The 72,089-nt window shown below is 33.7% G+C and overlaps 1 long non-coding RNA gene across 1 annotated transcript; it reads left to right on the forward strand.

Annotated features, from left to right (window-relative positions):
• The first annotated feature begins 22,912 nt into the window (after positions 1-22,912).
• LOC123611297 lies at positions 22,913-31,055 on the forward strand. Its single transcript, XR_006718545.1, has 3 exons — positions 22,913-23,143; positions 29,740-29,932; positions 30,963-31,055. It is a non-coding gene; the product is annotated as an uncharacterized LOC123611297 (long non-coding RNA).
• Positions 31,056-72,089: the final 41,034 nt, after the last annotated feature.

Consider the following 72,089-nt stretch of genomic DNA (forward strand, 5'->3'; position numbering starts at 1 on the left):
AACAAACAAACAAACAAACAAAAAACAGATACATAGATCAATGGAACAGAATAGAGAACCTAGAAATGGACACGGAAATGTATGTCCAACTAATATTCAACAAAGAAGGAAAGAATATCCAATGGAAAAAAGATAATCTCTTCAGCAAATAGTGTTGGGAAACTGGACAGAAACATGCAGAAGAATGAACCTGGACCACTTTCTTACACCATACACAAAAATAAATTCAAAATGGATGAAAGACCTAAATGTAAGACAGGAAACCATCAAAATCATAGAGGAGAACACAAGCAGCAACCTCTTTGACCTCGGCCACAGCAACTTCTTACTTAAATGTCTCTGGAGGCAAGAAAAACAAAAACAAAAATGAACTTTTGGGACCTCATCAAGATAAAAACTTCTGCACAGCAAATGAAACAGTCAACTAAAAGGCAAACGACAGAATGGGAGAAGGTATTTGAAAATGAACTATCAGATAAAGGGTTAATATCTAAAATCTATAAATAACTTATCAAACTCAACACTCAAAAAACAAATAATCCAATGAAGAAATGGGCAAAAGACATGGACACTTATCCAAAGAAGACATCCAAAATGCTAACAGACACATGAAAAGATGCTCAACATCATTCATCATCAGGGAAATACAAATCAAAACCACAACGAAAATCCACTTCATACTTGTCAGAATGGCTAAAATTAACAACTCAGGAAACAAAAGATGTTGGCAAGGATGCAAAGAAAGGGGAACTCTTGTGCATTGCTGGTTGGAATGCAAACTGGTATAGGCACTCTGGAAACAGTATGGAGGTTCCTCAAAAAAACTAAAAATAAACTACCCTATGACCAAGCATTTGTGCTACTAGGTATTTATCCAAAGGTTACACAAATGCTGATTCAAAGGGGCATATACACTCCAATGTTTATAGCAGGACTATCAAGAATAGCCAAATTATAGAAGGGGCCTAAATGTCCTTAAACTAACAAATGGATAAAGAAGCAGCAATACACACACACACACACACACACACACACACACTACATATATACATACAATGGAATATTACTCAGTGATCAAAAAGAATGAAATCTTGCCATCTGCAACAATGTGGACGGAACTAGAGTATATTATGCTAAGTGAAATAAGTCAATCAGAGAATGACAAATACCGTATGATTTCACTTATATGGGGAATTAAGAAACAAAATATATGAACATAGGGGAAGGGAAGAAAAACTAGGATAGAAACAGAGAAAGAGGAAAACCATAAGAGATTCTTAAATACAGAAAATAAACTGAGGATTGCTGGATGGGTGGTGGGTTGGGGGGTGGGCTAAATGGGTGATGGGCATTAAGAAGGGTACTTGTCGGGATGAGCACTGGGTGTTATATGTAAGTGATGAATCACTAAATTCTACCTCTGAAAAAAAAAATTCAGGTACACCTAGATTTCATAATCATTCCTTTGATTCAAACGAATTTCTTAAATGTATAAATTCACACAAGTAACCTTTATTTTAATATCTTAATTTTTATATAAAAAAACAAAAACAATGATAAAAATACCCCTAAATACACCCACGTGCATATATAAACCTACAGACTCTCCTCCCAGGAAGTTAGTATTTAGTTTCTTGTGAACCACCTAGAAATATCCTAAGCATACAAACTTATCTTTCAAACAACTTTTACTTATATGAGCATTATACATACTCTTTATATGTGCATGTGTGTATAGTTTTATATTTTCTTAGAATATGTTTTACATAGTTCAATATAAGTATATAAGTACAGGAAGCCTATTTATTTCAAGACCTAATATTACAATTGCAGCTATTACAATTTTTAAGACAGACTATTACTACAAAACCTTTAGGTCCATTCCAGGATATTACCACTAGCTAATAACACTGAAATGACAAACATTTTATGTGATAATTTTCATTCATATTTGTAAATATATACGTAGGTTACATAAATGGTCACATAAAAATATGTACATTTTTAAAAATTTGATATTGCCCAATTGCACTCAAAATGATTGTTTCCTTCTTTCACTTTTTTTTCCCAGCAGAATATGTGCAATGAATTATAAACTTTCACATCTGTGACAATATAAACAATAAATAGTGCCTCTAATTTTCATTCGTCATTCTTTTACTCAGGATTTGATTTTTCTAAAGGACTTGTTCATATGCTGCATATTATTATCTCTGTAAATTGTATGCTACTACATTTGTCCACCTTTTTATTGTTTTGGGTTTTTTTTATTAATACGAAAGAATTCATCATATGTCAACAAAATAAGCCCTTTACCATAAAAAATGTGATTAATGCTATAAAAGACTAGGAAACAGTATTTTCTAAAATCTCAAAAGAAGAGGAAGTTAATATAAGCCAGAATAACTATTTAGAAGAAGCAGGGACATTGCTGTGGTCTTGAAAAATACATTTGATTTGCATATTGGAGAAGAGGAGTGTCAAATGTGTGTTTTGCAGTTGCTGAAGTGCCCTAAGAGTGTATTTTGGCTCTTCCTAATACATCATTTATTGGACCATGCTGTATATTGAGTTATATTTAAAATAATTGGAAGAGTTCTGGTTAAGATGTTGATGTAGGAAGACCCCAAACTCACCTCCTCCAGGTAACACACGAAATTACACCTATTAATAAAACAATTCCTCTTGAAGAAGAACAAAGGGCTGACTGAACAGCTACTGAACAACCAAAAATAGAGAAAACGTCATCAAAATAGCAAAAGAGACAGAGACATGGCTATGGCTTAAAAGAGTAATGAGCATATACAGCCCCAGCTCCAGCCAGCCAGCCAGCCAGCCAGCAAAAGCCACCAAGCACAAATAATCGGCAAGAGAGACTACATGCATAAGACCACTCCTTCCAGTTTAAGAGAAGCGGCCATTTCACCTAATCTATAGAAAAAAACACATAAAGTGAAGCAAAATGAGGAGACAGAAGAATACGCTCCAAAAGAAAAAAAACAAAAAAACAAAACAAAACAGAACAAAACAAAAACAAGAAAAGACCTCAGAAAAAGAACTACATGGAACAGAGGTAATCAATATGCCTGATAAAGAATTTAAAGTTATGTTCATAAAGATACTGGGCTGGAGGAAAAAGTGGAAGAACTCAGTGACACCTTTAATAAAAAGAACCAATCAGAGTTGAAGAATACAATAACTGAAAAAATATAACACTAGAGGGAATAATTAGTACATCAGAGTATTCAGAAGAATCAATCAGCAATCTAAAGACAGGGTAGTGGAAAGCAGACAACTGAGCAGCAAAAAGAAGGAAGAATAGATTAAGAGATCTCTTGGAAAACATTATGTGAACATTCACATTATAGGAGTCCCAGAAGAAGAAGAAAAGAGAGAAAGATGTTGAAAACTTATTTTAAGAAGTAATAACTGGGGCACCTGGGTGGCTCAGTCAGGTAAGCATCTGACTATTTTGGCTCAGGTCATGGTCTCACAGTTCTTGAGTTTGAGCCCTGTGTTGGGCTCCGCGATGACAGTATTGAGCTGCTTGGGATTCTCCCTCTCTCTCTTTGTCCCTCCTCCACCAGTCCTCACTTTCTCTCTTTATCTCTCTCTCAAAACAAATAAATAAACTTAAAAAAAAGGTAAAAACTGGAAACCTTACCAACCTAGGAGGGTGGGATAAAGGACATTTAGGTTCAAGAAGCACAGGGAGTTCCAAACAAGATAGACCCAAGGATATCCACACCATGGCACATGATAATTAAAATACGTTAACGATAAAGAGAATCTTAAAGGCAGCAAGAAAGAAGCAAAAATTTACCTACATGGGAAAACATACAAAGCTATCAACTAATTTTCTGCAAAAACTTTGCAAGCCAATAGGGAGTGGTATGGTATATTCAAAGTGTTGAAGGGGGCAGGGAGAAAAAAAATCCCAAAAAACAAAAAAACAAACAAAACCTATTACCAAGAATATCCAGCAAGATTATCATTCATATTTGAAGGAGAAATAAAGAGTTTCAGAGATAAAAGAGTTTATCACCACTACATCAGCCTTAGAGGAAATGTTAAAGGGAGTTCTTTAAGTGGAAAAAAAATGACCATAGACTTAAGAAAACTGTGTAAAGAAGATGTAAAATATAACAATATATAAAATGTGGAGAAGGGTTGGGAAAAAGAAAAAAAGAGAATTTTTTTACAGAATGTATTTAAACTTAATATACTCTTAATTGGACCATCAAATTAATATGGACTGCTATTTAATTTAGGATATTATATATGAGACATATGGCAACCATAAACCCTAAATCTATTATAGATATACAAAAACCCTAAATCTATTATAGGCACAAAAAAGTAAAGAGAAAGAAAGCCAAACAAAACACAAAAGATGTTCACTGATCATAAAGAGAATAAGAAAAGATGAAATGAACAAAGAACTACAAAAAAGAAAGAATAATAATTTAATAAATTATTAATAAAGGTAATAAATAATAAAGGCAATAAATAATAGCTATCAATAATTACTTTATATGAAAATATATTCTATGAGGCCAGCATTACCCTGAAACAAAAAAAACAGACAGATACCACAAAAAAAGATAAAAAGGCACCTAGGTAGCTCAGTCGGTTCAGCATCCGACTTTAGCTCAGGTCATGATCTCGCAGTTTGTGAGTCTGAGCCTCATATCAGGCTCTGTGCTGACACCTCAGAGCCTGGAGCCTCCTCTGGATTCTGTGTCTTCCTCTCTGCCCCTTCCCTGCTCATGCCCTGTCTCTCTGTCTCAAAAATAAATAAACATTAAAAAAAATTAAAAAAAGGAAAACTACAGGCCAATATATCTCATGAACATAGATTGAACATCCTCAACAAAATATTAGCAAACCACCTACAATACATTAAAAAGGTTATTCACCAAGATCAGGTGGGATTTATTTCTGAGATGCAAGGATGGTTTATTATTTGCAAATCAATCAATGTTATACACTATATCAACAAAATAAAGGATAAAAATTATATGACCACCTCAATAGATGAAGAAAAAAGCATTTGATGAGATTCAACATCCATTCATGATAAAAAAAACTTTCAAAAAGAGGTATTAGACAAAACTCACCTCAACATAACAAACGCCACATATGAAAAACCCATAACTAACATCTTATTCCATGGTGAAAATCTGAGAGCTTTCCTTCAAGGATTAGGAACAAGACAAGGATGTCCAGTCTTGCCATTTTTACCCAAAATTGTAGTGGAAATCCTAGCCACAGCAATCAGACAGGGAAAGGAAATATGACACATCTATATTAGTAAATAAGAATTTGACATTTCACTAATTGTAGACAACTTGATACTATACATAGAAAATTTTGAAGAATCCACCAAAAAACTACTAGAATTGAAAAGTGAATTCAGAAAAATGACAGGATACAAAATTAATATCCAGAAATAGGTAGCATTTATTTACAGTAACAAAGAATTCACATAAAGAGAAATTAAAAAAAAAAAAACAAAACAAAAAAATAAATAAAAAACAAAACACAACTGCATCAAAAAGAATAAAATAACCAGGAATAAATTTAATCAAACAGGCGAAAGACCTGTACTCTGAAAATATAAAACACCAATGAAAAAATTTGAAGATGACACAAATAAATGGAAAGATATTCCATGCTCATAGATTAGAAGAATTAATACTGTCAAAATGTCCATATTACCCAAAGCAATCTACACATTCAATAAAATCCCTATTAAAATACCAATAGCATTGAGCACCTGGGTGGCTCAGTTGGTTGAGCATCCAACTTCAGTTCAGGCCATGATCTCAAGGTTCATGAGTTCAAGTACCACATCAGGCTCACTGCTGTCAGCACAGAGCCTGCTTTGGATCCTCTGTCCCCTCTCTCTTTGCTCCTCCCCTGCTCACAAACTCTCTCTCTCTCAAAACATACATAAACATTAAAAAATACCAATAATATTTTCTACAAAACTAGAACAAATAATACTAAAAATTATATGGAACCACATTAGACCCAAAATAGCCAAAACAATCCTGACAAAGAATGAAGCTGGAGGTATCACAATTCCAGATTTCAAGACATACTACAGAGCTGTAGTAATCTAAGCAGTCATGTTCTGGCACAAGAACAGACAGATAGATCAATGGAACAGAGTAGAGACCCAGAAATAAATCTTAATCTATGACAAAAGAGGCAAGAATATACAATAGGGAGAAGACAATCTTTTCAATAAATAGTTTTGGGTAAAATGGACAGCTATATGTAAAGGGCTGAAACTGGATTACTTTCTAAAAACATAGACAAAAATAAACTAAAAATGGATCAAAGACCTAAATATTAGACCTGAAACCATAAAAATCCTAGAAGAGAATGCATGCAGGAAATTCTCTGACATCAGCATGGAAATATTTTTCTAGATATGTCTCCTTTGGCAAGAGAAAGAAAATCAAAAAGAAACCATTAGGACTACAGTAAAATAAAAACCTTTTGCACAGCAAATTAAACTACTGACAAAACAAAGAGAGAACCTTATGCATCAGAGAATATAATTACAAATGGTATACCCTATCAGGTGTTAATATACAAAATATATAAAGAACTTATACAACTCAACACCAAAACAACAAGCAATCTGATTAAAAAATGGGCAGAAGAACTGAATAGACACTTTTCAAGGAAGACATAGATGGCCAACAGACGCACAAAATGATGCTAAACACCACTAATATCAGAGAAATACAAATCAAATCGATAATGAGATATTACCTCACACCTGTTAGAATGGGTAAGATAAAGAAACAACAAAAAACAACCGTTGAATCCCACTCACAGCAATAGACAGATCATCTAATCAAAATATCACCAAGGAAACAATGGCTTTGAATAACACGCTGGACCAGATGGATTTAACAGATATTTTCAGAACATTTCATCCTAAAGCATCAGAATATACATTCTTCTCCAGTGTACATGGAACATTCTCCAGAATAGACCACATACTGGGACACAAATCAGCCCTCAGCAAGTACAAAAAGATCAAGATTATACCGTGCATATTTTCAGACCACAACGCTACGAAATTCAAAATCGACCACAAGAAACAATTTGGAAAGGTAACAAATACTTAGAGACTGAAGAATATCCTACTAAAGAATGAATGGGTTAAAGAAGAAGTTAAAGAGGAAATTAAAAAGTATATGGAAGCCAGTGAAAATGATAACACCACAACCCCAAACTTCTGGGACGCAGCAAAAGTGGTCATAAGAGGAAAGTATATGGCAATCCAGGCCTTCCTAAAGAAGAAAGATCTCAGATACACAACCTAACCTTACGCCTTAAAGAGCTGGAAAAAGAACAGCAAATAAAACCCAAAACCAGCAGAAGACAGGAAATAATAAAGATGAGAGCAGAAATTAATGCTATCAAAACCAGAAAGACAGTAGAATAGATCAATGAAACCAGAATATGGTTCTTTGAAAGAATTAACAAAATTGATAAACCACTAGGCAGTTTGATCAAAAAGAAAAAGGAAAGGACCCAAATAAATAAAATCAAGAATAAAAGAGGAGAGATCACAACCAACACAGCAGAAAAAAAAAAAAAAGAGAATGTTATGAGCAATTATATGCCAATAAAATGGGCAATCTGGAAGAAATGGACAACTTCCTAGAATCATACACTACCAAAACTGAAACAGGAAGAAACAGAAATTTTGAATAGACCCATAACCAGTAAGGAAATTGAGTTAGTAATCAAAAATCTGCCAAAAAAACAAGAGTCCAGGGCCAGATGGCATTCCAGGGGAATTCTACCAAACATTTAAGGAAACATTCACACCTATTCTCTTGAAACTGTTCCACGAAATAGAAATGGGAGGAATTTCCAAACTCATTCTATGAAGCCAGCATTACCTTGATTCCAAAACCAGACAGAGACCCCACTAAAAAAGAGAACTATAGACCAATTTCCCTGATGAACATGGATGCAAAAATCCTCAGCAAGATATTAGACAACTGGATGCAACAATTCATTAAAATAATATTCACCATGACCAAGCGGGATTTATCGCTGGGATGCAGGGCTGGTTCAATATCCACAAAACAACTGACATGATTCATCACATCAATAAAAGAAAGGACAAGAACCATATGATCCTCTCAATAGATGTAGAGAAAGCATTTGACAAAATACAGCATCCTTTCTTGATAAAAACCCTCAAGAAAGTAGGGATAGATGGAGCATACCTCGAGATCATAAAAGCCATACAATGCTAATATCATCCTCAATGGGGAAAAACTGAGAGCTTTCCCTGTAAGGTCAGGAACAAGACAGGGATGTCCACTCTCACCACTGTTATTTAACATAGTATTGGAAGTCTTAGCCTCTGCAATCAGACAGCACAAAGAAATAAAAGGCATCCAAAATCAGCCAGGAGGAGGTCAAACTTTCACTCTTCACAGATGGCATGATACTCTATATGGAAAACCCTAAAGATTCCACCAAAAAAAACTGCTAGAACTGATTCATGAATTCAGCAAAGTTTCAGGATATAAAATCAACGCACAGAAATCGGTTGCATTCCTATACACCAACAATGAAGCGACAGAAAGAGAAATCAAGGAATCAATCCCATTTATAGTTGCACAAAAAAACATAAAAAACCTAGGAATAAATCTAATCAAAGAGGTGAAAAATCTATACACTGAAAACTATAAAAAGCTTACGAAAGAAATTGAAGAAGACACAAAAAAATCGAAAAGATTCCATGCTCCTGGATAGGAAGAACAAATATTGTTAAAATGTCGACACTACCCAAAGCAACCAACACATTCAATGCAATCCCCATCAAAATAACATGAGCATTCTTCACAGAGCTAGAACAAATAATCCTAAAATTTGTATGGAACCAGAAAAGTCCCAGAATAGCCAAAGCAATCTTGAAAAAGAAAACCAAAGCAGGAAGCATCACAATCCCGGACTTCAAGCTATACTACAAGGCTGTAACCATCAAGACAGTATGGTACTGGCAGAAGAACAGACACTCGGATCAATGGAACAGAACAGAGAACCCAGAAATGGACTCACAAATGTATGGCCAACTAATCTTTGACAAAGCCGGAAAGAATATCCAATGGAATAGATAGTCTCTTCAGCAAATGGTGCTGGGAAAACTGGACAGTGACGTGCAGAAGAATGAACCTGGACCACTTTCTTACACCATACACAAAAATAAACTCAAAATGGATGAAAGACCTAAATGTAAGACAGGAAGCCATCAAAATCCTCAAGGAGAAAGCAGACAAAAACCTCTTTGATCATGGCCGCAGCAACTTCTTACTCAACATGTCTCCGGAGGCAAGGGAAAGAAAAGCAAAAATAAACTACTGGGACCTCATCAAAATAAAAAGGTTCTGCACAGCAAAGGAAACAATCAGCAAAACTAAAAGGCAACCGACAGAATGGGAGAAGATATTTGCAAACGACATATCAGATAAAGGGTTAGTATCCAAAATCTATAAGGAACTTATTAAACTCAACACCCAAAAAAACAAATAATCCAGTGAAGAAATGGGGAAAAAAAAAAACATGAATAGACACTTTTCCAAAGAAGACATCCAGATGGCCAACCAACACATGAAAAAATGCTCAACATCAGTCAACATTAGGGAAATACAAATCAAAACCACAATGAGATACCACCTTACACCTGTCAGAATGGCTAACGTTAACAACTCAGGCAACAAAACATGTAGGCGAGGATGCGGAGAAAGAGGATCTTTTGCATTGGTGGGAATGCAAGCTGGTGCAGCCATTCTGGAAAACAGTATGGGGGTTCCTCAAAAAACTAAAAATAGAATTACCCTACGACCCAGCAATGGCACTACTAGGTATTTATCTAAGGGATACAGGTGTGCTGTTTCAAAGGGGCACATGCACCCCAATGTTTATAGCAGCACTATCAACAATAGCCAAAGTATGGAAAGAGCCGAAATGTCCATCGATGGATGAATGGATAAAGAAGATGTGGTATATATATATATATATATATATATATATATATATATATATATATATATATATACAATGGAGTATTACTCGGCAGTCAAAAAGAATGTAATCTTGCCATTTGCAACTAGGTGGATGGAAGTGGAGGATATTATGCTAAGTGAAATTAGTCAGTCAGAAAAGACAAATATCATATGACTTCACTCATGGGGACTTTAAGACACAAAACAGATGAACATAAGTGAAGGGAAACAAAAATATATAAATAGGGAGGGGGACAAAACATAAGAGATTCATAAATATGGGGAACAGACAGAGGGTTACTAGAGGGGGGTGTGGGAGGGGAGATGGGCAAAATGGGTAAGGGGCACTAAGGAATCTACTCCTGAAATCATTGTTGCACTATACTGTAACTAATTTGGATATGAATGAATAAATAAATAAATAAATAAATAAATAAATAAATGGTTGATGAGGACGTGGAGAAAAAGAAACTCTCAAGCACTTTTGGTGCTATGAACTGGTATAGCCATTATGAGAAATAATACAGAGGTTCCTCAAAAAATTAAAGTTAGAAATACCATATGATCAAATAATTCCATAACTGTTTGTTTACCAGAGAAAATAAAAAGACTAACTCAAAAGATATATGCATTGCTATGTTTATTGCAGTATTATTTACAATAGCCAACACATGAAAGCAATCAAAATTTCCATCAATATACGAATGTATAAGGAAAATATGGTACACACACACACACACACACACATATACACACAATGGAATATTACACAACCATATAAAATGAGACCTTGTCATTTGAGACAATATGGCTGGACCTAGGAGATATTATGCTAAGTGAAATAAGACTGAAAGAGAAATACCATGATCCCAGTCATAAATGTAATCTTAAAAAAAATGAATAAACTAAAAGCAATTAGAATCAGAACTATAAATACAGAGAACTGCTGGTTTCCAGGAGGGAGGGGTAGACGGTTGAGTAAAAAGGGTGAAGAGAAGAGGGAGATACAGGCTTCCATTTATGGAATGAATAAATCACAGGATAAAAAAGCAAAGTATAAGGACAACAGTCAATGATATTGTAATAGTGACATAGTAAGACAGATGTAGCTATACTTGTAATGAACTCAGCATAATGTATAAATTTGTCAAATCACTAAGTTGTGCACATGAAATGAATGTAACATTGTGTGTCAACTTTACTCAAAATAAATAGATAAGTACAGAATTAATGAAATTGGAAATTGTGTCTTTTTATATTTAATTTTATTTAAAAAGTTTTTTTTTAATGTTTATTATTTTGGAAGACAGAGCGCAAGCAGGGGAGGGGGAGAGAGAGAAACAGAATCCAAAGCAGGCTCTAGGCTCTGAGCTGTCAGCACAGAGCCCAACACAGGGCTCAAACTCAAAGACCGTGAGATCAAGACCTGAGCCAAAGTCAGATGCAAATGATTGAGCCACCCAAGCATCCCAGAAATTAATTGGATATTTTATGGACATTTATTACCTTGAGAAAAAGTGTGTTATTGTTGTTGGTGTTTTCTTTTCTAGTTCATCACTTAAAAAAAATGTTCCTGGGGCACCTGGGTGACTCAGTCAGTTTAGCATCCGACTTCAGCTCAGGTCAGGATCCCACAGTTTATGAGTTTGAGCCCCGTGTCAGGCTCCATGATGATAGCTCAGAGCATGGAGCCTGCTTCGGATTCTGTGTCTCCCTCTTTGCTCCTCCCCTGCTCATGCTCTCTCTCTCTCTCTCTCTCTCTGAAAAATAAATAAACATTAAAAAAGATTAAAAAAATGTTCCCGTAAATATACTGGAAAGAATATGTGATGAATAAATTAGTGAAAATTGGCTGAATTTTTCAAAAATTATTGAATCAAAGATGAGGGTTTCATTCTTCTGATTTTTTTCCTCTTCCTGAAATGTATTTTTAAAACCACTAAATCCTATTTCTTCACTATTTCTATTTAGTGGTCTCAGGTTTGGTGTGCCCTTTGAAACATGACCTTAGGCCCCTTTATCACTAGCTCAATGACCCAAAGACATCTTTTCATCATTTAAATGTACTTCTTAAATAGCAAGTCTACTTTCATGGGGTCAGTATAAAGTAATTACAGTACACTTCTTTAGGTACTTCTGTTAAGTGTTTTCAACAACTTTGTAGAAAATCTACACATATTATTCACCAGATGACATTTATAAAAAATGTCTCACTGAGATTCAATTGGATCTATTCTCATAAATTGATTTTAAAAGATTTCAAGAGGGGCACAAATCTGGCTTGGCTGGTAGGGCATGAGACTCTTGATCTCAGGGTCATGAGTTTGAGCCCAAAGTTGGGCATCCGGCTTACTTAAAAAAACAAAACAAAACAAAATGAAAAGAAAAAAAAAGAAAAAGGAAAAAAAAACTTTAAATGTATAAAAGATTTCAAAGTTATCACATTATTCTTTAAAATAATTACTATCATAAATTTAAAACACAGATTAATGACACCATTATTTTTAAATAATTTAAAATAAATTCTAATGATGTTTTACATTTAATTCACCTGGTAAATATATTGCATTAAAACTAATCTGGAAGGCAGTATTATTGGAAAAATACTTTCTAGCCACATATTCTGTTTCTTTTGTGAAAATAGCATAACTTTACAGCAAAGAAATCACTTTAATCACTCAAGATAAGCCTATATTTCTGTAATGATAGAACCAGTTACGTTACTTCTTTTATTTTATGAAATCATACAATTCTATTTCTTTTATGCTTAAATTCATAGGTACTTTACATTCTAACATTTTCTAGAGATAAAGAAGAATTTTGCAAACTACTACAAAACCATTTCATTAGCAGTGGTGAAAACTTCATAGTAGCTAAGTTGTGTTTGTAAATTACTTTCTTGAAAAATCCAATTGTGCTTTTTCACATTCAAGATGAGCTTTTTCCTCTCATTGATTTAAAATTTTGAATGCCAAATCTCATTTTTGAAATGTCAGTTACTTATCAGATACAGCATACCTCCATAAACCACCTATACTCGTAACATTACTTGTAACTTTGTCTTTTTAAATAAATATAATGATAGGTAGAAATCTCATTTGCAATCAATGTTCACTAGGAATAATTCACTAGTGTGACCTCGATTCTTTAATTAAGCATGTATGCAATGCTTCAATACTCTGCTGATCCATTATATGGCAATCCCCATCTTTTTCTTTTAGCCAATTTTAGGACACAGTTTTTGAGCCTATTTTTATCTTATTTTAAAATATATTTTAAGTAGTTATCTCTGTTCTGGTGCTTGTGATTTAGATCCACTGTAGAATATTGTGTTACCAAATTATTGACAGGAGAGTGAATATCTACTTCATCTTAAACCACATTCTCCTCAAACAGGGCCAACCACTGTCATCTCAATTTTATTTCAGTTGTCATCTTAGTGTTTATTGAGAGGTTTTTTTGTTTTTTTTTTTTTTTGAGAGGGTGTTCTGTTGTCATGGCTTTCATCTCATTGAAATTGCCATAATCCAAGTATCTATTTCTAAGAGAAAAATAAATGAAGATACCAGTGAATTAAAGACTTAACAACATACCTATGTCTCTTTCATGTTCTACTTTTTTTCTCCCAAAGATTTTTATCAATTTCATGTATACTGTATACTCTGCTGTTACTATTTACTATTTATTGTCTATCTCCTCTTGCCATCTGTCCTGTTCTTTCATTATATAAGAGGAATAAGATTATATAAATCCTCATTTACTTTGCTCATAGACATATCCCAAGCATACAGATGCATAGAGGTTGAATCAATATGTGATGAATTGATGCAGGAATGCTTGAGGAAAAGGACTCTAGTCTCAGCTTATATATTCAGACTTTCATTACCTTAAATGTCATCAAAATCTATTAGTATATTTGAATATAAATTTATGCAGATACTTTGGAGGAGAAAAAATTTCTTGGCATCTTTTTTCTTAAATTAATTAAACAAATAGAAATACACTCATAAAAAGAGACATTGAGATTTCATTTTATTTGCAAGTGGAATATCTGTGCTTCTCCATTGTTCTTTTTTCTGTTTTTTTTTTCTTTTTTTTTTTTTTCTTAAGAACACTAAAATGCTGAGATATGTATTATTCACCAAACTCGAGACATATTCAGGGTAATCTTAAACATTTTCTCCATACTGAATAGAATGTTATACTCTCAATAGATTTTATAGTTTTCAATTTTCCTTCACAAGTCCTAAGTAATCTCCATTTCTCAAAGCCTAATGTATTTCAATGTATGCCATGTGTAACTCAATTTCTCTTTCTTCAAAATTGCTGAAGTCTACTTAAATCCCAATATCTTTGCAACTGCTGGAAATTTTTCTTCAATCTTGCGATTATTTCAAGCTCACAATTTCAACCCTGAAAGGATAATATGCTTTAACCAAAATATGCTGTGACTCCTGCCACTGTTGTAATTTTGCTTCAATCTGTTTCTTCCCCTTTTTGTTTCTATTTTAATTTTATCAGCTATATAAAGTAGATAAGAGGTCATAGAGAAAACCTTTTAAGTTTGTTAGTATCTGAAACTATTCTCCACCAATAATCTGCTAAAGCATATCCCTTAATTCTTATGTTTTGACTTTAATTAAGGAAATAAACCAGATAAGGGGAGAATCCTGAGGGATAAGAACAAATAGAAATTTTAGATTTTCACTGTCTCACATAAAAAGAAACAATAATTTTAACCCCTATGTTCAACAGCGTTATTTCAAGTAGATCTTAGTATGTATTTGAATATTGAATTAGACTGAAATTAAACTTTATTTTCACAATATAATTATTTAGGCATATGAAGAAAAATATGATCTCTTGTTTTGCTACCTGGCCCTCTCTGCTAGACGATGAAGAACTCTTAAGGAAGAGGATAAATACTTTAGGGGATATTCTAGAAAGAATTAAGTAAAAGAGTTATTTACAGTAGTAAGTTATATAAAAAAAAAAAAACAACAGTGATTAACCCCTACCATATTGATGTTCATTTTCAACAGAGTTAATGAAAGCCTAATTTTCCAAGATGAACAACTGTGTAAACAGAAATTCTCATTTAGTAATTCACAGTTCTGAAGAAAAGCACAGGGCACTTTTAATACCCCTACTCCTTCAGAAGCAGCACACTCCAAAAGTGAGGACTGACATTTTAATGGAAGTATCAGTGTTATAACTGAAGGGAGTTTATTATAAAAATTTTACAGAAAACTTGTGTTTCCTAGAACTTTAGCTTTATTAAAGTGACTGTATCTTCGAAACTAATACATATAAAGTTGAATATCTACAAAGAGAAGGCAGTTATAGTTATAAACAGTATTATTTAACACTATGGCTACAGCACAAGTAACACACATTTAACTTGAAGGGCTTAAACAAAATGGGATTTTTTCTTCTCACATAAAATATCTCTTGAAGTAGGTGGTCTAGAGTGGGTGGGAGACTTCTCAATGTTGCAAATATTGGAGACTCCTACCAGCTTTTTTGCTATGCCATTTATTTCTCTTGTATTATAATGGTTCCTGCAGCTTCAGGTTTCTCATTTCAAAGAAAAAAGTAAAATGTGAGATGTTATAAGAAAAAAGCACTAGGTTTTTTCCTAGGGAAAGTTAAAGAACAAAATTACTCAGCAGTAAGAATATCTTGGAAATTCTATACAAATGTCCTTTATGTCCTACTGACCAGTATTGGGGGGGTGGGGCATATGGTCACGACCAGGTGCAAGAGGTTATGGGAAATGAAGTAGGATAAATGTGAAAAAGGAAGACCACCAGCAGTGTTTGCCACAAAAGATCTTCTTTTTATTGCTAAGAAGGTATATTCTCAAATATCAGAAGTGAAGTTAATATATAGCTTCTACATCTATTTTATTGATTACATTTCGGTCTTTTTTTTTAACCTTGCTTGTTTGCTGTTATGGTTCACTTGATTTTTTTGTGCTGAATTTCCTAGTAGTCAGTAAAGCGTCCAGCTTTAGCTAAGGTCATGATCTCACAGATTGAGGCCCACATCGGGCTCTGTGCTGACAGCTCAGAGCCTGGAGCCCACTGTGGATTCTATGTCTCCCTCTCTCTGCCCCTCTCCCTCTCACACTGTCTCTCTCTCTCTTTCAAAAATAAATAAACTTAATAATAATGATAATAATAATAATAATAATAATAATAATAAAGAATACCCGTACCTATAACATATCAACTTCACTAGCCCTACTTTTTTCTTATTTCCATCTTTCAGGTATGCCTTTGGCAATCTTTAATTTTAGCATTTCTAATTCTTTTTCAAAAAGGTTTGCTTCTTTTATACAGAATACAGTTACAGCTTGCTTTGTGAACCCAATTAAAAATCTTTTAAAAGAGCAATTTTTTAGTTGTGACATACGGAAATTCATGTTTATTGATATGAATGATAAATTTTTGTTCTTCACTCCATAATACTATTTTCTAATTATAATTATATATACTATAGTATATGTGCCTTGTTTCTTTCTTTATCAGATGTGTATTTTTTCTCTTTTATTAAAATAAAGATATTTAATTATACCTTAAGACCCTAAGTCTCTCTTTTGGTTTTAACTATTTTATCTATTTTTAGATGGTACACTTTAATCTCACCTATTTCCTATATAAAAACAATGAAGTTACTCTTATTCCCTGTTTTTCTCTCCATTATCCTTGTTTTTTAGTTACGTTATTTTGTCATAGCATACACATTTGTGCATTAGTTTTACACCCCCATCACCATCTTTTATTTAGTCTGAGATATACTAATATATAAATATTAAGTGCTCACAACAGTCCTTTTGTTAACGTTTTCCCAGTCCTGTCTTGGTTGGATAAAGAGCAACCTGCAGTAGATTTTTCAAGAAAATCTTATGGAGACAGAATTCCTTAAGATCTTATATGTTTACTGCCATTCTAATTATTTTATTCTTGTATGTTATTTGACTTTTGCCTAAGAGTTTGGGAATTGTTTTTTCTTTATTTTAAAATCTAATATTTTCTTTTTCCTAGGATCTATATAGCAGATGATTATTCTAACATAATATTCCCATGTGACTCCTGGGTCTTTTCAATATCAAGATTCACATCTTTCATTTCTGGAAGGTTTTACTGGATTATAGTTTCAGACATCAGTTCTGTTCTATTGGTTAGTTTTGCTCTCTCTCCCAGCCTTTCCCAGGGACGTCAGTTATACAAATGTTATTCTTTCTTTGTCTGTTTTCCTTTTCTACATAGTCTTCAGAAATGTTTAACTCTTTCTTCGTCTCACCTTATTCTCTTTCTCTTTTACTTTTATCCAATACCCCTCATAAAATTTTAATTCCTCCTTAGTCACCTTAGTTATTTAGTTTTTATTTTGAGTTGTCTTTTTCATTATTGTCTGAATTCAAAAGTTTTCATCTGGGGATGTGTTTTGAACATTTCTGTTCTGAATTTAAAATAATAATTCCCATAAGAGTGTGTTCTACACATTACAAATGCTGGCTTCAGTATACTCAGTGTAAAGTTTTATCTTACAGAGTTTTTCTGCTTTATTACTGATTTTGGCAAAAAGATTTTCATCAGATACGGTATGTTAATCTCATATTCTTATTTTTTATAAGAAATTAGTGTAGATATAGTTTTTTTTTCAATTTTTGTTCCATTCTGGATCTGTGGTGATTTAATATATTCTTAGTTCAATATTAACCTTGACTCAGTGTAGCAAAATATAGATTCTTATTGGGTTTTTCTTTTTTGGTAGTGAATGGAAGCATTTTGTTTCCTAAAAAAAATATTTTCTTTTATCTTATTGCACCCATATTTCCAATATGCTTTATGGAGTTGTTATATTCCCTGAGTCTACATTCATGATCCAATACTTTTCTTTCCCTCTTCTTTTCAGTTTCCTTATTTTCCATAATTTTATCACTTATTCATTCCTCTGATTCTTAGATCCTTGTGGGCATTACATCCGGTCAGTTTTGCATCTCTGGTTATAGCACTTTTAACTTTGGCCTAGCTTTAGGTCTTTAATCTCTGTGGTAAGGGACTTCCTGGTATCTTCTATGCTTTCCTAGAGCCCAGCTAGTATCCTTATGATTACTGTTGTAAATTATAGATCGGACATATTACTTATATCTGTTTTGATTATATCCCTGGCCTTTTTTGTTCTTTTTCTTTTGCAACGAATTTGTCCATCTTGGCATTTTGTGTAGGTCTCTGTCTTCTTCTGTGTTAGGAAAGCCTGTTACGTTTCCTGCTCCTGACAGTAATAGCTTTATTTAGAAAAGGTCACAAACTGTCTAAGGCATGGTGCTTCAGGATGTATTTCTTATGTATTTTGTGTGCTCCTGCTGCTATGTTTTCACTGCTCTTTCCCTCAGTCCTCTGCAGAGTTTCTCCTTGCCTGCAGTGGAGAATGTTTGGACCTTGCACAGTGTGTGGTGAGTTTTAACTGGGTGTGCTCTGGTCTGTTTGTTAAAAGCAGCCTGATCCTATTTCCACTAGAATTGAAGCTTTGCAATACTCTATAGTCTGTAGATGTGGTGTGTGCAGGGTGTTTGTGCTAGTCTTTTGTAAAAGGAGCCTGCTGCTCTGGTTGTCACGCACACTTGTTCTAGTAAAGAAGCACGTGCAGGGCTATGGTGGCAGGGCTTGTTGTAGGCAGATCATGCCTCCACTGTGGGGGCTGTGCTGCTCCCTAAAGTCAGTTGGTGCTGATGGGTCAGGGAGAAAAATGGCACCTGCCCTCTCCTTCCTCCCTGGAAAAGGGAGTTTGCAACCATTGCTGCCCTGGAAGCCCTCACAGAAGTGCAAACAATCGCCCCTCATGTGTCCCAGACATCTCTCAGATCCCTGTCTTCACTCTGTCTTTGTCCAAATCATCTGCTCAGCAAGCAGCATAGTGTACCTGTGTTTTGCCGCAGACAGGCTGGCTGAGTTTCAAAACTCCAAACAGATTGTTGATTGGGATTTAATGTTTCCTTTTTAGTTATTTAGGTTATTTTGAGGTTGGACAGTCTTCATCTTCAGGTTATGTGGAGAGTGCAATTTTGCATAGTTTTATTCCCTCTTCTTATTTTTCAGTATTTGGAGGAAATATTAGAACACTTGGTTTTTTTTTCTTCTGTGTAAATGTGAAAATGGAATGTTTATATATACTATCAATAAGAAAGCTATAGTCTTTGAAAATATACAAGTCATTAGAGTTGACAAATAACTTCTTTTATTCAAGGAAATGTTATTTTTGTTAATAGACTTCCATATATAAATGTGGAAACTGGAGTTTATTACCTTAGGAATAATTACAAATTTTGAGTAGTGGAACAATAATAAAAATATTTGATGCATTATCATAATATTTAGGCTGACTAACTTCATGGTGATGAAGATTCTCAAAATAAAATTCTTGCTACTTCAAGGCTTCTGGATTTTCTGGGCTCTAAGAAATACTTGGTCATTTAACATAGAATGATTTCTAGCAAGTGTTTTTTCTCTTAGTGTACATGTAAAAGCTTTCGCTTTTTTTTGTGTGTGTGTGTGTGGTTTATTTTATTTATTTTTTATTTTAAAATATGACAGTTTTACCAGTTTACAAATTAAAACATTACAAATTAAATTACAAATTAATTGTTAATTAAATTATTGCTTACAATTCATAAGTAGAAGAGAAAAATGTCTCTTTTTAGTTAATAAAAACTTAATGATTGTGGAAATAATAAAGAGGCATTTTTCTCTTCTACCAAAAAAGGGAAATATGTTGTAGAATATGCAAGCAAGGAAATAAGGGTTAAACGTAAAATATGAAAAATATCTTGAAAGTGGTAATAATAATTATACTCTTGCATTCTATTAATATAATCAATTATATGTAATATGTACAAGACACTATAACAAGCATTTAATTCTCAAGAATACCTTTCCAAATGATGGAATAATTATACCCCTATATAAATGAACAAATAGCCAAAGGGAGGGTGAGTTTCCCAAGTTTACACAACTAAAACATTACGGAGCTAGATATTTTTTTTTAAATTTTTTTTTCAACGTTTATTTATTTTTGGGACAGAGAGAGACAGAGCATGAATGGGGGGGGGCAGAGAGAGAGGGAGACACAGAACTGGAAACAGGCTCCAGGCTCTGAGCCATCAGCCCAGAGCCCGACGCGGGGCTCGAACTCAGGGACCGCGAGATCGTGACCTGGCTGAAGTCGGACGCTTAACCGACTGCGCCACCCAGGAGCCCCGGAGCTAGATTTTTAAAACCAAAACCCATGTTTTAAAGAACATTTCAATTTCTAATTCTCTGTGTCTTCAGTTTACCAAAACATTTTATCTAGAGTTTAAATTGGAGATCATTGATAAGGGTTACTTGACATTTAGAAAGACTAAAGCTTTTCTGGCTAATACTCTTAACACTTATTGTTTAGAGAACAAATAAAATATAATATTCTGCTTAACATAAACTAACTTCAGTTAGAGCAGAAATTATTCCTCAAAACCATGGGTCATAGCCTTTAATATAATAAAATGAAAGTCAAATTTATGAATTTATAAAACACCGTCTGTGTTTTAATTCCGTATTTCAGAATATGACTAGTCTATTCACATCCCCATGAAGGATTTTCCTTCATTTCCACTTCACTACAAGTGGGTATTTATTTCTTTACCATTTCTTTCTTCTGTGTAATTTAATGACCATGAAGAAATAAGCATTAAGGTAACTTTAATAAGAAAAATATAGCATTATCAGAGTGTACATAATTATCTAAAATTTCTACATAAGAATACTGAATTTACTTTCTTTAAAAAATCAATATTAGGGGCGCCTGGGTGGCGCAGTCGGTTAAGCGTCCGACTTCAGCCAGGTCACGATCTCGCGGTCCGTGAGTTCGAGCCCCGCGTCGGGCTCTGGGCTGATTGCTCAGAGCCTGGAGCCTGTTTCTGATTCTGTGTCTCCCTCTCTCTCTGCCCCTCCCCCGTTCATGCTCTGTCTCTCTCTGTCCCAAAAATAAATAAACGTTGAAAAAAAAAAAATCACCCTCTTGTGTTAAAAAAAAAAAAAAATCAATATTAAATACTCCTGAAATCACTGTTTCACTCATTATATCCTAACTAATTTGGATGTAAATTTTAAAAAGAAAAATAAAAAAAAAAATAAAAAATAAAAAAATAAAAAATCAATTATATGTGGATTTCATGAGAAACAATAGTATTTACCATACGTTAATAAAAGCTGCATGTAGCAAAATATAGTAATGATCTTCATTCCAAATATTTCTTATGAATTTACAGAGTTGTCTTCAATTTATATCACTCTACATATTTCCTGTCACTTCTCTAAATGTATATTCAAAATCTTATCAAAAAGAAACATCTGTTTTCTAATGCATACTATCTGAATACAAAACTATCTGTATATTGTATACTATATAAAGGCACTATCTCTATTGAATATACAATATCTGTTTCTAGTTATTTGGTTGATGCCACAAATGGTGGGTATATATATGTGTTTGTGAGAGGGAGAGAGACAGAGACACACAGACAGACAGACAGGGAGACAGAGAGTGTGTGTGTGTGTTTGTGTATATATTTAGCATTTTGTCCTGCCATCCTAACTATTCACAACTGTTCTGCCAGCTATGATTTGGCTCATGCTGTGGAATCAATTGATGTTTTACAGTTCAATTCACAGATTGTAGAAAGTGTAGCAAACTATAATATAAAATAAATCTCATAAATGTATTCTGTGAATTTAGATTTTATGGCATATATATGAAGAGGAAGTATATTTATAAGGAAAATAGGCATTGAGTCCCTGTTTTCAAGTTTGACACAGCAATTTTCTCCATGTTAACTTTCATACAACATTTTCAGAAGATCTCATACTGCCAAATACATTTTTAAAATACTCAATAAAATTATAATTTGTTCCACCACTTTGCTGGATATCATATTGTGACGTGTTAAAAAGTTTGTGGAGATTGGTAGGAGCTCCTATCATGGAATATAAAGTCACATGTATAACTTGCTAAACAAAATAAACCAGAGTATACAAATTTATTTAAGAAGCATAGATGGGGTTGTTTTACCATAAAACAAAACAAAACAAACAAACAAACAAAAAAACAAATGTGAAAATTTGGTTGTGGGAAGAAAATGCAGCATTTAGTTATTTTAAAAGGGGAAAGTGAGACATGGTGTAAAGCTTAACAACACTCATACTATAAGACTGCAACTTCTGGCCAAATAGGCTGAGGTGTAGCACTTGGGCACAGTCCATTACTGTATAAAATTAGATACTCTTTCAAGAGATAATACTTCAGTGATTTCAATAAATTTGCCTATTAAGTCCCTAAGCCTATTTCAACATTCTTTTGCATTATTTTAAAATGTTAACATTATAACTTTCAACGTTCCAAAAGTCAACTTCCAAAAGTTTTCTATAGGTTAATATTGCATTCATATGAATAACCATGCTCTCATAAATGAACAACATGAAAATATAGTACAACATATCAAAATATTAAAGTGTTACTTTATTGGTTGGTTACATATAACTTTAATAAACAGATATAAAAGATATAGGTAGATAGATAGATACAAAATGCACCACATAAGGCCAATCCATTATATCAAATGCTCATGTATTTAAAATCCTTTAATCCTCTTAAAAACCTTTTAAGGTAAGTGTTATTGTAGCCAACTGAATACACAACCCCTCCCCTCCCAAAGATAGTCACATTCTAATCCTCAGAACCTGTGATTCTATTACTTTACACGGCAGAAAGGATTTTGCAGATGTAATTAAGTTAAGGATTTTGTGATGGGGAGATTATTTAGGTGGTACAAATGTAGTCACAAGGTTATTTTTGAGAAGGGCAAAAGAGTGAGAGTCAGACAAAGAGACATGATGACGAGCAGAAGGAGATTTTAAGATGGAGGAAGGGGCCATAAAACAAGGAATGCAAGTGGCTTCTAGAAGCTGAAGTGAATTCTTCCACAGAATCTCTAGAAGAATGCTGCCAACACTTCAAGTTTGACTTCTGACCTCCAAAAATGTAAGATGGTAAGTCTGTGTCTTAATCTAATAAAATTTATGGTAATTGGTTAGAGCAGCAATGGGAAATTAATACAGTTATTATCAATTTAAAGTTATTTTTACGAAAGTCTAATGAAGTTCTATAACTTGCCCAAGGTATCACAACTAATACATGGCAAACAGAATTAGAACCTGTGTGACATTTTTAGCCAACTTTTTCACTGAGTCATGATTTTTTTAGAAGTATTAACCTTTGTATTTTAAAAACTAGATTTAGAACATACTAAAAAGAAAAAAAATCTTCAATAGAAAAAAGCATACTTCATTAATTGCAACTTATTATGTGACAGAAAGAACTATGACTATTGAACATCTACTATATGTTTTCTGTTTGCTAGGTACTTGAAACATAACAGACTAAATGGATGAAGTGCTTTACCTGATGAAGACCATATGTCTCTCAAATATTTATTGTTTCCCTCAGGCAATATGGCGTAGAAGGAAAAGTTTTAATAGCAAAAAGAACTAAAAAACACAGCTACCTAGAGTCAAACTGTCTTTTGCAGGAGGCTTAGTTTTCTCAAAAAGAAGATAATGGTAAATGCATAAGCATGATGAACTGGTACATCATTTCAGTTTTATTTAAATATTCTTGAGCTAAGAAACCAAAAGTAGTTGATTTTCTTCTGCACAATATGAAACTAGAGTGTTTTCACTATCTGTGTAATATGTAAATAGATAACTATTTCCTTTGAATAAATATAATTTATTGGAATTATACTTCCAACATATATAAAAGGAAGATAGTTTCTTTCATAAACTATATGTCAATCTATACATCATTCAGTCTTTTAATTTATTTTATCTAGTTGTCAAATTGATAAAATAAAATATATGAATTTCATATATGTGGTTTGATATATACTGAAATTCTATAAACATGTATATAGAAATGCTACACACATATGTTAAAGGAACATTTAATCTGCAGAAGGAAAGAAGACAGGGGACATATTTCTTTCATTAAAATGCTTTTTTAGAAAATATTTTTGATGATGGTTCTGTGCTCATTGTTTTAATTTGCAGATCCCTAATATACATGATGAAGATCTTTTCATACATTTATTTGTCAACTGTATATTTTCATTGGTGAGTTTTCTGGTCAGGTCTCTTGTCCATTTTTTAAATGTAGTTGTTTATTTTCTTAACATTGAGTGTTAATAGTTTTTTTTTTTTTTTTTTTACAAGTTTATGTATTTATTTTGAGAGAGAGAGAGAGAGAGAGAGATTGAGAGAGAGAGAGAGAGATAGAGCATGAGCTGGGGACGGACAGGGAGATGGGAAAGAGAGAATCCCAAGCAGGCCGCACTCAGCGTGAAGCAGGGGTTCAATGTGGGGCTCGCTCTCATGACCAGGAGATCATGACCAGAGCCGATATCAAGAGTCAGACATTTAACTACTTAACTGACTGAACCACCCAGGCACCAGAGTTTTAATCATTTTTGCACATTTTGGATAATAGTTCTTTATCACATACGTGTTTTGCAAATATTTCTCCTAGTCTGTGGCTTGTTTCTTGACACGGTCTTTTGCAGGGCAGAAGTTTTTAATTTTAAAGAAGTCCAGTTTATCAATTCTTTCTTTTGCAGATCATGCTTTTGATATTGTATCTAAAAAGGCATCAGCATGCCCAAGATCATCTAGATTTTGTTCTATGTTGTCTTCTAGGATTTTTATAGTTTTGTGTTTTTTATTCGGGTTTATAATACACTTAGAGATAATTTTTGTAGATGGTGTAAGGTTGTATCTAGATTTACCTTTTTGCATGTATGTCCTATTCTAACACAATGTATTGAAAAGACTACCTCTGTTCCTTCGCTCCTTTGTCAAAGATCATGAATTATGTTTATGTGGGTTTATTTCTGGGCCCTATTCTGTTTCATTAATATATCTTTCTATCCTTTTGATAATACCAATATCTTGGTTACTGTAGCTTTACAGATGATATCAGGAGGTGGGGCTTGTGTGTGTGTGTGTGTGTGTGTGTGTTTATTCATCTTAGAGCGTGAGAGACACAGAGTGAGGGAGGAGCAGAGAGAGAGGGAGACACGGAATCTGAAGCACGTTGGAACCAGCCTCTGAGCTGTCAGCACAGAGCCCAGTGCAGGGCTTGAACCCATGAGCCCTGAGATCATGATCTAAGCCAAAGCTGGAAGCTTAACGGACTGAGCCACTTAGGCGCCCCAGGAGGTGGGGCTTTTGAAGGTGATTAGGTCATTAGGATGGAGCTGTCATAAATGGCCCTTATAAAACAAGCCAGATGGTCTTCTGTTGTTTTTCAAGTTACCCATATGAGTGAAAACATATCATATCTGTCTTTCTCTGACTGACTTGTTTCCCTTAGCATAATACTCTCCAGTTCCATCCACTTTGTTGCAAATGACAGGATTTCATTCTTTGTCATTGCCAAGTAGTATTACATTGTATATATAAACCATGGAGGATAGGAAGGGGAAAAGATAGTTTCAAACAGAGAGGGAAGCAAACTATCAGAGACTCTTAAATACAGAGAACAAACTGAGGGTTGAGGATGGGGTAGAGAGGGGAAAATAGGTAATAGGCATTGAGGAGGACACTTGGGATGAGCACTGGGTCTTGTATGTAAGCAATGAGTCACGGGACTCTACCTCCAAAACCAAGAGCACACTGTATACACTGTGTTAGCTAATTGACAATAAACTATATTAAAAAATAAAAATAAATAATAAAAAAATATAAATAAATAAATAAATAAATAAATAAATAAATAATAAATAAGCAAGCAGAGAACTCTCTAGTCCTTTTCACCATGTGAGGACATAGCAAAAAGTTCAGTCTGGAAACCAGAAGAGGGCCTTCACCAGAAGAACCTAGTCATACTGACACCCTGATCTTAGACTTCTAACTTCCAGAACAGTGAGAAGAAATTTCTGTTTATATACAAAATACCCAGTATATGGTATTTTGTTACAGCAGCCCAAATTGAATAAGATAGGGATAGAATAAATTATCTTTTTTGCAAGCATATTATAATAATGAGTGCACCTAGTTTAGTTTCTTAGGTACATACCTGTCTACAAAGAACACGTTTTTTTTTTTTTTTTTTTTCTTAATCTTCTCTATGTTGTAAAGTGTGTAAAGGCTCTGATCAGCTCTGCATGAGCCGGACTGCGGCTAAATCTAGATTCATATGTCTAAATCTAGCATTTGGTTGGTAGGACCATTTGGCTCTTATACTAAGCTACATCCTCCAATTTAGCTGTAACTGGTAATAAAGACAGCAATTTTATTATTTGTATTTACTCTGTTTTAAATTAATTTAACTAGGTATCACCATATATGTCTAGTAGCTACTATAACTGTACATGTTTTAAGCCTCCTGTATAGGTTACATGGGGGGGGGTGGTGAAAGTGAGTCTCCTTGTCTGTTTTATTATCTCAAGGAGGAAACCTTTCAATAACTCATGATTGAATATAATGTTTGTTCTAAGATTTTAACAGGTACCATTTATCTGATTAACATAATTCTCTACAATTCTTAATTATTTAGGGCAGGAGCAGCGAACTATGGCCAGTTTTCATAATTAAAGTTGTGCTGAAACATAACAGTGACTATTTGCCTATTTTCTGAGTTAGTTTATTCTACAGTCTCAGTACTGAGTAGTTGTGACTGAAACTGTGTGTTCTACAAAACAAAAACATCTGTATCTTGTCCCTCAAGAAAGAATTTGCTGATTCTCAATGTAGACTTTGTATTATAAATAAATGTTGAATTTTGTCAAACTATATACATCTAGGAATTTTTCTGCGAATTTATTGATTTCATCTATTTTTTAAAAAAATTATTGCCAACAAGGTTTTTCAAAATATCCTCTTAGAACTTCATTTTTAGCATGACTTGTAGTGATATCCTTTAAAAACATATTGACAATATGGGTTTTCTCTATTTCCTCTCTCTCTCTCTCTCTCTCTCTCTCTATTTGTCTAAATCAGTTCTGCTAGGTCTTTATCAAGACCTATTTAGTGTTTTCAAAGAACCAAGCTTGATTTTCTTCATTCTCTTTATTGTACTTTCTCCCTATTTCATTCATTTCTGCTTTTACCATGTAATTTTGCTATTTTCTCAGATTTTTTGGCCGTAAAATGTCTTCATTAAATAGCTTTCAATTTGAATTATATTCTCACCAGGTATTTGAGTTTTCTTCTCCAGTCCCTGCCTTTGCCTTCTCAGTTCTTTGTTCTCTTGGTAGTTCTCTGACATCTCTAAGATGTTGTTTTCTCTGTATTTATCCTGCCTGAATTGTGCTTCTTGTATATGTGGCTTGATGTTTTAATTGATCTGGGAAACTTTTATCTACTATCTCTTCATATATTGCTTTTGTATCTTTTTGCATTTTCTTTACTTCTGGATGTCCAATAAAATTATGTGAGATATTTTAGGATGAAATAATATTCTATTGTAGAAAGTGTCCTATCTGTAACCTGCTGCTTTCCCCCAGTTTCTTTCCCTCTGTATAATATATTCTAGTGATGTGATTTTAGTTTACTAATCTTCTCCCCTTCCATGTCTAATGTGTTGTTAACTGATCTTTTGAATTCTCGATTTATTATTGTATTTTTCAGTTCTAACATTTCTATTTGATTTTTTAAAATTTTTTTAATGTTTATTTATTTTTGAGACAGAGAGAGACAGAGCAAGAACGGGAGAGGGGCAGAGAGAGAGGGAGACACAGAATCGGAAGCAGGCTCTAGGCTCTGAGCCATCAGCCCAGAGCCCGACGCAGGGCTCGAACTCAGGGATCGCGAGATCGTGACCTGAGCTGAAGTCAGACGCTTAACCGACTGAGCCACCCAGGCGCCCCTGTATTTGATTTTTTAAATTCTACATTCTTCTCTTAAAATTCTCTGTGTTGTTTTCAATTTCTCAATAACAGTAATATATGAATCACTTATGGGATTAATGTCCTTTCTTCCCCCCATCTTTCAATTTAGGTAATTTGGTCATGTTTTCCATTATCCTAAGGACTTTTTTTTTATTAAATGCTGGATATATTATTTGAAAACTTATAGAGATAAGTTGAGGATTCTGCAACGAAGATTTACTTTTGCTGCTGGAAGGCAATTAGGACAGTTATTTGGCATTTAGAAAGCCAGGCTATGGTAATGAATTTATAGAAAGACTCTGGTAAATCTAAGTTATGACAGGACATCACTGGATAACGTGGTGTCTATTGTTCTCTAACATCTTCCTGGTTAGTGTTATCTAACACCTTCCCCGTGGTGAAACTGCTAGTATTAGACTGATAAAGGACAGCGTGTCATCCCTTTTGGGAAAAATGAGCAAAGTCACATAACCACACCTGGGAGCTCTTATCTGCAAAATCCTACACTATAATATCTGAATAAGAATTTCAAAAAAGAGGATGGGAATCTAAAATTTACTAAAGAATGACTTCTATTCACTACCTCAGTTATTGAGAACATATGGTACATAGAAAAAATAATTTCTGTTGTTACAGAATAGAAAATAATACTGTAAATTTTACTGATGTATAGTGTGTCAAACATTAGTATCGCTGCCATAACTATGTGGTGTTATAAAGGTCTGTAACCTTATTAACAGAATTAAATGAAAACCAAACATATGTTTGGTTGTTTGAAAATAATTGCCTTATATATTTTGTCCAGAGTATGTAATTGTTACAAAAAGATGGATTACTATAGATACGGGTTAGTCTGTCTTTACTGGAACCATTTTACCAATATTCTTAAAAGACAATTTCACAAAATATCAAAAGTAAGAGCACAGTCTTGAAAACATGCTAAGTTCCTCCCCCTCTCTTTGTTATTATTGAGAAATTAGGTATCAATCTAATTGGAATCATTTGTAAATAGTCTATTCTTCCTTTTGTCTTCATTTTTAAGGGGTTCTCTTTGGTTTTTGTGTTATTCATTTTCACTATTACATGTCTATCATTTTTTTTGTCTTCTTAGAACTGAGATATTTTTTCAGAAATTCTGGAAAAAATCTCAATTAATATTGCTTAGACTATTTTCTCTTTCATATATTTCCATGACATCCCTCTGAAATCTAAAAAAAAATGAAAGTTGTCTTTTTATTCTGATTGCTACATGTCTTACTCTTTCACATTTCCTATGTCTTTGTTTATCTGATTTGAATTCTGGTGAATTAATTCATATCTAATATAAAATTGCTCTTCAGTTTGGTCTAATGTGTGGTTTAACTAATTCACTAAATTTTTAATTTTTTTAATTTTTATGTTCTAAAATTTCTAACCTTTAAAAGCTTCTTAGTCATTTTTATCGACTTTATATTTCTCATACATTCAGTTTTGTTATTTCTTTCTTGTAACAAATGATATAGCACTTTTGTGTATCCTAGTTCCAATATTGTAAATATTTTTAGCTCTTTTTCTGCTCACAATTGTCTATTTTGGCTTAGTCTCATGATGCTTCCTTCTTTGTGTTGTTATGACTTTTCATTGAGTTATTAATTCCTGGAAATGTTTACAGCTGAGTTGAAATTTTACCACTTCAAAAGTGTTTACCTTTGCCTCTGCCAGACAAATGGAAACAGAAACTACTCTAGATCATAGTAAATCAAAACTGTCTGCGAGAATTCCCCATCCCACCACCTTGTATGAAGGCCAGCTTATGATCATAGATTCTTAGTGGAGACTTATCCCCCTCAAGCTAGTATTAAGGCCAAGGTAAGCAAGTCGCTGGCTGATGCCTCTTTTCACCTGTAAAATTAAGGTATATCTTTTTTGGAGTTTCTACTTTATTCTGGGATGTTCTATGAGCCTTCTTACCTGGGCTAGATACAATAACACATTGTTTTCCATTACAATTTACAGATACATATCAAAAGTAAGTACATAAGAATATGAATGATGAATAATACATCAGAGAAAACAAGTAATTTGATTGCTATTTCAACATTTCAAAGGAGCTAGCATGTCCAACATGCTATTAGAAATATAAACACCATATTCAAACCATAAAGCACAAGCTGTTTTGTACTATGCTGAATATTTATTAAATCTTGAACCAAATAGTCTTCACTCTGTGTGTATCAATAGAATGAAACTCGATATGTTTTATAATACCCAGCAGACTTCCTTATATGGAATAGTTTATGTCCTCATAATCATATAACTACAAAAGAAAAGTAAATTAGACCCAACAGAAAGCTCATGAAAGAAGTGATTATTTTGATAAAAGTGTGTCCACATGGAATAGAGATGAATATCTAGACCAATAACTATAGAAACTATTCATTCTATTATGCAAATATTAAATGTGAACAGCTGGTGGAGTGATGAAATTGCCATGCTTGATAGTTAATAGTCAACTTGTTATATAAAGACCTTTCTTAATGTGGGAAAGTAATTTGCTTAAATCAAATGCTTCAATCAACCTTCATAAGATTATGTCATATTTCTACAAGCAAAGAGATTATTGTTTTCCTCCATTCCCTATTTAGACCAAAAGATAAACCTGCTCCCATAAATATTTTTTTAAGAAGTTTTCTAGTCATTGTTAAAAGCATGGTATTATACCAATAGTTAGAAAATATAACATTGATAGCGGGCTTTTTAAAAATATATAATATTTTAATTTTAGAGGCACAAAAACAACATTAATGCAATTAAAAACATGACATTTGATAGAAATTTGTAAAAAGGGAAAAAAGAGGCTAATTGTCATGTGTTGATTGCCTATAAAGTCCTAGGCTCTGTGGTAGAGATTTTAAATACATAACCTAATTGAACTCTCTCAACAGCACTGGAAGTATACATATGAAGAAAGCCAGCCTCCAAATATAAATGGCCTGCACAAAGATATACAGCTACAGAATGCCATGCACAAGTTGCCAGCTGTAATCTGTCAACAAAGTCTTCAATCCTGATTGTTTCATCAATTGAATGATGAATTTGTTTTCCAATGGCATGAAAATCAAGTTACTATAAAAGTGTACTTTTAAGACATGTAACATTTATTTTAGGGTGATGACAGAAATAGTCAAATACATAAGTGATGTATCAAAATAAAATAGAGGAATTAAGCCATGTAATTTTTCAGCAAATAGATCACAATTTGACTCTTGCCATGTTCCAAAAATAGCAATTTTTATATGCACTTATACTTAACAGTTGCAGTGCTGGTGTCAAGATTAATGATATTCTTGGTGACATTCCCTAACATGAGTAAAAACCGGAATTGGTTTCAACAGATGCATTTTGATTTAAATGGAAAAGTGAAAACCTGAGAATGCAGATTCAAGGTGGTGAAATACACTGTTTTTCTTCATTATTTTGGTAAATAACAATGAAGAATTTGAGAAGGCAAAATGAAGAGGAAAAACGGAAATGAGGCAAGAGGAGCTAGATGGAGTGGGAAAAGCACAAAGAGGAAGAGAAGAGGTCAGAGGAGTAGCGAAGCCCAGCTAACGTCAGTCACTTAGATCGACATAAAGCCTTTCAGTTTTATTCTGGAAAAAGACAGAAGTCAAGAGTGGAATTTGATCAAATCAGTGACAAATCCTGTCTTCTTTCCAAAGGAACACTCTGAATATTGTAGCATGAATAGATTGTGAGCATAAATAGCAGATAAACGGCAGCAAGAACATTTAGGAAGCTTTTACAATAATCGAGGCTAGAAACTAATAGACGTGGAGTTGATCTATATCAGAAATAGATGGATTCTGAACACATTTTGAAAGTAGAGGTAACAGGATTGGTTGATGGATTCCAAGCATGAGATTTAAAAAAAGAATATCTTGGGGCGCCTGGGTGGCGCAGTCGGTTAGGCGTCCGACTTCAGCCAGGTCACGATCTCGCGGTCTGTGAGTTCGAGCCCCGCATCAGGCTCTGGGCTGATGGCTCAGAGCCTGGAGCCTGTTTCCGATTCTGTGTCTCCCTCTCTCTCTGCCCCTCCCCCGTTCATGCTCTGTCTCTCTCTGTCCCAAAAATGAATAAACGTTGAAAAAAAAATTAAAAAAATAAATAAATAAATAAAATAAAATAAAAAAAGAATATCAAAGATGACTTCGAAGATTTTGGTCTGAGCAAATTGGTGATAATTTTATAAAGAAGGAAATAAACAAGAAAAAAGTAATTAGATCACTCAAACAGTCTATATATTAGTCATATTAGTCATATATAGTCATATTTTACATATTCTTCATATAGTCATAGTCCAGTTAGAAGCCAAAGTAAAAATTGGCACGATCTTGAAAAAAACTTGAAGCTAAAAAAAAGACATTTTTGACCTAACAGGTATAAAATACCTCATTTGACAAGAATAATAATATAATATTAGTGTATTATTTGACAAATAGATATATAATACATATTTACATACATATGCATACTAATGTATATGATCTATACCACTTATGAAACTATAGATAGAATACTGAAGGATTACTTATGGTTATAAAAGAGACTTTGCATTTTGCTCAATTTATTGTGTTTGAAATGATGCATCACAATATGTTAACTTTAATAATAAATAAAGTTAGAGGGATGGAGTTTAAGAGGAATAAGAGAGTATGATGTGAAAAATAATGGATCAAGGGCCTAAATGAAAGTGAAAACTGTAAGATATGAAACTGAAAACATATAACAAAAAAATAGATAAATTGGACTCAGTCAAAATTAAAAACTTTTATGTCTCAACAGATATGATCAAGAAAATGAAAAGACAATCCACAGACTGGGAGAAAAAAATTCTTACAACTCAACAATGAAAATATGAATAGCCCAATTAATAGATGGTTAAATTATTTGAATAGATATTTCTCCAAAGAAGATATACACATAACCAATAAGCACATGAAAATATACTCAATATCATTAGTCATTAGGGTAATGAACATCAAAATCACAATGAGGTACCACTTCATGCCCATTGGCATGGCTTTATTAAAAAAGGCAGTATCAAGTGTTAATGACAACAGGGAGAAATTGGAACACTCATAATTTGCTAGTTAGGATTTAAAATGGTACCACTCACTTTACAAAACAGCTTGGCAATTCTTCAAATAGTTAAATGTAGAATTACCATATGACCTAGCAATTCTACTTCTAAGAATATATGCAAAAAAAAAAAATTGCAAGCTTATGCATGAAGTACACAAATGTTCAAAGCAGAATTTTTTATGATAGCCAAAAAGTGGGAAAACACAGATGACCATAAGTGATGAACAAAGAAACACAAAGTCATATATCCCTGTAACAGAACATTATTCAGCCATCAAAGCAATGGAGTACTGTTACGTGTTACAAAATAGATGAAGCTTTAAAAGAAGTGTGAAAGAAGCCAGACACAAAAGGCCACACATTTACAATTTTATTTATATTAAATTTTCAGAATAAACAAATCTAGAGAGAAATAAAGTAAGTTAGTGGTTCCATTGGTTGTGGGTGTAGGAAATACAGAGGCTAATGGATACATGATTTCTTTTTGGGATGATGAAAATATTCTGAAATTATTTAGTAGTGTTGGTTGTACAATTCTGTGACTATACTGAAAACAATTAAATTTTGCACTTTGGAATGGTGAATTTTATGGCATGTGAATTATATCTCCATAAAAAAGAAAATAAAGAAAATGAAAGAAGAAAATTAAAATCCATCATTCTAAATTTTGAAGTTTATGGCTCATTTTACATCTCCAAAATCTAAAAATTAATGAAGAAATAATGTATAAACTTACATCAAAGAATAGGAAAGAGGCAATTTTATAATTAAATAGTGGATATAACCAATAATTCTGCATTGAAAACTCACGTATTCTTACTGTATGGTTCTGAGGAATTCTTTAATTTCTCTGGTTTACAGTTTGAGCATCAGAGATAAGACACAATGCCTTACTCACATGATGGCTAAAAATACTGAAAAATCAGGCATGAGAAAGTTCTTCAGAAAGGTACTTACATGATGACTATAAACACTGAAAATTCAGGTGTGAAAAAGCTCTTCAGAAAGGTATTTTGTGTTATTATGGTTGATACGGGTTTACAGCTCATTTCAACACATAACATGATCAGACTCTGCTAGTATAGCCACTCCTTGAGTCAAACCTTAAGTGCCTCTAAGTTTTCTTTACAATTCAAAATTCCCGTACTTCTTTAGGAGGACTAACAATAAAAGTTGAAGCACTTCACTTGAGTTTTAAAGATCACAAGTAGCTGGAGTTAGCCATCTCCTGGTTTTCATCCTGGGCACATTGTTACAACATGGTATTTTCACACTTCTAGATGTCTACTGCTAAATGGACACCACATCCTGTTTTAATATTTTCCTCAACACTAAAGGGGATACAAATTATATTCTCCTAAAAAAGTTCTTGCCATGTTTCTCCCTAATCATTGGAACACCGGAGTGGGCCTGTAGATATCTCAGCTTAACAAACATGTAGCCATCATGCCAGTTTTTCTTTCTGGAATGTACTATCAGACTCTTGGGAGTTTTCTTAGAGCCTCATTATTGTTCCATTCTTGTTCCATTCTCTGATTAATTTACTTTGATAAATGGAGGTATTGGAGAAGCTAGGATGATGCTACTTGGGGGCAACTTGACTTTAACTCCCCAAAAGTCATGAATGGAGTATCTGGCCCAAATAATTGAAATCTCTCTTTTAACCTGGATATTTAGTTCCCCTTTTCTATTAGCTATGAGCTATAACCAGCGGTCAAAATCCTTTACATTATTATTGCAACTATTAATATATATATATATATATATATATATATATATATATATATATAAATATAATACAACGTAATTTTTAATATTATTATAAACCTAATATATACATTTATAGTTAAACAATTAAATTATTATTTCCCATACTGGCATACTGTTTTTCTTCTATATGTACTAAGTGGTATATTGACTTACCAACTGATAAGTCTGTTAGATCAACAAGCATTTGTTGATATAAAATATTTCCCACTTCAAAAAAAGAAGTGTTATTAATAAGCTTAGTTACTTGAACAAGCAGTTGGTGACAACCCACTTTCCACCACAGAAGTATGTGGATGTGTACTCCTAACGCACCTAGGAAAACATCATGTAGAGAACTAAATGTGGGACATATTTTGGTTAGGAAGTATTAAGAATTATTTGTTAGTTTTTTTTTTTTAATACAAGGACTCTATGACAGAAATAAAAGAAAACTGACATTGATAAAAGAAAGTACTTTTTAAAGCAATATCCAGGTTCTTGAATGTGATTACTTTTGAAATATGTTTTTTCCCAGATCAAACTTAATAGCTCTATAATTAAATAAAATTTAATACATTTACATGTTAGATATACCTAAATGTTTAAAAAAAAGCAGAACAATTCAAAAATCATTCATTGAATATCAAACATATGGTCACTTGAGAATCTTCCTTTTTGTTGCTGAACCAATACGGCAGAACTGCATTTTAGAACTGAGCCAGCAATTACTGATAATGTTTCTTAATATTAATTACAGATATTCAATTACTGTAAATATATATAAACCATATATACTTATAATTTATTATTATATGTAATGTATATTACATATATATACTTATATGTATTTTACATTATAGTATATTACATTATATATTTACGTATAAATATACAAATTATATACTTATATTTTGCATATAGATACATTTATATTTATATAATATATATACTTCTTTGGTTGTTACTCAGAAGACAGAAGATTGAACACATCCTTTTAGAAATGTGTGCATGCAACCACAGGGAGGGGTAGAGAGAGGGAGAGAAAGAATCCCAAGCAGGCTCCATACTCTCACTCTGCTGAGAGGATGATGTCTGACACAGGGCTCAACCTTAAGAATCTTGAAATCATGACTTGAACCAAAATCAAGAGTCAGATGCTTAACCAACTGAGGCACCCAGGCACCCTTTAGAAGTAAACTGCCTTCAAGTCTCCTGTTGACTTTGGACCTAAAATTTGAATTCCCCTTTTTTATATTTATAAACACATGTAAACACATACAAATAAACCACATGACTTTGGATAGAATATTTTATTTTGAATTCCTAAATAGTTTACATGTGATATTAATTGAAAAAAGCAAAATGCACAATGATTTCACAGAAAGTAACTGACTTATCTTGTAAATATTATGAAGTATCCAGAAAGTTATACTGATCACTATCCAAATTACTATTTATCATAATATACAATGGGAAGATAAATCATAACTGTCTTTGTTTTTAATTTTTTTAAGTTTGTTTATTTATTTTGAGGGTGAGAGAGACAGCATGAGCAGGGGAGGGTCAGAGAGAAAGGATGCCAAGCAGGTTCCATGCTGTCAGCACAGAGCCTGACACAGGGCTCGATCTCACGAACCTCAAGATCATGTCCTGAGTCGAAATCAAGAGTTGGACATTTAACCAACTGAGCCACCCAGGCACCCTTCATAACTCTTTTTAATGTTATAATAGTTTTTATATAATTCCTTTTACTATAGCATGTTTGAGTTAATTATTTAAGACAGTATTTATTTTTTAAAGTTTACTTTTTGAGAGAGAGAGAGAGAGAGAGAGCAAGCAGGGGAGGGGCAGAGAGAGAGGGAGAGAAAGAAAATCCCAAGCAGGCTCTGCACTGTCAGAGGGGGGCCCAGTTTGGGGCTTGAACTCAGGAACCATGAGATCATGACCTGAGCCAAAATCAAGAGTCAGACACTTAACTGATTGAGTCACCCAGGCACCCCAACAGATAGTATTTAAATAATAGATACTATATACATAAAAAAATAATAGATAACAGAGGTCACATCTTTTCAGGTAAATACTGAAAAGTCCTTTGAACAGTGTATATAAAACTCATATCATGAAATAACTGATATTTTTAACAATTTAAATGCTGTTAAGAAGCATCAAATGTTATTAATCTAACAATATTAACCTACAATATTTTCATGCTAAAACTGTATACAAAATAAAGTTATTCTATAACATAAATTTGTAGCTAATTGTGACTATAAATTAATATACTTAGAGCATATGTATATATGTCTGAATTAAATGCACAGCAAACTCTTTTTAAGAACAACAATACGGATTTTTCAAATTGAAAAAAAAATGAAGTGCCTCTACAGAAATTGTTTTACTTGGATTCAGTAACATTACACTTAAATTATTTTGAAAAGTTTGCATCTTGGCAAAAGTAAATCCTGAACTTAACTACAGCTACAATTCATATGGGGTAAGGGTTGTGACAGTTCTAGGAGAATGAAATAAAGTTAGGTGAAGATTGATTACAGCACAAGCAAGAATTAAGGTATGGGCAGGTCAAGGAGAGAATGATTGCTGATTATGCATAAGCCTAACAGCATCTTAAGAATATAGACAAAATGTATTAAGAAAACAAGTTTTAGCTCAAGAATGACTAATATTTTTAGCCTTGGGAGTAAAGCTAATGTCTGAGTTAAAGAGACAGATTGTTAGTGCAGTTGTCAGCATAGTCATCCAGCTGGAATTGTTTTTTTTCTCCCTTGTTTTTCAGTTTTTCTATTAAAATAATTCTCTCTGTCGAACAAAATGAAAAGTAACATGCAATTAACATGAATATGCTCCCAGATTATCTTTTGGCATTAGAGTTGTCTCTGACATTTAAGCAAATCACCTAATTAGTCTCTGTCTACATTCATCAATGTGTGAAGCAGATTTTAAAGATTTTATATTCTTGATAACAAAATTGGTAAATTTTAATGTGTTTAATGTTAAAATAGTGTTTCATAGTATATAATCTTTATAAAATGCTTATAACTATTTTATTATTATTATTATTATTATTATTATTATCATTATTATTTTAATTTAAAGAATGTGGTCTGTTGAAGGCCTTGGAGTGTTATGCCTGCCAGCAGAATAGCTAGAAAGGCTTGTGGGGTGTGGAAACCAGTCAGAACTAAGCTGAAGGTTTTTTTTCTTTTTTTTAAGTAAGTTCCACAGCCGAAGTGAGGCTCAAATTCATGACCCCAAGATCAAGAGTTGAATGTTCTACTGAGCCAGCCAGACACCCCTCCCCGTGTCCCCCCTTTTTTCTTTGGTTGATCAGCCGTGCTTATTGCAGCACTGGCAAATAATGTAATGTATATACATTAGCTACATACATTTATTAACTATTTTATAAAAGAATAAACGAATGGGGCAGAACTATCTTAAAGACCCAGAAACTGGATTTTAAAAAATGGTTGTATTTTAAGCACAAATTAGTTGACAAAAGGTTGTTTGATTTTTTTCAAAACACTGTGCCTACTTTACATAATGGCATATATTTGAACTTTATATTTAATGTCATCTTTTAAATTTTAGCATACAACCCACCCATACATACACACGGTGCAAATACAGAAATCTCTTTCATAATGAAAATTTGTGATATGAAATTCTACGGTGAGGATTCTTACTATTTTATGCTATTTATCACTTTTAAGGAATGCTAACTGAAATATGCAAATTTTGAGTCATTCTGTTTGAGATCAATTACCCAAAAGCTTTGGAATTTAGGAAGAGGGATGCATATAGTGGAAAACTCAGCCAGACAAGAAGTTTTTGTAGGTTTGCCTTTGAAAAATAAAAGAAATGTAATGTGAAATAAACCAAAGCCTTAAAACTCCCCACTGACTGTCAGAGTTAGGAATCTAGGTGCAGGAGCCCAGTGAGCATTTCTGCTAAGGGCTAGTTTCTAACAGGGGTGGAATTAACACTGGTTGATTCCATGCTTGGGAAGGATAATAAAAAATATTTACACAGCAATGTATAAGACTGAAACTTAATGCATGCCATTAAAAAAAAAAAGTCTTTTAGAAGGTCTGTGATTCTGGAGATGAATGCAGAATGTGACAAAGTAATCTAACTGTATTCAAATGTATAAAGAAGTCTCACTGAAGGGGACAGGGAAACAAGATGCTGAACTAAGTAACTTTGGAAATGAGTGGAGTGTGTAAGACTAAAGGCAAAAGAAATTGCATATAAGTACTGTACTGTAGTTGGTTAATATTTCTCATGAGAGTACAAGTTAAAGATTCTGAAATCACTATACATATGTTTTGGAACTGAACGATAAAATAAATGAATGGCAGATGGTAGGAGCCAATTTTCTCATAATTAAAGTGGAGAATTATATACCAGCAAGGGGAAGAAGATAGAAAGATCCATGTGATTATGGATTAAATTTGGAGATATCAGTTTATTTAGTATAATATAGATATAGCTGATAAAACACAGGGATTTTTATAGATTTTCATATACCAATATACATTGGTTGATATATACACAGGTATTTTCCTTCTCTGTCATCTCAGAGAGCTTACATGAACTCACAGTATCAAAGAGCACATCTAGCACCCAGATCTTGGTTTCTAATACCATTTTTCTAAATAAAGATATCAGGGCTCCTTGGCAAGAGGACTGATTCCATGTTTGAGCAAGAGATAGACACAAGCCTGGAGCATTTTGTAGGGAAGGAAAGTAAAGTCCTCAAACAAACAATCAAATAAACACAAAAAACAAAACCCCAAAACCTAAAACCAAAAAAACAACAACATAAAGCTCTCAAAACCCAAAAAACAAAAAAAAAAATCCAACCCTACAATTATGGAGATGTCAAAGGGATTCGAGAGATAGCTGAAAAAGCTCCCAACGTCAGCAAGAGAATAATTCCATTAGCATATATTAATATGAATATTTAAATGAATAAATAGAAAAAATTACTATGCCACATAATTAAAAAGAATTTATATACATATTCCACCCTCAAAGAGCTAGAGCGTAATTCCCCACTCAAGTGTGGGCTGCACATAACATCCCTCCAAAGAGTTGAGTACGCACAAGGTGAACAACAGACTAACCTTACAATACCCAAACTGAAAAATGCCACCTGAGCCAAGTGATCAAGGTTAACAACGGCAGTAATGTCATTTTGATAATATATATTCTTTTTTCTATATTTATTTATTTTTGAGAGAGAGAGAGAGAGAGAGAGAGGCAGAGCATAAGCGGGGGAGGATTTGAGAGAGAGAGGGAGACCCAGAATCTGAAGCAGGCTCCAGGCTCTGAGCTGTCAGCATATAGCCCAACGTCGGTCCCAAACCCATGAACCTCGAGATCATGACATGAGCTGCACTCGGATGCTTAACCGACTGAACAACCCAGGCGCCCCAATAATATATATTCTTAATATGATGCGACAAGAGATGCGCTTGGCTTCTGTGGTCTTCCTGTCTAAAACACAAACTCAGGCAAATCATTGGAAAAGAATCAGGCAAATGTCAACTGAGGGATATTCCACAAAACACCTGAGCATTACTCCTCAAAACTGTCGAAGTCATGGATAACAAGGAATTTCTGAGAAATTGCCAAAGCCAGAAAGAGCCTAAGGAGACATGATAACGTAATGTATCCTGAATGTGATGCTGCAACAGAAAAAAAAAATTAAAACTAAGGGAATTTGAATAAAATGTGGATTTTGATTAATCATAATGTATCAATATTGGTTCATTAATTGTGAGAAATATATCTTACCACAGAATTGATGTTAATAATATAGGAAAACTGTGTGGGATTAGAGGAACTTCTCTGTACTATCCTCACAATTTTTCTATAAATCTTAAACAATTCTAAAAGAAAAGAAATATTTTAAAGTATATCAGAGAGAGGTAGGGGTGGAGAATAATGACATTGATGTTCTCAATAACATAAATATTATATGAGAGGACTATTTATTGGGCAAAGCAATTCTAGATATCTCCCCTCTTACATTTCATAGAACCCTGATATTGGGCAGGAACATATTCACACACGTTTCTGTTGCAAGGAACATGGTTAACTAAAATATTCATGACACCAGTTACTTGAAATTGAATTAAAACTCATCTCTTTACCACCAAAAGTAAAACAAAACAATATGAAAAGACCCCCCCCCCCCAAATAGTACTTTAAAAGCAAGGTAGTATCTTTTGGAAGAGCTCTCTGCACTATTTTTTTTTTTCACTGTAAATTTGTTCATGTTTTCTTAATGGAATGATGACTATTTTGCCATCCACTTCGACAATGAATCTAGAAAGAAAAAAAGGAGCATTGTGGGTATTATATTCCGTGAAGTTAAAGACAAATACCACAGTGGTGACTTATAATCATACGTAATAACAAAGAAGTAAAATCTGAGTTTAGGTGAAGATGAGGACTGGGGGGACATGTCATACATAGCCAGGGATGAGCGTCCTGTGGGTTTATAGTAGATTCTAAGTTAAGTAGGACCTAAGCGTATCATGGACACTTCTTGTTACTGCTATCATGCGATTTTCTGCTTGTAATGCTCAAATAAACATGGAGAATATATTCATTCTGAGCTTCTAGCAAAAGAACATAATAACTTCTTATTTCTACTTGTAGAAAAAAGATCCTTTGTGTCCGGTGATGTTGTTCTTTCCATCCATCTGATTAGCCAATTCAACATCAGTGAACAATGTAGAGACATCTATCTCAGGCAGATCTAATCCTTCAATTTATTTTTAAAGCATGTGGAACCTACTTCACAGCAACTCATACATTTTGCTTGTGAAAACTTTCTTCCAAAGATGACCAGGGAGGTCAAACAGTAGAGTACTAAGTAGTATATTCTAGCCAGGTAAATTTCTTTCTTTCCCTGAAACAAACATGCCATTTAGTCTTCCTATCACTGTATGTTCCTATTTCCAAAACCTTAATTTATCTTGCTTATATTACAATTTATATTTGAGAGCCATTGTAAGTCACTGGTAATACAGGGCTAGCTAAAGTCAAAAATCATAAATAAAGTACTTTTCTCCTTATTTTCAGACTTCAGGCTGAATCTTATCTTTATTTCTGCTAAACAAGTTTACGACCTCACATTAATGACTAGTCAGTGTGCACAAAGCTCATTTTGACATAGGTCCTTTTTTATTTCAGTAATTAAAGTCATTTAAAAGTTTTAATTAGAAAGTGCACTTTATGGCCAGTAATAGAGAAAGGAAGGTGCCGCTTCGAGAGAGATTCTTTTCTACAGTGTTCCTACTGTGTCAGAAAATTACAGTATGTCCATCTTTTAATTTGGCTCAGTAATAATGGATTTCCACCTACACATATAATGTTTTCCCATTTTTTTAAAAGCTTACTGCTTCAGTGGAAATATGCGATATGCTGCTGTGATAGTGTTTTGCTATAAAATAGTATTACGTTGGTATAAAGAAGCCCAGGAAATGTTAGAACAGGAGGAGGCCAGGAAGTTGTCCACAGTTCTATTGTAGTTAAGGTAGAGTCAGAATTGTGTGGTGCCAGGGTTTTCTCTTAACTGCAGCAGTTGGCTAATTACTTTTTGAGATCTGTTTACTCTAGTTTTTCTGAATGGGCAATTTAGTTTTCTATTAACTACTTGGAAAACTACATTGCTTAATTTTTTTTTTTTTAATTTCTGTCTTTTCCTGAATGTCAGACTCTTAACTCTTCTTTGGAGCACCTTAAAAACAATTTACATATTGGGGAACAGAGAAGAAGAGAGAAACAAATAAACAAGAAAAGTATTCCACCACTTGAGACAAAATTGCAAAACTGAGATAGTAATCTTAATAGTATCTCATTGTCTTCACCCCCTCTAAGTATTCTTAGATATTTCTCATAGACATGTATTTGTCATACTCTTTGTGAAGGCCCTGGACAAAAATTTAAATCATTTAAATTGTATAAATCCTGGGGTGCCTGGGTGGCTTAGTCCGTTAAGCACCTGACTTCAGTTCAGGTCATGATCTCACCATTCATGAGTTTAAGCCCCACACTGGGCTCTGCACTGACAGATTAGAGCCTGGAGCCTGCTTTGGATTCTGTGTCTCCCTCTCTCTCTGCCCCTTTCCCCTCCTCTCTCTCTCTCTCTCTCTCTCTCTCTCTCTCTCTGTCTCTCTCTCTCAAAAATAAATATTAAAAAAATAAAGAAATTGTGTAAATCCTTTGACTCAGCAAATATTCTTCTGTTAATCTATCCTTAGCAAAGATCCATAGAAAAGTGTAAAATTTTAACTGAATAGCTAAATCTAAGAGACATCTTAATGATTAAATATTAGCTAATAGGATGTGATGCCACTATTAAAATCATAAAGATCAAATGTTCAATGATATGAAATATGTGATAATTTAAAAGAAATGTATTCTGTTCAACTGTGTGTGTGTATACACACTACATACACACATATAATATGCTCCCTTTTTCAATTCAAAAACGTTTGTGTGTGTGTGTGTGTGTGATCTAGAACCTAGCACTGCTCCCTGTCTCCACTGTTCCCCCATTAATCTGAGCCACCACCCCCAATCTATTCACAACATAGCTCTCAGAGTAACGCATTCCAACGAAAACCCAGGTGACACCTCCACTTTTCTAAAAATCATGCAGTGGCTCCCGTTTTACTCAGAGTGTAAGCTGAGTAAAGTCCTCACCATTGTCTGAAAGGCCCCATGTGATTTAGTTCCCAGGTATCACCCCTCCTATGCCACCTCCTCCTGTTTTCCTTCTCACTCATTCCTCTCACGTCACCTGAGTCTTCTCATTCTATTTGTCTCTGTGACAGTTTATTCATTCCCTCAAGCCTGCATACTTTTCTCCCCAGATATCCAGAGAGCTACCTCTCTTGTCACCTTCAAGTCTCCACTCAAATCACCACTTTTCTCAACAGAATGATCCTCACCCCTATTTAAAGTGCTGCACCCCCTCATCCATCAGTCAGCCCTACCAACTCTTTTTCTGTTTCTTTCTCACATATATCCTTCCAATGTATTCTGTTTCCTCTCTTGTTTGCTGTGTTTATCAGCTCTTTGTTTATTTGTCAGTGTGAAAGAACAGAACTCCACAAAGGAGGGATCCCTGCTTTCTTTACTGTTGTATCCCAAGCAGACAGAGAGGAAGACGCTTGCCCATTGTAGACACTCAACAAATATTTACATGCGAGTACATAGGAGTCAGTGTTTTAACCAAAATGGTATTAAATAAATGTGGTTTAGCTCAAGGTGGTAAACTCACAGAATTTTATAGGTGACTTGTCACAGTATTTCCAAAATGTATATTATGAATATTTATGTTAGGCCAAGCAAATATGCAGTTCCTGGAAGAAGGAAGTAGAGAAGGAAGGAAGAAATGTGTTCAGTTTGAATTTTTCAATACCAGTAGAAACTCAACCTCATTTTTGATGATTTGTTTCATATTTCCTTCCTAAGATTTGAGGCTTTATAAAACAATAATAAGCAAAAGAACAGTGACAGACCCCTAGGTTTCTAAACAGGATAATGTCAAGATTCCACATGCAAGTAATCTGTTGTTATTAAATTTTAGAGGGTTACGCATTATATTTTCCTTTACCCAGATAATTTGCCTAATTGCCTTTTTCCCTCATGTTTCAATACTATCACTGCATACTTAGTAATTTTGTTATAAATGATCTGCTTTTTCCTCAGATAAAATCTCTCTGGACTATGCTTTATCAAAATTAGAAATATAGATTTGAGTGTAAGCTAATTCAAAACATGGTTTACTATTGTAGACATTTTCCATATCCTTAGAAAAAATTTTATATTAAGTGACTTCTTTCATACCATTTAATGATTAGCCTTTTATTTTGTCTAAAACATCAAGAATGTTTGAATACATATTAAGTCTATAGAGGAGATATCATAAATACATATACATAAACAACTTTATAATATCTATGTTTAACGTATAAGACAATATTGATTTCAAATGCCTTCAAAATTATAAATATTTTGGTATCCAGTCATACAAACTTATTGAGAAATGTGATTGATGTCTTAATTTCTTCCTACTCTAACTGACAACGTATACAGTAATGGGCCATACATGTAATGAGGAATTGCTAAATGCTGAGGTTTGCAGGAGAAGGTGGTTAAAAGCATAATGATCAGGACATTAGCATAGATGATAAAGTAAACAGGTATCCATAATCCCCCCTTCCTGCTTTCTCTCATCTCACAAGTTACAAAAAAATAGAAGGAATAGATGGAGTTGATGTATTCACCACCACTGAACCAAAACTTTCTTTTCTCCTTTGGAACAGTTTGTATTTCTGCTTGTATTTCTCTTACATAAGGGCCTATTTTTAATCTAAATGTGTTTTTAAATAAAATTCTATTTTCTGTTAATATAATTAACACAATCACTTTACAATAAATGTGATCACTCTTTCATTACTTCCTTAGAATATTTAGAAGTGGTATTTCTTTTTTTTTTTAATCACACATTTTGTTCTTCATATATAATACCATCATGCCCTCTAGGAAAAAAATCATTAACTTCTAATTCGACCAATAGTCCATCAGATGGTGTGAATCTCAAATATAGCAGAAATGGAACATTTTAACTGCACTTGAGTGTCTTCGACAAACTGAAAAATAGCAGAATAGAAACTGATCCAAGATGTTTCTTAGAGGTCGAAATGATGTACTGTTTTCTGAATCTTTTATATGCTTGAATGGGTTTGTAACATACCAAAAACAAAAACAACACATTCCAGCTTAAATTCTGTGGACTCAACTCTAAGTGCAAGTGAGTAAATCAGTGGCATCAATTAAAACCCATCCTGAAAAATATGTGTGATAGACCCTTCCTAAAATAGTTCCCAGTGATCCTATCCACACCCTCATGTAATCTCTTCCCCTTGTGAGGGCTAGACTTATATGCAAGAGAAAGAATTACTTTACTGAAGCAGCAGTAGACAGACACATGTGTCTTTTGCATCAGCTTTCCAGTAAGTTGATGCCAATCACCTGCTTACATCTGACATACAGCTGAGATTTTCAGAGGTGGCTTCCTGTGACTCTGGTCTTTCATGATTTCCTGGAAGGTCAGTTTCTCTTTGCCACATTCTAATGGTGTTGTAGGCCATCTAATTTGCTATATTGAATCATTTCCTGCTGAAATATGTAAGTGATTTATATGTTTATGATGAAGTGGTAACTGGTACTTTTTTAGCATGATATAGAAAAGGAGATCCTCACAGAAATGCTAATCAGAGCAGTGCAAAAGATCTAATCATTTTGCAGTTATCACATACTGAAGGCAGAAAACTCTGGAAGTCACTTTCTCATTTTTCCATTTTGCATTCCTGAATTTAATAAATATTTTGGAGCTGAAAGACTAACAAAATGACAAGAAGAGTTTGAGAATGAGAAATTGAGAGAAAAAGATTTTTAAAAGGCCAACAAGAGGGAAGGGGGACATAGGGTGTGCAAGAGACCTATTGAGCAGGAGTTAATAGTCACTTACGTAGCACTGGGGTACAGAATTGAGCCCTTGTGATCATAGGAATTGAGGGAAGAGTACAGTTGAGTAAGAAAAAAGAAACATTTCAAACTGTTCAAATCTTCTCCTCTAAAATAGGCTAGGAATTACAAATTAAAGCCTCAGTAAAATGTTTTATAAATTCTCTCAACTGTGCTGCTCTAGATAGATAGTTCATTCTTCCTAAATAGGATGGTTAGTTGTTGGTTAGTTGGTTAGTTGTTGGCGTGAATAACCCCACAGTGTAGTTCAACCTACTAGAGCTCCGTATTGAGTTTTAGGGGGGTGCAGACTTGTTTTACTTTAATTACTTCTCATTGAAATGGGATAATTTTCAATCCTCTTATTTTATAGAGACAATATCACTGTATAATTGACAATGAAACTGAACAAGAATGTGTGTAAAATGTATTTGTGAAATTTAAAGCATCCTATGCATATTTTGCTAACCATGAATTCTTTATGGGCAAACCTGTTCTAGTGTCTGAAGCATTTTTTTTTTATATTTATGAAATAAGCACTGTTAAAGATGTGCCAAATAAATAAATAAATAAATAAATAAATACTCTGAAAATAACTCTCTTGTGAAAAAGCCCGAGAGGGCAAATCTACATGCTTTTTGAACCTCCACAGTTTTGGGTTAAAAACATGTTTCCTCTAGCAGTATAGACACATTCATCTTTTCATAATTCACAGAAATTTTTCAAATTAAAAACCATGATACTTCTGTACTCCTTGAGCCTTGTGGATCATGAAAAGAACAGAACAAAAATCTATGATATGATAGGTGCTACATTTCAAATTGTGTGGGTTGGTGAATTTTGGGGATCAGAAAATATATTCTGATGGATTTTAAGTTTGTTAATCTAGAGCAATTTATCCATATATCTATATAACAATATCTATTTCCATACATAAATGTATCCAGAGACTTTTGTATTTAATATATTTATTCTCAAGGATACATCTACTCTTATGTCCAAATATACTTTATGCAAAGGAAGGAATTGTTCTGTACTATATATTCAATCACTTCAAGAATTTTTACAGATAAAAGCAGCACCACCTTTAAAGAAAACAAACTTGCAGACTTAATTTTTCACAATGATAAGGCATGAAAATAAACCTAATGAAGATAATGGAGAAGATTATAATAATATATGAGCATGGAGAAAATAAATACCTAATGCCAGCTAATTTAAATTTAAATATAATTGTCAGCCAATGACACACAGACACAATCCTAAATATTTCATGCTTATCAACAAGGATACAAATACTTCATCCAATACCCACACACATTTAAAAGAGCCTTTCTGAAAATGCATCACGCTGAAGCCCAGGAAAAGGAGTGATTTTATAGGAAATAACACATTATGGTGTTTCTTAAACTCCCCATCACATATCACATGATTACATTAATTTTTTTTTAATGTTTATTTATTTTTGAGAAAGAGACAGAATGCATATGGGGGAACGGCAGAGAGAAAAGGAGACACAGAATCTAAAGCAGGCTTCAGGCTCTGAGCTGTCAGCACAGAGCCCAACACGGGACTCAAATTTACAAATCTTGAGATTATAACCTGAGCAGATGTTGGATGCTTAACTGACAGACTGAGCCACCCAAGTGACCCACATCTTAAGCAAGTTATTTTAAATACATGGTAATAGGTTCAAAGAGATGCCAGAGCTGCTGGTTCCCCTGGGCTTTGGAACTGTAGAGAAAGGTGCACCTAGGGATTTTAGGTGAACACAACCAAAACAAACAACAAAGGCAAAAGAAATTCTCACAAACGAGGTACGTATTCTCAAATGGGGATATTTATTTGTTCAGGATCCATGAAATATTATTATCCATCTGTTCTGGACAAGGCACTGTGCTGGGCATTAGAACAAGGCAGGAATAATTTTGTTAATGGAATATATTACCTTTTACTTTCAGAAAGTATATCTTGTTCCTTAGTATGTGATTAAAGTTAAGTAAACATTACATAAAACACAAGAAAAAATTAATAACCCAATTAAAATGATACTTAAAGTAACCCTAATGATCACTGAGAAAATAATTACTTAAATGAGCTATAAAAGTTAGGTAAGATGATACACAAGTGGCACTTGAACTGACTACTGAAGAATACTGAAGTAATCTTATTTCATTCTGAAAGTAAAAATTTGAGTTACACAAAAACATTAAATGAGATAGATCATTAAACAATTCTCCTTTACAAAATGATTTCTCATGAAAGTAGCTCAATATTGTGAAAAAAGTACTCAATCATGCTAAAGTACAATGTTATCTTCCACTCAATTCTTCATTATTTCTTCAACAAGAAGTTCTCAAACACAAGTTGTTGGTTCAATATGAATATATAAACATTCAAGAATGAGGATGAGAATGTGGAATATTAATTTATTTTCTCTCCTTCGACACAGATATGCACGTATCTTTGAATCACTCTGTGTACTCTGTTGGTACACGTCATGGAAAAAAGTCATTCAAACTATTTCCATATATTTTTGTGTTGAGTATATTCATCAGTATTAGAGCTATTTTATAAATATTTCACAGTTTTGCTTTCACCTAATTCTTGAGATTCACTATTTGAAGAACTCACATCTGATACTCTACCGGATATTTTAGTTTACTCAAAATACAAATATTTACATAATATAAGGATCCTGGGTCTTTTTCCCATTCTTTTTCTACAAATGTATACACACACACACACACACACACACACACACACATATACATTTCTAGAAATGTATATATATATATATGTATATACACACACAGTTCTTCATATATATACTTTTCTAGAAATATATATACATATATATACATATGTATACATATACATTATGTATACATATATACATATACACGTATATGTATACAAAATACAAAAATATATACACAATATATACAAAAATATATATTCCTATATATTCCTACATATACAAAAATATATATCCCTATATATACATATATATATTCTTATATATACATAATCCTATATATACTTAAATATATATTCCTATATATACGTACATATATATATATTCCTATATATACGTAAATATATATTCCTATATATTCATAATCCTATATGTACATAAATATATATTCCTATATATACATAAATATACATAATCCTATATATATACATAAATACATATACATACATATATACATAAATATAAATCTTTTAATATATTGTTTTGGAAAATAATTGAAAAAAATTTTAACCTTATTTATTTATTTTGAGAGAGACAGAGAGAGAGAGAGGGAAAGAGTGCTCGTAAGCAGGGGATGGGCAGACAGAGAGGGAGACAGAGAGTCCCAAGCAGGCTCTGCATTGTCAGCACAGAGCCTGACGAAGGACTTGATCTCATGAACCATGATCATGACCTGAGCTAAAACCAAGATTTGGACGCATAACCAGCTGAGCTCCCCAGACAGCCCTGGAAAATAATTTTTAAAATTCTCTTTAAAATGATATATAAGATAGATATATCAAAATTAGCATGGATTAAAGATATTTCCAGTACTTATACATACATATTATATATAAATATGTAGACTTCATTAAGAGTTGGAAAACAAATCTTGCCAACATTCAGTTATTTACAGTATATTAAACTAATTCTTGGAGTAGACATGCAAGACATGTTAACTGGGCTTGGAAGTAGGGAAGTTGCAGTTGGATTGGTGACTGATGAAACCACTTGTTGTCAGGGTTGCACAAATAAGTAAAGATTGCTGAGGTGAAAATTTACATTTTGGTTCAAATTTCTGGGCTTTCATCCAAATCATGCTTTACTTAATCTCACGCATTAGTCCGCTTAGACTGCAATAACAAAATACCATAGATTGGGTGGCTATCACAGATATTTATGTCTCACATTTCTGGAAGCTAGAGAATCTGAGATCAAGATCCTAAGAGATTTGGTTCCTGGTGAGAGGCCTCTTTCAGGGATTACAGATGACCTCCTCCTCTGTGTCCCCCACTTGATGGAGAGAGAGCACTCCGGCCTTTCCTTCTCTTCTTCTAAGGGTACTAAGCATATCATAAAGTCCCATCCCCAGTACCTCATCTACCTAATTACTTCCCAAAGCCTCCTCTCCAAATATCATCATGTTGGGCGTTAGACCTTCAACATATGAATTTTGGGAGGACATAAATATTCAGTCCACAAGAACTAGTTTGCTTCATTTGTAAATTTGTAAATCTTAGTTTGTCTTGTTTAAATTATATGGCTCAGTGAAATCAAATTACATATATTCACACACATATATACACACATATATATTACATATATACACACACACACACATATATATCTAAGTCTGCTATAAATGACATGCTGATAATGTTAAGAAAATCTCTATTTTTTTTTTAATGTTCATTTTTGACAGAGAGAGAGAGGGAGCACACACAAGTGGGGGAGGGGCAGAGAGAGACAGGAACAGAGACTCCAAAGCAGGCTTCATGCTGACAGCAGACAGCCTTACACAGGGCTTGAACTCAGGAACTGTGAGATCATGACCTGAGCCGAAATCAAGAGTCAGATGCTTAACCGACTGAGCCACCCAGACACCCCTATTTTATTTTTATATAGCTGTTATAAAGCATTTTAGAATATAATTTAAAACACATTATATTGTTTTAGGAGTGTGTTTTAAAAACATATCTGCTGTGTTGAGCTGTATGAAAACCAGAAATATGAAAATTCAAGTGGAAGTCTGTACAGTTAACCAATTGTTACGGGATACCTGGAATTGTCTGTCCAGTACCGCTTCCCTTAGAACAGCTAACCCCTCTATTCAAATATTAGTGCTGGATCCATTATATAACTACAATACAATTTTACCTTCTGGTTCAACTAATTATGCCCCTAGGTTAATATCCAACTCAAGCTAGGGAACACCCAGAATTTTACTCCTCTAGATTTTGGACCATGAAGATATTGTTCAAAGAGAAGTCTCTGAGAAATAGTTTGGGAAGTCTGACTTACCTAGGAGCTAGTTTTGCTGTCATGGAAGAGTAAAACTTCCATAAAATACCTGGTACTATAAATTACCCAACAATTGCTGACCAATAGTCTATATAATGATTTATGGATAAGTGAATAAGTTTCCCCCCTTTTCTCTTTTGTCAGTTAAGAGTTATACTTTGGATACCCTGCGTTCTCTTTTGGTTTGTTTTTATTTTAAGAGATTTACTAAGACGGTATAATTGATATATAAATAAATGCACATATTTAAAGTACAGAATTTGATAAGTTTTGATAAATTCTTGTGAGACAGATATGCCATGCCCTTTTGCAAACCAACTCTCGTACCATGCTCTAGCCACCTACTGCTACCCCCCATATCCAGACAACCAGTGATGTTTCTGTCACTATAGATTTGTTTGCATTGCTAATATTTCATATATCTAGAGTCATACAGTGTATACCACTTTTTATCTGGCTTCTTTGATTCAGCATAATTATTTTGAGATCTACCCACATTATTGCATATGTCAATAGTTCATTCATTCTTATTGCTGAGTGTGGGTATACCACAATTTGTTCACCTATTAACCATTATTAACCATTTTTTTTTCCAATTTGGGGAATATTACAAATTAAACTTCCGGGAAAATTTGTTTTCAAGTAATGTCTATACCCAACATGAGGCTTGAACTCATAACCTCAAGACCAAGAGCCATGGTAAAATTTGTTTTCAAATTGTTGTATGAATATATGCTGTGCTAGGCAGAATAGTGGCTCCCAAAAGCCAAGTCCTAATCCTGGAGACTTGGAATATGTTACCTTACTTGGTGAGAGGAAATTAAGGTTGCGATTGCAATTAAGATTGCTAGTTAACTGACCTTGACATGGGGAGATTATCAAAAATTATCTGAGAGGGGCGCCTAGGTGGCTCAGTCAGTTAAGCGACCAACTCTTCATTTCAAATCAGGTCATGATCTCATGGTTCACAAGTTTGAGTCCTGCATGGGGCTCTACAGTATGACAGTATGGATCTGCTTGGGATTCTCTCTCTTTTCTCCCTCTCTCTCTGCCCCTACTCCCCCCCCCAAATAAATAAATAAACTTTAAAAATAAACTATTAGATAATACATTCATTTTTTTATTTTTTAATTTAATTTATTTTTTTAACTTTCTATTTCGTTACTTAACATACATGTTATAACATATGTTTTACACTGGTTTCAGGTGTATGATATCATGATTCAACAATTTCATATATCACCAAGTGCTCATCTTGACAAGTGCATTCTGTAATCCCAATCATATATTTCATCCACTCCCCAATCCTCCTCCCCTCTGGTCACTCAGCAGTTTTTTCTCTACAGTCAAGAGTCTGTTTCTTGGTTTGTCTCTCCTTTTTTTCCCTTTGCCTGTTTGAAACTCATAGTTTCATAAGACACTAACTTTGTTTTGTTACAGCAATAGAAAAACCAGCACATATGATTTCATTTACCTTGCATAAATATCTAGGTGCGAAATGTCTCAACCATATGGTAGGTATGTGTTTAAATTTCTAAGACACTGCCAAACCGTCTTCAAAAGTGGTTGCACCATTTTAAATTCCCTACAAAAAGAATTTCCGTTGCTCCACACCCTCATCAACAATGGGAATGGCCAGTCTTTTAAATTGTAGACAGTCTAATAAATATGTAGTAGTGTCTCATTTTGGTTTTACTTATTTATGTTATAAAGTTTATTTATTTATTTTTAGATAGAGCATGCAGGAGCGGGAGAGAGGCAAACAGAGACGGAGAGAGAGAGAATCCCAGGCAAGCTCTGTGCTGTCAGCATGGAGCCTGACACCGGGCTTGAACTCAGGAACCTAGAGATCATGACCTCAGCTGAAATCAAGAGTCCAGTACTTAATTGACTGTCAACTAACTTAACTGACACTGGGTGACTGAGCCACCCAAGTGCCCCTCATTTTGGTTTTAATGTACTTTTTCCAAATAACTAATGATTCTGAGCATGATTTAATGTGCTTGTTTTCTATCCATATGACTTCTTTTGAAAAGTGTCTGTTCGAATCTTTGCCTATGTATTTAATGAATTGGTGTCTTACTGTTGAGTTTTGAGAGTTTTTATAGATTCTGGATACCAGTCTTTTTATCAGATACATAATTTTTAAGTATGTTCTCCCAGTATGTGCTTATCTTTCATTCTCTTAAGAATGTCTTAAAAAGAGTAGAAGTTTTAAATTTTGATAAAGTCCAGTTTACCCATTTTTTCTTTCATGAATTATACTTTTTATGGTGTATCTATAAAAAAAATCTTTGCCTAATCCAAGATCTCAATGATTTTTCTATGTTTTCATTAAAGTTTCATTGTTGTAGGCTTAATATTTAAACTTATGATTAATTTGTATATGATATGAGAAATAGGTCAAAGTTAACTTTTTCTTACATACAGTTATCCAATAGTTATAAAGCCACTTGTTGAAAGGCAGTTCTTTTTCCAATGGAATGTCTTTGCATCTTTGTCAAAAAAAAAAAAAAAAAGTGTGCATTCACTGACATATTGGAGTCTCTTTTCTGTTCAATTGACATACATGTCATTTTTATGCTAATAACACACTGGTTTACTATAATGTATCTCAAAATAAATCTTGATATTTTCTAACTTTTAGCTCTCTTTCAACTTTGTATGTCTTTAATATGTTGCTCTGGCTATTCTAAAAACTTAGCCTCTCCATATGGATTTCAGAATCAGCTTGCATTAGTCTCACCCTCATGCCCCGCTATCCTCCACCCCAACCCAAAGAAAGAAACAAACAAAGAAACGAAGACACAAAGAAAGAGAAAAAAGCCTGATTGTTATTGTTTGGGATTGTGTCGAACCCATAGATCAATTAGGGGAGAATTGGAATTTTAAAAATATTGCTTTCTAACTCATGAACATCTAACTATTTATTTAGTTTTTCTTTAATTTCTCCCAACAATCTTTTTCCTTTCTAGTGTACAGTTCATGGTACATTTTAGTTAGTTTATTACTAATTATTTCATTCATTCAGATGCAATTATATTTGATATTTTTTACAACAGTAAAATTATGTGACAGCAGTTTATAGATACTGAGTTTTTGTATATTTTGTTTCCTGCAGGAATGCTAAATTCATTAGCTATAGATATTTTTTAAGTTTATTTATTTATTTTGAGAGAGAGAGAGACAGCGAGCGAGCATGTGAGCCAGGGAGGGGCAGAGAGAGAGAGAGAGAGAGAGGGAGAGAGAGAATTCTCAATTCCATGAAGAGTGAGATCATGACCTGAGCTGAAATCAAGAGTTGAATACTCAACTGACTGAGCCATCCAGGTGCCCCAACTACAGATTTTTTTATTTCATATTTTTTACCAAAGTTTTATAAATTCTCTTTATATTAATCATATTATTGGTGAATAGAAGTATTTACGTTTCTTCATTTTCACTATGGATGCATTTTACTTTCCTTGCTTTTCACTGGCTAACACCATCCAGTACAATGTTGAATAGAAATGGTGAGAAAAGACATCTTTGCCTTATTCTACCTTTGGATGGAAAAACATTCAGTCTTTCTCCAGTAGGTATGATGTTAGACACAGATTTTTCATAGATGTTCCTAATCCAGTTGAGGAAGTTCCTTTGCAGTCCTAGTTAACTGAGAGGTTATTATTATTTTTCTTTTTTCCAAGAATGGATACTGGATTTTGCCCAAAGCTTCTTCCGCAGGCATTGAGACAATATGTGTTTTTTTTCTTTTGTTTTCTAATTATTAACATGTGGAATTACATTGTTTTTTATACAATTTTAAATAATATGTTATTTTAATATAATTTTAGATTTCCACAACAATTATGAAAATAATAGAGTTCTCATACACCACACAATCATTTTTTTCTATATTATTAGTATCTTAAATTGCTATGGTACATTTGTCACAATTAGTGAATGGATATGGACATTTTATTATTAACTGAAGTTCATACTTTTACTTTTTTATTTTATTTTATTTTTTGTTTTAGAGAGAGACAGCACATATGAGTAGGAGAGAGGCGCAGAGGGAAAGAGAGAAAGAATCTTAAGGAGGCTCCACCCTCATTACAGAACTCAACATGGGGCTTGATCCTGCAACCCTGGGATCATGACCCGAACTGGAATCAAGAGTTGGCTACTCAACGGACTAAGCCACCCAGGTGCCCCTAAATTTCATACCTTAAAAAAATTTTCTTACTTTTCACCTAATGTCATTTTCTGTTCTTAGATCCCATCCAGGATACCATATTATATTTATCTGCCATGTCTCCACAAGCTGCTCTTGGCTGTGACAGTTTTTCAGACTTTCCTTATTTTTTTATGATCCTGACAATTTTGAAGAGTACTGGTCGGGGATATTATAGAATGTCCATCAACTGGGATTTGTCTGATGTTTTTCTTCCTATTAGACTGGGTATATGGATTTTGGGGAAACCACAGAAATAAAGTGTCTTTTTTTTTTATCACATCATATCAAAAGTACATACTATCAACAAGATTTATCACTGTTGATATTGACCTTGATTCCACGGCTGAGGCAGTATTTGTTAGGTTTCTCTCCCAGTAAGTCACTCTTTTTTACCCTTTCCATACTGTAATCTTAGGAAGGAAGTGACTCTGCAGATCCCATACTTGAGGAGTGGAAAGTCATGTTCTACCTTCTGGGGAGTATCTAAATAAATTGTTTAGAATTCCAAACAGGAGAGGGGCGCCTGGGTGGCTCAGTAGGTTGAGCTTCCGACTTCAGCTCAGGTCACGATCTCACGGTTCGTGAGTTCGAGCCCTGCGTCAGGCTCTGGGCTGATGGCTCAGAGCCTGGAGCCTGCTTCGGATTCTGTGTCTCCCTCTCTCTCTGCCCCTCCCCCATTCATGCTCTGTCTCTCTCTGTCTCAAAAATAAATAAACATTAAAAAAAAAATAAAAAAAAAAAAGAATTCCAAACAGGAGATTTTTCTATCCTCTAAATAAATATAAAATATATATTTACTTAACTAATAATTTATTTTTATAAGTAAGACTCATAAATATGTATTGTACACTTTGAGTTATAATCCAATACTACTTTATTTATTTTATTGCCTAAATTGTCCAGCTTTGGATATTGGTAACTCTTTCAAAAAAATTTTATTTATTTATTTATTTTTGACAGAGAGACAGAGACAGAGCATGAGCAGGGGTGGGGCAGAGAGAAAGGGAGACACAGAATCTGAAACAGGCTCCAAGCTGTCAGCACAGAGCCCAACACGGGGTTCAATCTCACAGACCACAAGATCGTGACCTGAGACGAAGTTGGACACTCAACCGACTGAGCCACCCAGGCGCCCCTTGGGAACTCTTTCAATTGGTTAATTTATCCCTTTGACATACTCAAATTATCTAAGTGTTTGTTTTTTAACTGAGCCCTTTCTTATTTTCTGTCACAGCAAGATACAGCAGGTACATTTTGTGTAATTCCTGCCTTAACCCTAAAATTTACCATTTCTACAAGAAGCCCTAATTCCTGTCATTGGAGGTAAGTATTAGAAACTAGGATGTGGGTACCATGTGTAGTGATTGCTACTAGAGTGTCATTACTTCTAGGTCCTCTCTGCTAACAGATCAAGATTATCTCTGTGTGTATGCTAACCCATGTGAATACAGATCTCTCTTTATCTATCTATAAACCTGCATTTATGTTAAGTTAAACATGCCTTCATGCTGATGTCTCCAAATCTAATCCTTCCCACATGGATCATTCTTCTTCCTCCCTTTGCTAATCTGTAGCCTGTCACTTCAATAAGGAATCTGGCTCCTGCTATCCACTATTCATTGTTTTATTTTAGTATAAAGATACAGGCACCTTCAGAATTGTTAACCTGTGTGCAATAGGAAACAATTAAACGACTTTATCAACTAAAGTTCAGTGCTTCAGTACATTTCATTTTACTTTAATCTTCTGTACTGCATTAATTTCCAGTTACAGTGGTCCTAGTGTTTATATCTATTCCTTTCTTAAGGAGATTTCATACATTTGTAATACAATTAGTTTCTTTTGTTATGGTTTTCATTACATGCTGGGATTGTCTTTACTCCCTAAATGTTGTATATATTTTACATACATTAGTTTAGGGTACATTTTTTGCTGTAAAGATCTACAGAGATATCCGAATAAGTAGTGTCCTGCAACCACTATCAGAGTATTATACAGAATTAGAATACTTTCACTTCCCTGTGTCAACATTCAACCTTCCCCTATCATTAAACCCCTGGCAAACATTGATCTCTACCATCTCTACATTTTTGCTTTTCCCAGAATATCGTGTAATTAAAATGACACAGTACATGGAATTCTCAGACTGGCTTCTTTTAAATAGCTATATGCATTTAGGATTCATCCAGGTTTTTGGATGGCTTAAGAGCTCATTCCCTCTCTTGCCGAGTAATATTACATTTTAAGGATTTACTACAGTTTGTTTATCCATTACCCTATTGAGGGAACAAAAGTCTTCCAATTTTTGGTGATTGAGAATAGAGCTAATATAAGCATTCATGTGAATATTTCTGAGTGGATATATGTTTTCAAACCATCTGGGCTTGCAGGTAGAAATGTGATAGCTTGGTCATACGGTATCTTCCCACATAGCTTTACCATTTTGCATTCCCCCTAGCAATGAATTAGAGTTCCTGTTGTTAGGATGTTGATTGAGTTTCAAATGTTAAACCAATGTTTCATTCTTGGAATAAAGTTCACTTGGTCATGAAGTATTGTTCCTTTTGTATAATCTTGCATTTTATTTACTAAAATAATTTTAGAAAGTTGTGGACTTATATTCATGAGGGATTTTGGATTCTAGCTTTCTTTTCTTTTAATCTCCTTGTCTGAATCTGTTTTAAAAATAATGATTCAGGGGCGCCTGGGTGGCGCAGTCGGTTAAGCGTCCAACTTCAGCCAGGTCACGATCTCGCGGTCGGTGGGTTCGAGCCCCGCGTCAGGCTCTGGGCTGATGGCTCAGATTCCGATTCTGTGTCTCCCTCTCTCTCTGCCCCTCCCCCGTTCATGCTCTGTCTCTCTCTGTCCCAAAAATAAATAAACGTTGAAAAAAAATTTTAATAAAAAAAAATAATAATGATTCATAAAATGTCCTCACAGAATAAGTTGGGAATGTTATCCTCTTTAATTTTCTGGAAAAAATATTTAGCAGTGGTATTATTTCTTCATAAAGGTTTGGAACAATTCACCAGTGAAGGCATCTGGACCTAGAGTTTATCTTATTTTTGAAAGAGAGAGAGACAGAGCATGAGCAGGGGAGGGGTAGAGAGAGAAGAAGACTCCGAATCCAAAGCAGGCTGGTCAACTTTCTTTGAAAAGATCCTGCTTATCTTTGCTTATCCCTCCTTACCCTATAGCAGAAGAGCCTTTTTCTGTCCAATTTTGTGTTGTTCCAGTTTTCTAAAATCACAGTATTCTCTCTATGGAAATAACCTTTCTTTTGAGGAAAAAAAATTCTCTCCCTAAATTCAGATCTGTTTTCGTTTCACAGTATATTTATTTGCATTATTTTTTGAGTGAGTTTTGATAGTTCATGTCCTTCAAGTATTATAATTTCATTAGAATTGTGGAATTTATTTGCATAATAGTCAATTATACAAAATTATAATTTCTTGTGTAATATTCCCATATTTTCAAGATCAGTAGTATCTGTATCTTATTTCTTATGTTTCTTATAATTGTTTTAATCCTTCTTATTACTCTGACCATTGGTTTACATTGGTTTCTTCATCCATTACATTGATTTCTTCGAAGAACCAGCTTTTGATTGTATTGATATTTTTCTATTCTTTTCTATTTTCTACTTCATTGATTGTTGTGCTGATCTTTGTCTTTTTTTATTTTCTCTTTTTTTCTCTTTTTTCTCTTCTTTCTTTCTTTTCCTTTCTTTCCCTTTCTTGCTCTGTTGATTTTATTTTCTCTTTTTTTGAAAAAAATGTTTAAAAGCAATCAGACTTTGTTGATTTGAAGCCATTCTTCACTTTCTTCCTTTTTTAATAAAGGCATTTAAGAAATGCTACAAAATTTCCCTCTGAGTACTGCTTTAACTGTATCCCATGACTTTTGTTGCATTGTGTTTTCATTCCTATTATCCTGGTTTTGCATGCCTAGTAATTTTTGTTTGATGTCAAGAATTGTTAATTTTACTTTAAAACATGCTGAATAGTCTGTATTGCTATAAATATTCTTGAGTTTTGTTCTGGGAGACAGTTTACTTACTTGAAAACTATTGATGTTTTTGGATCTTGCTTTTAAGATTTGTTAGGAAGACATAAGCAGCTTTTAGAAAAGAGCTAATTATTCCATATACTCCAAGGAAAAGCCTCTTCTGTGTACTCTATACAGTGTCCCATGAATTCTGAAATTTTCTCATCTGGCTGGTGGGAATCAGCACAATTTCTAGTACTGTACAAGATACAATTACTGCTTCCTCTTATCCTTTTAGGAATTTTTTCCCCTGTCCTGGATAGTTCTCTCATATTTCTACAGATAACTGAGGAGTCCAGCCACAATTCTAGGCAGAGGATCTAGACTTTTCTCTCTGTGAAGCTCTGCCTTGCCTCCTCAGTTTCTCTAGACACTCAATTCTCTTCAATTCAGGGATATAAATTCTAGGCTTCCACTGGGATCTCCCTCTTTGATCCACAGCCTAGAATCTTTCTCTAGCAACAGGCTCGTGCAATCACAGTGCTCATCACACTTGTTCTTAGTTCTACTTTATATTATAAAGCATGTTAATATAGCAACTAAAATAATAATAATGCAACCAACACAAATTTGGACAAAGAAGTAGAAAAGGGTAGATGGGTTTCTTTATAGCACCTGAAAATAAAGCCTACAGTTAACAAATATATAAAATTTGTTTAATTATAGTATTTGAAGTTGATAAGTTGGTGAAAGACCTAGATAGTGGCTTCCTTGGTTAGCAGAATTGGAAGTTCTCTGTGTATTTAAAGTTAGATTGAAAAGAATGTATTCTTTCCTGAAAGAAAACTTTCAAGAGCAGATGTGGCTATTTAAAATCACTGATGAAAAACTGCTCAGTTGTACGTGATCCCTAATATGTAATAAATCTATATATTTTTCCAAATTAAAATCAAGATTAAAAAAATTGACCTTTAGCTCATTTACTGTTCTGCTATTCTTTTTCTCTACTAATCCATTTGAGTATGCTGACTTAAGTAATACATGTTCTAAATAACAAGTAATTTGAAGCCTATCAGGATGTTAAATTGTGTGATTTTTTTAACTAAAAACTTAACTCTTTGAGGCATTCAATTTACTGATAATATCTGTACTAATCAATGAACGGCTGAAAGTGTCAAAAAAGAACAAGGGGAAAAAAACATCAAATTTTCAATTTTAAGGACGTAAGGAAATGAGGTTTTCACAGGAATGAGAAATCATTAATTTTTTTATGCAAAGAAAATAAGAAATGAAAATATCAGGTTGTTTAAGATACTCCACTACATTACAAGCTCTTACTATTACTGTTTCTCTGCAAATTACTTTTTACTACTCAACATTTGAAAAAGCTAGATTAAAAATTACATTTGTTATGTGAATGGCCAAATTAGTGAATATATGTAGGTAAACCGGATTACACATTTCAACATAAATTTTGGTAATAAAGATAACAATCATGGGGTTTTTAAAAATTACAGTATTTTTAAAGTTCTATTTAAGCATCTGAAGTCAACATAATTAAACATTACTAATAGTGTTCAACATAGTGAAAAACACTACAAATATTACACAATAGAAATACAACTAATTCTTTATCTGGTATTTCAAAACACAAATCATTATAACTTATTAATAATTGCTACCATTTATGCATGGCATGCTATATTTTTGCTAGATAGGATGTCTTAGGAATTTGACATAAGCTACCAGAAAGCCACTGAATGGAACACTGAACTCCTAGCCAATAAAATGGAGAAGTGGGGTGCCTGGGTGGCTCAGTCAGTTAAGCTCTGATTTCACTTCAGATCATGATCTCACAGTTTGTGAGTTCAAGCCCTGCATCAAGCTCTGTGCTGACAGCTCAGAGCCTGGGACCTCCTTTGGATCCTGTGCCTCCCTCTCTCTCTGCTCCTCCCCTGCTCACACTGTCTCTCTCTCAAAAATAAAATAAACATTAAAAAAAAACAAAAAAAAAACAAAAAAAACAAAAAAAACAAAGGACCGGGAAGTGATTTGATATTACATTACATTCTAGTATAGAAATGTGGGCATCAAGCAAAACATAAAAAAAAATTCATTTTTAACATACATGGAAATATTTAACCCTAATATCATCAAAAGACATACATTTAACGTTTATTTTTTTTATTTTTGGGACAGAGAGAGACAGAGCATGAACGGGGGAGGGGCAGAGAGAGAGGGAGACACAGAATCGGAAACAGGCTCCAGGCTCTGAGCCATCAGCCCAGAGCCTGATGCGGGGCTCGAACTCACAGACAGCGAGATCGTGACCTGGCTGAAGTCAGACGCTTAACCGACTGCACCACCCAGGCGCCCCAAAAGATATACATTTAAAAAAATGTGCTAGCATTCCTAAGAGAGGACCTTGTGTAGCTCACTGTTCAGAAATTATGTTTCTTCTTTTTTATTTCTTCAAAAACAATGTGTATCTGTGTGGTGTAGCTTCTAAAGGAAAATGGGATGGAAATAGTGGTATTAATATATTGGGAATTTTTTCCACATAATGGAAATACTTAGGTACAGAGGAATACCCCATGGACAGGGATGCAGATGGGAGAATCAATTCTGAGAAGCTGAGTAACTTGTAATTAAGTGTCCTATGTAAATATGTAACAGACCTGGGATTTGGATACAGGCCTCATACACTTACCATATAACTGGCTTTCTTGTTCAAAGTTCCTCTTTGTTTAAAAAAAAAAATTGAAAAAAAACCCAGGATTCTCAGAGAGAAGAAAGTTGATTTGTTCCAAATCACATCAAAAAAGCATTCAGCTACCTCAGCTGTCACTAATGATGAGATCTATGAAGTCAGTTGAAATTATGGATTGTAATTTTCTTTCCTCTCATTTCTGCTCTCCACCATCTGGTGAAAACATAAAGAGAAATCCTCACAAATGTTTGGGTGTTTTTATAGGAGTATGGAATTTTTTCAAGTTTGCCTTTCACCAACTTTGATTTATACGCGATTTTAAAACATATTGAGTCTTACTCTCCCCTCACTGGCAGGAGGGAGCAGCTGTCATAAATCCTTCATACTGCTGCTTACACAAAGAAAAGGATTGTCCTGTATTGCATGACGTATATAATACCAGCTCAGGGGCAGGGAAAATGTGATGGGAGAAGAATTCTCTAATGTCCTCGAGGCAGAGAAAGGCATGGAGCAGGACTTTCATTATGAAGGAGAAATTTAGGTAATTCATTTGTAGTACTAACATTGTGTAAAAGAAAAACTGTTTTCTTCCAAAGATCTAGTCATAATCAAATGAAATGGAGCATTTTCTTACTAATAAAACACAAGTGCCATCAATTATAACTGCCGGAAATAATTACTCTAACGATTATGTAATGCACTATTATGAAGAATGTAAGTTTTTCTGATCCATATCAAAGAAATAAGTAGTCTACCTTTTCCAAAGCATGCAAAAAATTGAATTTGAAGATAAAAAATAAGATTGAAATTCAAATAAAAATGAAGGTCTGATAAATATGATTTAGATCATGCGTGGAATATCAATATGTTTTAGGGGTAAACACAGAATACAGAGCTTTATCACAAAATATTATGAAGGTTTTTAAGCACATCTGATTATTTTTATTCCCTGAGAGGGAGCAAATATCATATGCACACCAATGTAATTTTGGACTCTGAATAATTGGCAGGATTATGTAGCCATGATAAATCATTTTACTTCAGATAGAAAGATATGTTAAGATTATTTTATATAAAATGTACAATTAGGGCACCTTGGTGGCTCAGTTAAGTGTCCGACTCTTGATTTCTACTGAGGTCAAGATCTCACAGTTCAAGATCAAGCCTGGCATCTGGCTCTGTGCTGACAGTGCAGAGCCTGCTTGGGATTCTCTCTCTCTCTCTCTCTCTCTCTCTCTCTGCCCCTCTCCCACTCATTCTCTCTCTCTCTCTCTCTCTCTCTTTCTCTCTCTCTCTCTCTGCTTCCCTCAATAGTTTAAAAAATGTGCAATTAGATTTTTTTCTAACATACTCAGAGATGATAGAAAATACACATATATTAATATTCCATGATATCCAGTGATTTAAACTTATAGAACTTATTTTAAAATGGAAGTACTGAAGGGCAGACAATGAGAAAAGTCAAAACTTGGACATATATTAAGCTCTGCTCCATTCTCATTTAAATTCTGACAAATAATCAGTAATAAGTAAAGGAAGAAATGAGAGAATTCAGTCATTCATTCTTTAGTATCTTCTATTTTTGTTTAGTTTCTGTTGTTAATTTTAATTGTATCAGGATTTAAAGCTAATTCTCTAATAGCTGATTTAGATGGAAAGCCTCTCAGGCAAAAGATACAGGATTAGAAAGAAAGTTTGTAACATGACTGAAATAAGCTGATTTCTAAATGAATTTTTACCGAATATCTTGTGAAACCTACGATAGTCCTTAAGCTGATAGAGTAGGCAGTTAGCTAGATAAGAGCAGTGAACAGAACTCCTCGACTACTGAAGAAAGAAACTGCCAACCACTTCCAGAATGAAAACAGCTGGGAAATAACCTGGGAGTGTGCATGCGCCTTTCTGTATAACCACTGCCCTAAAATAATTTATATCTTCATTATAATACATTCACATTGCAGTTTTGACTACTCCCTTGGCAGGGGATGGGTGCCATGACAGTTTCAACAAAGTCTATGTAGGCCCCAAAACTCCCACTCCCCATTGGTAGGAAGAGTCCCTTAGATGATAGGAGGCAACCTTAGTCAGAGAGCACTCTAGCTAAGACCCATAACCCATGCAAGTATAACAGTATGACGAAAAAGACAACTCCAATCCCCAGCACACCACCTCTGGACCCACCTGCTCTCCCACCTTGAGAGTGTACTTTCACTTTGATCGCTATTAAATGCTTGCTTAAGAGTTTGCGTCTGAACTCCTTCTTGACTGAACTCAAGAACCCAGGTGGGAAACAGAACTCTCTGCTAACAAGGCCATCACTATTTTTTCTAGCAAGCATGAATGTAGACATTATAAAAATGCTAATAAAACAAGTCAAACAATACTGTTTTTAAAGAAATTATAATGGTTCTGTATTTAACTGTTCATGTCCACTTTAAACCAATTCATGATGAGACTTAATGACAATAACTGAAAGCAAAATGTAATGACAAAAAGATACCACATATAGAAAAGACTGAACAACTTTGGGTTTTTACATTTTCAACACAGATAAATATGTTACATAATCATATAAAATATCAAAATGGAAGTAACACAAATTATTTTCCTTCATTGTTTATAGCTACCGTGCTACCACTGTTTTTTTGTTTTTTTGGTTTTTGGTTTTGTTTTATTTTTATGAGAATGCAGGAATATGTAGTCCCACAAAATTGGAGACACAGGAACAGAGCAAGGATCAAAACACTTACAAACTTGCTCTTAAAACAAATCCATGCTGCTGAATGTGTGGTTGTGTTGGGGGCTAACTATATCAGAGTTCTCCAAGTTAACTTTCATGTAGAATATAACATTTATTAAAAGAAAAGTGACCGAATGTACTAATTTAAAGCTTACATATATACAATCAAACCTCATCTGTAATCATAACAATTTTTAAGAACCTAGACCAGAAAAAGATTTGGGGGAACTATAGTTGAATCTCTGATTTTATTTAAAGTTGGTGGCACAAAGGTTAATAAAAAACAAATTCTTTAGTTTTTTTTTCTATTATACCTTAAAGGTCATTAATAGACAAAGCACATATTTATTGCCTGACACTTCACCCTTGCAATGCCACTATTAACACGTGCATTGTGCCTTAATACATGCTTATGTGATGGAAACTCAGCACTGGGATTTTATTCTCTCATGCATTCTGTTTCATTTTATAGGAGAGGTATTTATTGACACAACATTTCTAATTAAGGTCCTACTTATTGTGAGAACATATGTGAAATAAAGTGGCTTGTCTTTACATATTACTTAAATACACACTTACTCACTATAAATAGATACAAGCATCTGATTACTCTATTGTGTCTTCTAGTGTAGTTGTGTCCAAACATTTACATATTGTGCTGAATGTTATCATTTGACTCCTTCAGCTTTCATTTATTTCCTTTTAGTTTGAGGAGTTGGGAATTTAAAGGCTACATATCGATAACCTCATGCTGTTTTCTTTTGTCTTTATCTGGTGACAAGTACAGTTGGGCAAATGAGAGAATTCTCTGCAAAAACACTACAATTCCTACATTCCAGTGTCTTTAATGACAAAAAGTACTTTGGTGTTGATGGTGATGGTTTCCTTATTTTCCAATATGGTTTCTCAATCTGGGCAACAGATAGGTGTGTCCATTCTTAAGATTGCTGAGTAACGCCAAGTTTAAGCCTTAGTATTGGCATGCTCCCATTTCAGCACAAGTTCATGGTGGCCAAAGTGGTAGATTGTCCTCTACTTCAGTTCTGTGCTGTTCTGGTATCTTTTCTGGAGTCTAGACCTTCTTCAACCTTCCAATATTTTTGTAGACATCGATATTTATGTGAAATCACTGATGCTTAACATACTTTAAGTGGTTTCTGTTTCTTATACTTAACTATAGACGATACTCATATTGGTATTTATGCATTCTGCTATAATTATTACATACACTTTTCTGAAGCATCTTATATTGTATAAAACCATGCACCAAAAACTGAGCTTCGGGAAGATTAGATTAGAAAAAGACCAACCAAAACTTATGCAACTTCGTGACAAGAACACTAGCAAAAGCAGTAACAAGACTAATAGAGCACCAATGTTATTTAAAACAAGATATATTACATTCATAATAAATAGAGAAGTGCCATAACAAGTAGAAGTCTTTATCGCTTATTGAAAACAGTAAAGTTATCTTGTTGGAAACTTTGAAGGTAGATGGCATTTTATGGAAATGAGGGCAGAGGGTCATTATCATCATCAGAAGATTTCAGGTGGAAAAGCAGTGAGAGGCTTTTCACGAGATGATGTGATGCACCAGGTAGAAAACTGTGATTCACATCGTAGCATGTTTATTGCTCAATTTCTCCCAAGACAGACTTTATGGCAAAATGGAGCCAAGTAGAAGAGTATGGAGTCAATGATTATTGTATACACTGTAGTCTGTGGCTTGCAGCAAGTTCATACATTTTACATTCATTTTTGTTATTTGAAGGTACAGAACTTTAATTTGCTGAGAATATTTATATTGACTGATAGATATTATTCATCATGCCTGAGTTAATTTTCATTACTGCAGAGCAGATGAAACATATAGTTTTATTTCAGTTTTATTTATTATTCTATTTTAAAAGACTCATTATTAGATATATGTGTGTGAGTGAGGGTATTTTATACACAAATTTTATTTGAAGGCTTACTGTTACAAAATATTTATTTATTTAATTTTTAAAGCAGGTATTTTATCAAATCTGAAATTTTTGAGGTCTTTCTCAAACTGCATGCTATTCAAGACAACAGGCAGGGAAATCTGTTGCTTTGAATTGTGATCACATATCTCTGTGTGCCACTCAACATTTGTGATTTTACTTATGAGAACTTGGAAGAGCTCAAGAATCCATTTCCATATACTTAACTAGTATCTTTACTCGGTGTATCCTTTCTTTCTTCATTTTCTGGTTTGTTAGTAAAGCAAAGGAAATTACATCAAGCTGAATATAAGCCATCATTCTTAACCCAGATCAGACTTTGAATCCAGCCCCTGGCCTACCTCACATATAACTTTCCAGATATTCTAAACATCTGTATACATCAGAAACAAACAAACAAACAAAACACCTAATCTTTTGGCTACCACCATGCTCAGCCTTTTATGAATCTAAGAGTAATGCACGCTGGGATAGCCAATAATACCTACTATTTTGTAATTGATACTCCTACTAGGCCAAGTGCCAGATTCACATACGCAATGCCTAGAACTTGACAGTGACTGAGAACCTTCAGCCTTAAAATTATCCCATTTAACATTTCAGATTCTCATGTGAAGTGATAGATTTTAAAGCACTTCTCAAATCAGTGGATTTCTTCTTCTATTGTTTATTACATTATGAAAATTTTTATTATATAACTAAACTAAAGTGTTACATTTTATTGTAAATCACCACTTATGTATGAAAAATAATATCTGCTGATTGCTATATTTGTCCACAGATTTATAATTAGAATTACCACAATGACAGGTTAAAGCTGTTATATTAAAGAAAGGCTATATACTCGTAATGACTAATCAACTTGGCACTTTTCCTTAAAAATATAAATAGTCTAGTGAAATAGACAGAAAGGCAACCTGTATCCTTTTAAACCAGAGATCATGCTTTTTCCCAGTTGGTTTCCCAACAAATACCATTATGGTTAAGATGTATGCAGACTATACATTGCAGTATTTACATGTTTATATATTTTTAAGTTTTTTCAAATATTATTTCTGAAATTACTAAACTCTTTCAGGTCCTGTTAACATACACCGTGCATATGTTCTAATTATTAATTGCCAACTACCTTATCTTTTTAACTGCCAATCATTCAGAAATTTTTCAATTATGCCCTTTCAAGGTCAGATTTAGCATTATTATATTTACATTACATTAAATTTACATTTACATTACATTTACATTGAATGTATTTACATTAAATTTTAAATACCAATAGTTTTTTCAAGAAATTCATATATAATATCATTATATAAATTAATCTGTGGTTGGATTTCTAATCTCTTCTAGTGATTTTAGTGCCGTAGTTACCTACCATCTCTAGTAAAATCTTTGAATCATCCTTTTATTTATTTGTGTCCATTCAGTCCACCTGAACATACATTATTGCATTTTTTTCTGTCTTATCAGTTTAACCTGAGTATTTTCCACAGAACAGTGTTTTCAGCCTCCCCTAAGTGATATAGCTACTCTATTCTCATCCATTTTTAAAATTACAATTCAAATACTGTCTCTTCCATGAATATTTACCTAGTCAGCTCAGAAGCAAAACTTGTCTCTCTTTTCACATATGGAATTCAATTTTGTCACTAATTTTTACTTATAGAAAACCTTGCATACAAATATGATATAAAAATTTGAGGCTTGGAAGGGTTGCAGGGCTATCTTTGCATTAAGTGCTCACCTTCTGAATGCTTTCCTTGTATTAGTGGGGAATCGAGTTTGCATCAAGTTTATTCTATTTCTCCACATTTTAAGCTGTATACGATTTCAGTTCTAGTCACTGTTTCTTGAGAAAAAATATCCTTTATATTATATCTTGTCTATATTTCCACTCATTATTGACTTAAAGTCTGTAACAGTGGTATTTGAATATTGCTAACAGTTTTCAGAATAATACAATTACTTATATTACCTAATTTAATCCTGAAATAATAATATTTCTCATTTTATAGAAGAGTAAGCAGCCTTAGAGTAGTTGTTTTCTCAGTTTCACAGATCAACTATGAGGCAAAACCGGGCTTGAAATCCAGGCTGACTTTTTATAACATGCATTTATCATGGCATGGAGTGGGGAAAGGGTTAACATTAGGCAGGGAGAAATAAAGGACCTTCTGGGAGTCAGACTGCAGCTGCAAGTGGGAGGCTGAAGAAGCAGGCAAGGCTTGGAAAGAAAAAAGGGATAGAGGTACCCTAGACCTGCCTGGGCTAGATGCCATGAATGGAGTCTCACAAACATTCTGATAAGGTCCCAATAAAAGTCAGGGACAAAAATCCTTGGCGGCTACCCAGTCTTGCTCTCACTCTTGAGAGCTATATAATTTCTCTCAATAAACTCTACCACTTTGCTCACTCTCCGTTGTCTGCAAGATCCATTCTTCATGAGATAAGGACCAGCATCTCTCTCACCCTCCTGTTACAGCATGATTCCCCTTTCTTATTATTGCTTTATTCATGATTATAGAATAACTAAAAACATATCTTCCCTCACCTGCTCTCCCCATTCATTTAACTTAAAATACATTTAATTTTTAATTTAATGTATTATTCTCTCAAGTACATATTTCAAGTATAGCAATTTCAACAAAGTGAGGTGCTATTGTTTCAAAAACTTTGGGTCCAATAGCTGACATGATGAATGAAAGGGAAGCAAAATGGTAATTAATAATGACTTCTGTGGTGTCTAAGTAAACTTAAAGTTCTCCTTATTCTAAATACTTCACTAGTTACTTCTACAATTCTTACAGCAAATCTAGAAGGATTATCTCAAAAATCAAAGGAAAGATTATCTGATTTTAGAGAGATCGCCCAATAGAAAAATGAGCAAGAGTTAATAGCTACTCCACAAAATAAAATGTAAAAATGACTATAAACAATTGAACCTAATTAACCTCATTAATCAGGAAAGTGTAACTGTGTAAGAATGGCTAATTTAAAAATTTTTTAATGTTTATTTATTTTTGAGAGACAGACAGAGAATGAGCAGGGGTGGGGCAGAGGGAGAGGGAGACAGATAATCCAAAGCAGGCTCCAGGCTCTGAGAATCAGCACAGAGCCTGACATGGGGCTCGGACCCACAAACTGTGATATCATGACCTGAGGTAGTTGGACACTTAACTGACTGGGCCACCCAGGTGCCCCAAGAATAGCTAATTTAAAACAAAATTATAAATGGAAAAAACAGACATTGACCTAGCCAAGAGCCATTACCTAAGATTCCAATACTAACACATAAATTATATATATATGTATGTGTATATATATACATATATATATACATATATATATATGTATATATATACATATATATATATGTATATATATACATATATATATACGTATATATATATGTATATATATATGTTTATATATATATATATGTATATATGTATGTATATACATAAACAGACATTGACCTAGCCAAGAGCCATTACCTAAGATTCCAATACTAACACATAAATCATATATATATATATGTATGTGTGTATATATATATATATATATACACACATGCATATACATATGTATACACATACATATACATACATATACATATATATGTGTATATGTATGTATATGTATATGTATGTGTATATATATATGTATATGTATATATATATTTATGTGTATGTGTATATATATTTATATATATGTATATATGTGTTTATATGTTTATATATACATATATATATGTTTATATATATAAACATATATATATGTTTATATATGTATATATATGTTTATATATATATATGTATATATATAAACATATATATACATATATATACACACACACAATAATTATACATAAATATAAAATTAAAAAAAATTGTAACCTAGAACTGTGCCCCTTATTAAATCCGTTCATGTGCTTTGAGTCTACCTTAAAGTGATACATTCTCTATGGATTATTTCTTAGATTAGACCAGCCACAACATTCACTCTTTTCTCTGAACACCTGTTACTTGCAATTTCAGTACACTATATTTGTCGATTAATATGCACAGTCTTTTATGACAATCAGGTTGATTTCTGTTGTTTATGAGATTTTACGTAGTTTGAGCTATTCAAGATACATCTTGCTCTGCTCCTGTACTTTCATTGATACAATACTGGACATAAGACATTTGGTTAAATATATATATATATTTTAAGTTTATTCATTTATTGAGAGGAAGACAGAGAGGCAGCATGAGTGGGAGAGGGGGAGAGAGAGAGACAGAGACAGAGAGAGAGAGACAGAGAGACAGAGAATCCCAAGCAGGTTCTGCACTGTCAGCCCAGAGCCCAGTGCGTGGCTGGAACTCAAGAACGAGGAGACCATGACCCAAGCTGTAATTAAGAGTCCGACACTTAACCAACTGAGCCACATAGGCACCCATGGTTGCATATATTTTTTTAATGGATTGATATTTATCTCTGTATTCAAGCAAAGATATGTGCAAATTAAAGAACATTCCTTTCAGTAAAATGATTATCTAAACCAAAAAAAATAAGTAAATCCAAAATCTGTGCTTTACCCTTGCTATATTAGCCCTTTAATTTAATGGATGAGAAATTAGAAATTGAGAGGTTTAGAGTTTGTCCAACATTACATAGCAAACTAGTGACAAAATCATAACTCGGATACATGTCCACTGATTTTGTTTTCTTCTTTCAAGACTCTATTTAAACTATAGTTAAAATACAGTGTAGTACTGGTTTCAGGAGTAGAATTTAGTGATTCATCACTTACATATAACACTCAGTGCTCATTACAAGTGTCCTCCTTAATCTCCATCATCCATGTAGCCCATCCCCCCACCCGCCTCCCCTCCAGCAACCCTGTTCTCATAGTTAAGAGTCTCTTATGGCCTGGCTCCCCTCTCTGT

The sequence above is a fragment of the Leopardus geoffroyi genome, chromosome C2 (assembly GCF_018350155.1).
Source record: "Leopardus geoffroyi isolate Oge1 chromosome C2, O.geoffroyi_Oge1_pat1.0, whole genome shotgun sequence".
NCBI classification, from domain to species: Eukaryota; Metazoa; Chordata; class Mammalia; order Carnivora; family Felidae; genus Leopardus; species Leopardus geoffroyi.